General features: G+C 36.3%; 1 protein-coding gene and 1 pseudogene across 3 annotated transcripts; both read left to right on the forward strand.

Annotated features, from left to right (window-relative positions):
- Nucleotides 1–18,768: 18,768 nt before the first annotated feature.
- On the forward strand, nucleotides 18,769–60,694 carry OLFM3 (olfactomedin 3). 3 transcript variants are annotated; one of them, XM_035020135.1, is made up of 8 exons: nucleotides 18,769–18,914; nucleotides 20,131–20,136; nucleotides 21,247–21,279; nucleotides 28,699–28,834; nucleotides 35,113–35,268; nucleotides 39,985–40,204; nucleotides 58,815–58,921; nucleotides 60,017–60,694. In XM_035020135.1, the coding sequence occupies exons 1-8, from the start codon at nucleotides 18,769–18,771 to the stop codon at nucleotides 60,692–60,694; spliced, it is 1,482 nt and encodes a 493-aa protein (XP_034876026.1). The 3 variants fall into 3 exon arrangements, with proteins under 3 accessions (XP_034876026.1, XP_034876027.1, XP_034876025.1); XM_035020136.1 differs by lacking the exons at nucleotides 20,131–20,136; nucleotides 21,247–21,279 and adding exons at nucleotides 24,885–24,905; nucleotides 26,794–26,799; XM_035020134.1 differs by lacking the exons at nucleotides 20,131–20,136; nucleotides 21,247–21,279 and having other exon boundaries at nucleotides 18,769–18,897; nucleotides 28,688–28,834.
- On the forward strand, nucleotides 53,497–53,933 carry LOC118020173 (annotated as a pseudogene).
- Nucleotides 60,695–64,998: the final 4,304 nt, after the last annotated feature.

Raw genomic sequence — 64,998 nt, forward strand, 5'->3', positions numbered from 1 at the left:
ATGGCAGTCTGCCCATTTTTTAGGTTTGTGATGATGTTCTGATAGCAAAAACAAAACAAAACAAAACAAAAACCAAAAAACCAAAAAACTTTAGTCATAGAAGGTCACAAAGAATAAAATTACCAATACCTTTAATCTCCAAATCAAAGAATCAGAGGTTTGATTTTTTTTTCTGCTACTTTGCTCTGCGACAGTTTTTTTTAACTTCGCTGGGCCTCCAACTGTTCATTATTAAGACGGGTTTAACAATACAAACCTACCACAAAAGCGTGTTGTAAAGTATCAGCAATGCAACTGCTAGTAAGGCGCATGTAAACATAAGTGCTACTTTGAACGTATTGTCATACCGCTGTCCCCATGACCACAGGAAAGGCAGACCTGTAAGTCACTACCGTCCACATTAGCAAGAGAGTCAAGAGCTTCAATTTGAAAGAATGGTATCATCTTCCTCCAACATCATCAAAATGTAATGTTCTTGCTTGCTTTCTCTCTGACACAACACATAGTAAAGCCAAATAGATATTTTAAATCATACACGAACACAAAATTTAAAATTAGTGAAGCTATATTCCAGTACTGAGCCATTCTTACTATTTATAAAAAAAAACCACATACTTCAAATATTTGAATAAATGATAAGTGATCATTACATGTTGCATTTCAATGATTACCTAACTTGCAAAGTTTTTATGCAGAATGCATATATAAAAACATTAATATGAATAGATGAATGTTTATTTGCATAATTTACTGAATTTACATTAAGTACTACTAAATGTTATTTAATTCCCCACGTTCTTTTTTAGCTATTTCTTAAATTAACATTAACCAGATTTTGAAGTGCAGACTGCATTCCTAATACACTATGACATTTAACTACTACTTAAGATTTTGCAAAGCCAAGGATTTAAATTAAGGTACTAATCACTGTAAGCTAAAAAGATATGGCAATATAAGTTTTAAAATTTTATTACCTATTGATTCAACAAGCAAATTACAGTATTTGAACAATGATACTGAAAGTATTTAATTTTGATAAAATACGAATGGAATAGATATAGTTAAAGTTTTATTCAATTTAATACCAGCACAAAAATACATTTTAATCCAAATGGATGATTCTATTGACTACAACAAAAAAGTACTGAGCTTCTACTTCCAAAAGAGCAATTATGTTTTCAAAGTAGAGATAATTGTATCATATTCATTTATATTTACCAAACATAAATAATGTTTCCTTAAATATATTTGGCTGATGAAACAATTTTCTGGGAATCAGAGACATTTTATTTCATCTGGCTATATTTTAAATATACAAATGAATGGTCATTAGTGTTCTACATATTGATAGATTCCTTCAGCTGATGAAATATGATTGCTATTTTCTCTTTTGTGTGCATTTGGAAATGCAAACAGCTTTGTTACATATAATGGCAAATCACTGGACTTTCTCTTTGAGAAAGATTCTGACCAAACAAATGAATATTCAACCAACTAGAAATGTGTGAATTCTTTAAGAATTTAATAAAAACTCCTTATTTTCTTTTGAAGAGTAAATCTAGTAGAGATAAATGTTTCAGAGTTTCATGTTTCACCTAGTAGTCCTTGACCTTGCCCACTCTTGAGTTAATGTGAACATTACCAGCCCTGGACTGATGGCACCACAGTCAGTGCCTCCCAGGATCTGTCTAGGCTGTGACTTTATAGGGCTGTTAGATATGCTAGGATAAATACTAATGATTTTAGATTAAGAAATTGTTATGTGGTACATTGGCACAAAACACTCCTGAATGACCTGCCACTGATCTAAAGGAACTAATGATTCTTCTATTCAAATACCCTTCCATATGAAGAAGAATATCACATACTCAGAGTCTACCAGAATATAAAATATCTTTAAAAAAATGTTATGAAAGAAAAACCAAAGGCCTAGGGGCCTGCAGTAGACTGAATTCCACTCTGGGCTTGCACTGATAGATTACTTCCACAGATACAAAGACTGAAAAGGCATAGCCTTTTTGGCAAGTCAGAGTGACTGTGAAAGTAAGCCTGCAGGATCAAAAATGTCATTATATGCTCCCAGGACAGAACCTCTCTAAATTAACTTCGTCTTAAGGCTTGATCAGGGCTGTTCCAACCAGAGACACTGCTGAAAACTCAGCCTGGTTGAGCAGGCTCCAAAGTGCTTAGAACTGGAGCAAGGAAGATGAAATAAACAAGAAACCATGGTGTAAACACCTGAAGAAAGGCATAGTGAATTCCACATATGGAGGCGACAGAGATACCGATCAACTAAGGGCGTCTGACACAAGAGATTGAAGCCAAGCAGTAAAGATGAAGCACAATCATATTGGATAAGACTGAACAGAATGGGCTAAAGTTCTTTGAGATGGAAGAGAAATGTGGGAATCCTAAGAAATTGTTTTTATGGGCCAGCCTCTGTGTATAGTGGTATGAGGTGGTTTACAATTCCTGAGAGAGAAAAGTGTCATCTTTTGAGCCATTAATTTTTCACATTTAGTAAGGCATATATATTAGCACTGATATTGAGGGTGACCCCAAATGTCTAAGTTAGAGGAAGGACAGGCATTAAGGAGGGTAAAGTTCCAAGGACCCCCGCCCCATAAAACCCTTCAAACCACACAGTTCCTCAACCAGTTCTGGTTGTGAGTCTCCTGATAAATCTGCAAATAAAATGCAAAATATACATTCCTGAAGAAAACATCACATTTTCTGAAATCATGCATCAAAAACAAGAAGGGTTATGGGATAATAGGTTATATCAGACCACTCAAATCTATATAATTTGGTTAGAGAACAAAAACAATAACAGTGTTAACATACTAATACAGCTAAGAAAAAAATCTTAGTTTGTAATAAATAAGGAAATATTTCAGTAAATATAGGATTTTAACTTTTCAAGAAAATTTGAAAGCAACCTGATAGAAGGAGATGTAAGGATCTACTCAGGCTGCTGAGCTACACAGACAAAAGTAAAAGGCACAATCTGGGAGTACCACGAGCAGAAGAGACAAAGTGCCTCTCCACATCAAGTCAGGAAAAATGACATTAGGTGAAGTATCATCATACAAAGAACTATATAACTAGAGCTTGCTATGTTCACTTGTTTTACTATACTTTGCTTCTGTTATTTGTGGTGCAAAATATTAACGATCTAGAAAAAAATATGTATGAACCGATGTAAATTCACATTATATTGACATCATTCCTGAATTAACCAACTGGGTATCAGCTAATCAGGGAATGGGGGGGGAGTGTTGAATTTGAATCTAAAGTTCAAAGCCGTAAAATAGAAGAGAAGAGGACTTGTGGCCTTTGAGCTGATATGAGTCTCAGTCCACTTCTAAAGCCACAGGATGCTTGGAGATCCAAACTCTAAGACTCTGAACTTCTCTGTAGGTATAAACAGCTACTTGGGAAACCCTAACCTACTCACTCCTTACTAGGATTTAAAAATACAATGTATCTTAGATCATCCTGTGGACTGATGAGAAAATTTTAACCTGACTGACTCATCAGCAAGATATGTATTATCATAAGTGCAAAATTACCATGTTCTCTGAAACTGGACTTGACTTTAACAGACAGCAGTTGTTGCATTAGAGTGAAAAATGTTTTCTTTATAATTCTTAGAATCATAATCACCCTTCTTTTAAGGAAGGGATAATATACTTAAATTGTGATATGCTTCATTAATCCTACAGAGGAAAAATATATCGTCATTTTTATGAATAAGGCTTTTTACTTTTCTCCAATCTAGGTTGATCCAACCAACCTGGAGTATTTCACAGAATTTCATTCTGTTCTTAGCATAGTAATATTGACCAGCAAGAGTGTGCCCAGATGAGAATGGCCGAGAAGGTAGAAGCCCTTAAAGTATGCCGTAAGAGGAATAGTCAAAAAGGTGGAGTATATTCTTCTTGAAAAAAGACAAGTTTAGAAATCTTGATATTTTAAAGGGCCATTAGTAACAGTAACAAGACCTTCCAGTTGGTACTGAGAAGGCAAAACTAAGACAGTGAATGGAATGAGGGATACCAAGGACTTACTCATGATTAGAAACATCTGATACCAAAGCATCTAGCTGCACAGAATTGATTTTACCAACACTGAAGGTATCCAAGTTGAAAAATCAATGTATCCGGGATGCTGTAAAATGCATTTCAAGACTGAGTGAAATCTGGACTAGATGATCTTTAAACCACATTCTTTGATCTTCTGAACTTCAACTCCTAACCATTGGGGAGGGACATATATACTGTGATGATCCTTCCCCATGCTCATTTGGTTATATGAGTATTTCTGAAATTTGGCTGTACATCAAAATCAGAAGCTTTTGGAAAGTGCAAATACATGTTCCATTTCAAGCCCTCTGAATAGCATTTCTGGTGAAGTGGGGCCAGAAATCTGTATTTTCAAAAGCAACAGGCAATTGTGCTGCCTCCAGATTACTGTTCAAAGCACGGGGCTCCTAAGGGCTAAACAATGGAGGCCGCCCTTTTATTGGCTGGGTAGCTTTTCAAAATTGTGCTTTTTAGTGACTAACGTGCCACTTTAACTCAACAGCCAATTCTATTATGGGGAGGTATATTTGTGAAAGGACAGCCAAACGGTAGTACTACTAATAATAATAGTAATAATTGCTTGTAAAACAGGCACTGTGCTCAGCATTTCATATGCCTGGTCTAATTTTATTAGTATGAGCCTGTAAGGTCAACTTCTAAATACTATTTTGTTACTTTGCTGAAGGATGTAGTGCTGAGACACTTTGTTCTCTAAAATCACAGGCTCAGAAACTTAGCTGTTTGAAATCAGATCAGTTAAAATGGAACAGTCCACTCTTGCCTGGAGGATTCAAGTCACATTGACACTGAGAAGCAGCCTCAATTTTCAACCCCGGTGCAAAACTTCAGATAAGGGTTTTTCAGACATAATGTTCAACATTTATCTTAACTTTGTAGTTTCCAAGGAAACAGAATCCAGAGTCCCCTTCTCAATGCAAGTCTGATATTAACTCTTTTACATTACAGCCTTGCCCTTTTTTGGCATTATCAAAATTCTGCTCTCTTTAAATAGTGTCTAAACTCTGGTCTCTCCCAAGACTTATTTTTAACCCTGCATTTTCCTTTGCTTGGTGAGATGTCCCATGTCTCCTCTGATGTACAGTCTTTACTGTTGCAACAAGTTGATAAGCCTAACTTTATTGGTGTATAGGTATATCCTTAGAATTCTTTATCAGATGGGCTTTATCAGTAGCTATTATAGTCCTTAATTTAAAGATCAGTAGAATAATATTCAGAAAAGAACTTACACAGGATCACATGGTAAGTGACAGAACTGGAATTCCAACCCAGGTATATCTAGTTTCAAACTCTTCATGCTCTTAACACAATGCACATAAAATCAGAAAATGTTGGAACTGAAGGGAACTAAGGAATTTCATCCTGCTAACTTTAAACAAAGAATTAGGACTGGAATCCAGATATCCTGACCTCCTAACCCTCATCACATGGGTAGTTTTGTTTTTATTCATTTGCCAATCGGGAACTTTTCAGGCTTCCCTGTTTGTTTGCACCTTGTGTGGACCCAGTATTTTTGTGGGGCTTTTGGGACAGTCCAAGTCTTCACTAAGACTCTAACACTTGTAACTTCAGGCAGTACCCAGAACTCCAGATATTTCCCAGTTATGACAGATGAAAGTTTACCAAAGCAAACTAATGTCTTTCAAGTTTCCATAGGTGCTGACATTCAATGCATGAACCTCTTAGATATAGTTAATATACTAATTTCCTAAAATAAGTGAATTATGTGAAATTGTCATCCTTTTCTTCCTTTGCCACCCCAGCCCAAAATCAGACTACATGGCTGCCTGCTTACTCTGCTTAAGTCTCTAGTCAAGCCTAAGTCATAGTTATCCAAGGACAATTACCCAAATCTTGCCATTTTAAAGTTGTGTAAGGCACAATATTCATAGTCATTGGGGCACCTGGGTGGCTCAGTCGGTTAAGCGTCTGACTTTGGCTCAGGTCATGATCTCAGGGTCCTGGGATCGAGCCCTGTGTCAGGCTCTATGCTCAGCAGGGAGTCTGCTTCTCCCTCTCCCTCTGCATGCTCTCTCTCTCTCTCCCCCTCTCTCTCTTGTTAAAAAAAAAAAAAAAAAACAGAACCTCAGGCCCTGCTCCCCACTTCTCAAGCAAAATCCACATTTTAACAAGACCCACAAGTGATTCATATGCACCTTAATGTTTAAATAGCCCTGTCCTAGAAGATTCTCAAGCACATTTAATGCAATTTTGTGAAATCTAGAGGTCAGTCTTGTCCCTACATCTAATAATTCACAAAGTTCTACATCAAGGGCCCCCATTCTCTGTCTTTCTCTTTAATTCTTACCAGGGCACCAATATCCTGCTTTCCCAGCTGTCATTTTCCTTCTCACCCCTCTCCCCAATATTTATTGCATCTTTTCTGAGTGATCTCCCTCTAAATATCAAAGGAGCCTGGTATCATTCCCCCTTCTGCAATTCTTGAAAGACTAGCTGTAATGAGATCTAATCTCCTGAGAGAACCACAAGCATCTGCTGGTTCCTGCTCTCCAACCTTATCTCCACCCTCCTCCTCCCCATCACTCACTCTATATTGCCCTCACTCCAAGCCACTTAGAGTTCCCTAAATAATGTGACCTCAGTGGTACATTTTCACATTCTCCTCTACAGGGGAGAATGGCCTTTCCTTCCTGATCTACTTAGGAAATTCTACTGAATCCACCTAAACCCACTCTCCCCTGAAGCCTTTTCTATCCCACCCAAACAGAAATTGCTGACCTGTTTATGTTCCATTGCATTTTGTACACACTCCCTATCACATTATATTGAAATAATTTTTATAGATGTATTTGTTCCTTGTTCTTATCAGAACCCAACCAGAATATGAGATCTTGAATGAGAGTGAATTTTATATATTTTTGATCTCTAGCATTCAGTGTCTAGCATATAGAGGATGATCAATGAATCCCTGTTAAATGCATAAATGATTCACAATGAAACAAACCTTGCTCCTCAAATAATTTTAAATGTAATTTTGTAGAAAAATATTGAGTATCTTATATGTGTATTTTGATAGATATTAATAAATATATTATTGAAAGCAAAAATATATGAGAAGAAACTTATATTTTATCACTGACATATTTATCAATCACTCTTGGAAGAAAAAGTTATTAATGAGGTTCACATGAATGATGTACCACCTTTACCTAACAGTAGTTATGAGCAGTCCCCAGTTTCAAATTCGATACCTTCTTGAAAACTTTATGAACTGCAGTCAGAGGTAGATTACAGCTTAAGCATGCATGCTTGAATGTTAAGAGAACTTTTGTTTATTTTGTTTTGTTTCAAATACTGTTGAAGGAGTAGAGAGGTAAAACATAAAACTTCCAATTTGAAGTACAAAATATTAGTTATCCAAGCTTAAATTGCAGACATACAACTTAGGCAATAGTTAAAAAATAGGGAACACATCAGCATCACCAGGAGAGCCCTTGAAAACCATACTCAGATCCTACTTCAGTGCAGGACACCTGGAAGGCTCAATCAAGTTCAGTAAAGGTGAAAGAGAAAAATAGCAAAAAGAAAGAGAAAAGGGGAAAGAGGGGGGCTGAGAAAGAAGATAGGAAGATGGAAGGGAGGAGGGAAGAAAAGAAGAGTGAGAAAGAAAGAGAGAGAGAGAGAATGCATTACAAGGACAATCGGCTTCCAATAATGGCAAATATTTCAGCACTCCTCATGTGGGTAATGTACCTGCATAGCTTTCTGCAGAGACCTGACAAGAAGCCTCTACACTAGATTTAAATTTTTGGCTGGATACTTTACCACTCAGATTATGTGTAAATATTAGAATTCAAACTACCCCTCGCTGACATGTGCATAAAATTTTGAAAACCATTTTCTTAATAATGCAAGGTCCTTCAGGAGCTCCGGTATTTCTATTTGTCTCCCTTCTCAAGAAAAATGCTCTTTTCATAATAATGTCCATTTTCTTTTCATAGTCTCTTTACACTTGGTAGCCCAATATTATAGTTTGTGTAAATACCATGATTTTATTTTATTAATCAAAAGAGAGGTCAAATGTAAAATACTATGACAGAAGACGCATACTGACAAAGGAAGGGCTGAAGTACATAAATCTCTACTAGTGAAGCACAGAACCAAATTTCTTATGACTTAAATTTTATCTTATTAAAGGACCCACAATAAATGACAGTCCATTTCCCTGAGTGAGTTAGAAATTAAGAAATTAAGAACTGGACTTTTAAAACTAGCTCAAGCACTATCTTTTTCCAGTGACATTTTTCCTGACCAATTTTTCCTGACCATTTCACTACATGGTACTGACTCTTCCTTCTTTTTATTCCACTGTATCTCAATACTTATAAGATTCCTATTCAACTCAAATGAGCATAATTGTCTATGTTCTGTTACATTCCCAGATTTATAAATTACTCAAAAGATGAGGCTATATCATACTAATCTTGCATTTTTCAGTTTAGTTCAGTTCTTGGCCCAAAGAATGCACTTAATAAATATTTAATAAATCAATGCCTTTAAAAGTCTATGAGAGTAATAACATACTTTTGCTTATGTTTTTCTAACGGCAGAAAATAATATTAAGCTAGAAAATGTGCAGTGAAGAATATTACAAAGCAGAAAAAAGTATCTATTTAATTCCAATAACAAGAGACAACCTTTGTCAACACTGTTTTCCTTTACTTATCTATTGTCAAGTTCACACTTTATATAAGTCAATAACCCCTCTTTAGATGGGTGTTCACAAAGGGAGCTGTTTCTAAGTTACTACTTATGTCCTCCTAAAACTGTTTTTAAGGTTAATAGTTCTTAATTGCATTGAGACAAAAAAGGACAAGGAATGAAGTAATGAGTTTGTACAGCTTCACCTATGTGGTGGTTGTTTTAATGATCTGGCCTTCTCTGTTTTTCTGACCCCCTTTTATAAAACTGAATAACTCTCACAACACTTTCAGTGACAAAGCATGCCTGATTTGTTTCAAGTCCGGATCTTTAGACACATATGTTTATGTTTGTCTGCCCAGAGCTTTCAAATCACAAAACAACCTTGTGTACACATACTGATGAGGGGGCAATGCTGACAAATAATTTAGCTAATGCTGTTACATAAGAATTAGCTCTGCAGAACTGCTATGATGCGAATTTGTTAAAAAGCAGGCTACAAACGTAATCTTCTTTCATACTTTGATGTTTGGGGTTATTTACTACTACCAGATTTTTGATTCCTGCTAAACATACACTTCACATTTCATGACAGATATAAACTCTCTGAGACAACTTATAACAACTTCTCAGAAAATTGCACATTTGAGGATCCAATTTCCTTCTTTCATGCTACCACTGAAATCAGCCTTCCTTCTGATCACCAGGCAATTTTTCAACCTCTTTGAGATTTCTCTTCCTAAACAATTTCTTCCAGAAAAGCTTTTGGCAATAATTTAACACTTTAGTCAGCCCTGGTGATTTAGGTGAATTTTAAAAATCTGAAAATAGATTCCAGTGAAATGAAGCAGGGGCTCAACTTACCTGAGAGTCAGTGTCTCCCTGGTGAGAGCCTTGCTCTGTCACACTTAAATAGAAACTCAATAAGTGAAGACATGTTATTTTCCTTTTGTGTGCTTAGCTTTACGAATTCATTTACCGGGTGTCTGGGTGCCTCAGTTGGTTAAGCAACTGCCTTTGGCTCAGGTTGTGATTCTGGAGTCCCGGGATCGAGTCCCACATCGGGCTCCCGGCTCAGTGGGGAGTCTGCTTCTCCCTCTGACCCTCCCCCCTCTCATGCTCTCTCTCTTTCCCATTCTCTCTCTCAGGTAAATAAATAAAATCTTTAAAAAAAAAAAAAAAAAAAAGAACTCATTTACCAAGGACATGCCAATGACTAAACTTCGGTGCTTCTCCTAAATAATACCAATTATTTTTTTAAAAGACGAAATTTGACATCAGCATTTGCTATTATGTGTGTGTGTATCTGCATAATAGTCAAGAACATACTTAGAATTTGACCTTTGGGTTCAAATGTTGGCCTTTCCATTTATTAACTGTGTGACCTCAGCTAGCTTATTTAACATCTCGGTGCCTCAGTTTCTTATCTATAACTGGTTTTAGTAACAATACCAACCTCATAGGATTTTTGTGAGAATTAAACAAGTTCATACAAGTGAAGTTCTTAGAACAGTGCCAGGCAGGCAGACTTACACAGGCATCTCCTCAAGGCTGCCTGTAGGATGGGCATGTTTTAGAACCTTTCTAGAATACTGTTAGCAGTCAGTCCCTATGAATCAACCATATGAATCAAAAAATATTTTGCATTTTGATTTTTTTTAAAGATTTTTATTTATTTATTTGACAGAGAGAGAGAGCACACAAGCAGGGGGAGCAGCAGAGGGAAAGAGAGAAGCAGGCTCCCTGCTGAGCAGGGAGCCCAATGTGGTACTCGATCCCAGGACCCTGGGATCATGACCTGAGCCGAAGGCAGACGCTTAACCGGCTGAGCCACCCAGGCGCCCTATTTTGCATTTTTAAAACTCTTAAAGATAAGCCTCTATATTGGTAATTCACCACAAAGTTTGATGATCATCACTACTTCTCACTAATAATTTTTATCTCTATTGTTTCTTCCACAAAGATGGAGAAAACGTACATAACTATCTTTTGCACTAGATGATGACTAACATCAGTTGAAAGTTCCTTGTTTACCAGGTCCTATAGTAAGTGCTTTATATGTAGTTTATTTTATCCTCACAAATTCCTAAGGAATCAGGTTCTCTTATTATCACCAATTTACACACAGGGAAATCAAGGCTCTGGGAGATCACAGAGCTAGCTAGAAGTGTCAGAGCAGAGAATGAGGAGGTGTCTGTGTGACTACAGGGATAGAAGCTGAGTTCTTAGGGATGGCACTTAATTATGGAAGGGGCTACACAGGAAATTCAGTTTAATATCTTCATTTCCCAGTTGAAGAACCTAGAGCAAGACAGTGACTAAGCTGATGCAAAATCTAAGTCTCTTGCCTTAGTCTGAGGGTCTCTCTTTCACACCACACTGCATCCTCCTTTCCTTTAGTCTAATCCTGGATTTATATTTTCCCACTTCTTCAATGTTGAGTAGAAAGTCAGGGGAAAAAACATGTTTGCCCTGAATATATTCCTCCCCCCACACATCCATTTTTTTCTCCTTTGAAGTAGCAACAACAGCTGCCAAACAACGATCCCTCGGGCTTATAGAGCATCAGTCGGCTTCGCAGATGAAGGCAAAGATGAAAAGACAGAAATCCCTCCTTTAAAGAACTTTGCTAATGTTTTTCACTCTAAATTCACTCTTTCATTAGTGAACACTTTTAAGACAACCCTGAAAGCTCAAGGCAAGAGTAGCAAAGCACTGAATTCTGGGAGCTACAAGTGGTCCCTAATTGATTGCCAAGGGCCAAATGAAGGGGAGTTGGGTGAATGGACACTCAGGTCTCTATCTTCTCTAACTCATTTTGTTTAAACTCATCCTTTCCATAGCCTGCAGTCTCTTCCACCTTCCCTACGTTATTAGAGACAAACTTTATTAGCCAAAGGCAAGAGGAAGAAAAAATTGCCTCCATATTTATTTTGGGTTCCAGTGATTTGAGCCCTTTATCAAGAGAAGACATAACAAGAGTTAGAAACAGTATTTCCTGGCTTAGACCAAAAGTGCTTGCATTCTAAATCTGAAATCTGGACAGAAAAAGCATGCTTAACTTTAAGCATAATATTTCAATATTTTACGCTATTATTTTACTCACATATATATATCCATTACACACACATAAAAACACACATGCAAAATGCAATATATTACACTGATTCGTTTTGCAAAAAATAGGCTCTATTGTAATTCCACACTGAAAATTATCTCCTTTTAAAACCAAGGGCAAGTCAGGAAGAAAACAGTAACATATTCATTTAGTCATTCATTTAATAAATATTTATTGGGAACCTACTATGTTCTAGGCACTCTCCTAAGCATTGACAATACCCCAGTGAACAAAACGGGCAACAGTCCTACCTTCATGAAGCTTAATTTCTAGTGGAAAAAAGCCAAATAATAAACAGGATGAATAAATAAAATATACTGGGATGCTAACTTGTGATAAATTCTAAGGAGAAAAAAAGTAAATATCAAAAGACAGTAGAAGTAACTAAATGAGAAGAGTAGAAATCTGAGATGGTATGATCAGCAAAGACCTCATGAGAAGGTAAGTTTTTATTTTTATTTATTTTTATTTTTTTATCTTTTTAATTTGAGAAGGTAATTTTTTAAATAAAACAAAAAGGATTTAAAAGATTAAAATTCCACCAGAGAAGAACAAGTCCAAGGTCCTGAGTTGGAAGATTATTTTGTATCTGAGAAAAATGCCCAGGAGAGCAGAGTAGCTCCAGTGACATGAAAAAAGAGAAGAGTTGTAAGGAATGAGATCAGAAAGATAAAAGGAAACCAGATTATGTATAACCTTACAGTTCAACATTTTGACTTTTACCATGCGCAAGACAGGATCTATCAAAAAGTTTTAAGCAGAGAGATAACATAATCTGACATATTTTAATAGAATCATTCTGGTTCAGGAAGTTAAAAATGGACTGAAGTAGTACAAGGTCAACAACTGGTAGCTTTTATAATAAACTAAATGAGAGATGATGATGACTTGGAGCAGCATGGTGGCACTGTGATAGGGTGTAAAATGCTGGGTATATTTTTCAAAGTAGAGACTAGAAGACATGCTGATGGAATTGATAAGAGATGTGGGGGGAAAAAAAAAAGTTAAATTTGAAACCTAACTTTCTGGTCTGACCAACTTAACCATGGATTTGAAATGGGAAGACTATAGGAATGTCTGCATGTATGTGTTTTATTTTATTTTATTTTATTTATTTATTTATTTATTTATTTATTTATTGGTTTTGCGTTGTCTGCTGGAGATGGGGAAGGAGCTCATTTTTTAACATGTTCAATTTAAGATGTCTATTAAACATCCCAGTGGAGATGTCAAGTAGATAATTGGATATACAGGTCTGAATTGATAGGAGAGGTCTGCTAGGAAGAAATGAATTTGGGAGTCATTAGCATATAGATGAGGAAGATTCAACAAAGAGACAAAAAGATAGGTCAGGAAGTAGGAGAAAAACTAGGTTGTGTGATATCCTTGAAGCCAAGTGAAGAAATTACTTCAAGGAGGAGAAAGTAAAAGTCTAATGAATGCTGCTCATAGGTCAAGAAAGTTGAGGTCTGAGATTTGACTACAAGATGTGGGATCATTTAGCAATGTGGGGATCATCGGTAGCTCTGATAAAAATAATACCAGTGGAGTAGAGAAGTGTGGACAAAAACCTGATTAGAAAGAAATAAATTAAAGATGGTGAGTATAGACAACTCTTTCAAGAATGTATGCTATAAAGATGTGAGAAATAGGGGAATAAATAGATATAAAATAGGATCAAGAAAGTACTGTTTGAATGTAAAATAAGAGATATAAGGGAGTGATCCATTAAAGAGGGACGATTTCTCAATGTCAGAAAGAATTAAGAGAGCTGTCTTTGAATAGGTCAGATGGATGTGATCTAGGGCAGGCTACTCAAACGGTGGTCCAAAAATGACTGGGAGACTGTCAGAAATGCAAATTATTTGACCCGATGTTAGAGCCAATAAATAAGACCTAAGGGTGGGACCTAAGGTTGTAGGTCTTAACAAACTTTTCAGGTAATTCCTATGCATGATACTCTGAAAGGTATTGACCTAGTGCAAAGGGGAGGGATCAATCTCACCTAGAACACAGACAATTCATCTGTAACAGGAGAAAAGGTGGTGTATGTGGGCTTAGGTGAGGTGGGTAAGTAGATATGGTAGTGGGACCTTACGGAAAATTTTCTAGTAATTACTCTGACTTCTTAATGAAGGAGGAAGCATGAATACTAGTCCCTTTTTCTGCTTTGAGTTGGACTATTAGTTCCAGAAACCCAGAGTGACATTGTGTTGCATAGCAGAGTTGTATTAATGTCCTCATATCCTCCAAGCCCAACTCAATTACCCCTTGAAAAGACAAACTTCCCACCTTTTCAGGGCCTAATGTTCCTTAAACTGATCTACATTTTCTGGCCCTGCCTCAATCATGCCATTTCTTACCAAAAAATAAGGCTACCATTTATGGAGCATCCGCCATGCTACAGGCACTTTTAAATATATTCTCTCATTCAGTCCTTCCACATTGATTCATTTATCCATTATTTTACAGATGAGAAAACAGGATACTCATAAATGGAACTGTTTATTTACCTAATCATTCACAAACCACGCTCTCCAGGGAATACAGCATCACCAAAGTGATTTCAACACAAGCACTCTGTTTTCCTCAATTTTATGCCACTCCTCCTACTTCGCCTACTTAAGTTGCTAACAGGAGTCCACTTTGTTTTTCCAGAGGTTACTTTAGAGTAACTGTTCTTTTAGCCAATCAATACAATTCATCTTTCAGTATATTACCCAAATACTACTCTCCTCCCCGGATTCTCCTCCCCCTCCCCCTTCTTTCCTCCCTCCTCCTCCTTCCCCTTCTTCATCAATCAATCCCTACAGTCCTATCTTTACAACTACATCTAATATGCCATTTCCCTCTCTTTCTCAAACCATCCACAAAGTTTAAATTTTTTAAATTACAAAAATAAAGTATGAGTAGCCTATTCCTTCTTAAATTTTTTATTATTGAACAAGTAATATGAGTCTCTCATTTTGCCTAAAGTCAAACTTTTTGGTTTTCTATCATATTTTATGTGCCCATCAGGGCTTTTCATGTATTTACTGCCTAAGCTGGGTTCACCAAAAACCCACACATACCTACTACACAAATAGCCCCCAAACTAGAAAGTGTTTTGAGCTTTAAAATATTGTTAAACATTTGTGCTCTAAATCAAGTGGAAAAAATTCCAATGACAGAATATGCCAGTATTATATAAGATCACCTGTAAGTTTTTCTTGGTCAATATTTGCTTATTAATTATTTATCATATAGGTTTACCATGAAACATTTTCTAGGTAATAAAAGACAGGCTACCATAAAAAAAATCTAATGAATATATTCATTAATCAATATCTTTCAACAGTCCATGAGCAATAATGCACTGTTGTGGGTTTTATAGTTATTGACCTAACTGAGATTAAAAAAAAAAATAAGTGTGTAGTCAGGTCACGTTTTCTGTTAGATTACTAGATATAGTAATTTTTTCACTATTTTCTAGTGATAGAACTTTTCTTATTATTTTTCAAGAAAAGCATATAGGTAATCATGTACAGGTAGTCAAATCTAGATATTATCTTAAAGTCTAAATAAAATCATTGGTAGTTTAATAAGACAGTGTGTGGCTAAATTAACCACTTTTGTCATCTATGTAGGACACATTATTTTTACTAGGCCCTTGTGATCTAGTGAAATTAACTCTTTTCTGAACTCCATATGTATGGTACATTACCATTCAGGGATTTCCTCTACCATAGGTGACTCTTCACTGGTATGTGACAATTGTATTTCTTATCCTGATGAATATTCACCACCCAAACCCCAAATCTGAAATTCACCCACGTAACTTCCTCTCCCTCACTTCTTACATCTATTCAATCACTAAGTGCTATCAATTCACCTCAAATCTTCATGGAATCCATCCTTTTGAAGTTCACGAAGTTTCTTAGTCCCGGAACTCATCCTTTTTTGCCTGAACTAGGAGAACATGCCCTTAAGTGAACTTTTTGTCTCGGATTTGCTTTGCTGTTCCTGCAATACCCATCTGTCTATCCTCTATCACAAAAACGCCAAAGTAATAATAATTTGAGATATAAATCTCAATGACTAATGACTTCACTGCTTTACTCTAAATTCTTGAATTACATACAAGATAATTTCCGAACATCTTTGGGTGACCCTGAAGGTCTGGGAGCTGGTCACTGCCAGTATTTCCAACTTCATCTCTTGCTACTTACTCCATCACCACCATTCACACTATTCTTATGGAACTTCTGTAACCACAGGGTTTCTTGCCCTGAAAACAGGTTGTTACTTCTACATAGAATAATCACCTCCCCCATCTGCAAACTAGAACTCAACTTCTGAAATGGAAATTATTATGATAATCACTTCACTGGATTATGAGAGCACAGCAAACTATTTAGCTCTTTACAAATAGTAGCTATTTTTATTTCCCACAGCTAATAATCATTATAATTTAAGCTTTTTTATTTCAATGTGTGCCATTTAAACCTATTCTAAAAACAACACATTATAGATTTGATGTTATTGATAAACACCACTGAATTATAAACTTTCACTGCTGTTCTCTTTCCATTCTTTAGTTACTTGAATCTCTGAGAAATTACAAGCATTCCATTTGTGTTGTTTTTCTTTTTTTTCTTTCTTTTTAAAGTATGCATTTTTCTTTTTTTTTTAAAGATTTATTTATTTATTCATTTGAGAGAGAGAGAGAGGAGGAGCAGAGGGAGAGGGACAAGCAGACTCTGCACCCAGCACTGAGCCCGATGAGGGGCTCGATTTCACAACCTCGAGATCATGACCTGAGTCGAAATCAAGAGTTGGACACTTAACCAACTGAGCCACCCAGGCGCCCCTCTTCTTTTTTTTTAATTTGCAAATAAGAGCACTGGTTCCCCTGACATTCAATCCTATATTCTTCTAAAGATACTATTATTTTGTTGACTGATAGTTCATTAATAACTATAATTACCAGCTGCATGTTGCATCTTAAATTATCTAGCAATTGCATGTATATTAGTTTTCAATTCTGGAAATTAAGCTCTTGAAAAGACACTTCCCCCTCCTAAATCAGGTAAAGTTCCAGGTGTACTTTTCAAATAATTAGATTTGTAAATCCACTTTGCTTTTTGTTATTGCCACATTGTAATACTAATGCAAAATTTCACAGTCCTTTCTATGAATACTCTTATTCAAGGCTAACTTTAATATATAAACTATTGTGCTTTTATCCTTATTGATCTCTCATATCATATGATTTCTGAAAGACACAAATAAGTAATATTAGGTTTTCTAAGCCTGTGGTTAAAAAAAAAAAAATAAGAGTCAACTAAAATCATTTGGAGGAAAAAAAAAAAAAAAAAAGCCTAAATTCCTAGGTAATAGAAGCAAGAAAGACCTGAGGAGTCTCTTAAAGCTCTTTTTGAGAATAAAAGGCATACACACCTCTATAAATATGTATCTTTTTCAATTTTATTAAAGACATTTCCTTTATTTCTCCTGCCAAACTGTTTATGAAATATATATATCTTTGGCTGAGAATTCAAGCTACAAACAATTCCAGAATTCTCCTAAGGAATCAAAATAGTATGTTTCCTTCTTATAACAGGTTCCTTTTCATTTAATTTTCATTCAGCCATATTTCCCTTCATGTCTTCTTCTCTACATTTTTTTCATTTTAGAACACATATATTATACAAGACAAGGGCCTCTGATTTATTCCATTCAGGACCTGAGATTTGGATATGGGCAATTCATAGTATTTGTAAAAAGAATATAATAATACTATCCATAAGCCCCAAATTCAAAATACACATTTGCCAACGGAACTCTAATAAACAGATCATTGAATTTTAAAGCTGAAAGGGGCCTTGGAGAGCATGGAGTCCAAACCTGAAAAATGAAAGCCAAAGAATGTTAAGTCACTGGCCAGTCACTCAACTAACCAGAGGAGAAAAGGACTGGACCCTCAGGCTCCCTAAGGCCAAGTTCTGTGCTCTTTTTTAATAAGTCACATGTTTTCTCATGACAGACTTCTGGTATTGGTCTGTCATTCTTCACAAGGTGAAAATACAGTTAAGGGAGTTTGTCTTTTGTCTGACCAACTAGGAAGCATTCACTCTTCTTTTTTTTTTTTTTTTTTTGAAGCATTCATTCTTAAAAGCAAAACTGGAAACATGAAATTTCCATAACAAAAGCTTTTCTCTAAGGCTGCCTTTTCTGTCTATTCACAAGTAAGTTGCCTAGGGTAATGTTCACAGGCAGTAGCTATTAATCTTTGACTTTTTTTTTTTTTAGAGGCAACAATGTTAATTTTAGGTTACTGTTAAAAAAACTTTAAAATCTCTTACTCTCAATATCTGATCATCTTGGAAATTCTTTGCAAACTTTGTTTTCATGCTCTGCCTAAAAGTATTCTGTCTACGCTGGGAGAAATCTGTAGATATTAAGTTTGATGTTTGAAATGTGCACTTTGGCAGACCTCCATCTAAAGGTGTATTTTTTATGAACAATAAAGAGCAGCTGATTATACTCACAGAAACCCCAGAGGAAATAGATTCTGTTGATGGAAACTGACTACAGGGGAACAGGAAGAGCTCAACTTTCCCTCTCCCTCCAACCTTCGCTCTCATAATTACCAACCAAGCCCTATCAAGAATATTTCCTTTAATGAACGAGCAAAGTGTTGGGAAAGGAAGGGAAAGGAAGAGCAAGGCACTTCCCATGAGGGTGGGGGGAAAGAGGTTCTGTGAGCTTTCCCCAGCGATTAGAGCTGGGCAAGTTGATCTCTTTTCATGCTGTGGATGAGGCGTGCTGCAGTCACGCCTCCCGCTGCTAGCCCAGCACCGGGATCTTAATCAGTCACTATGAAAACTCATTAGCTCCACAGCAATGAGTCCTCCACTGCTGAAGCTTGGCGCTGTGCTTAGTACCATGGCAATGATCTCAAACTGGATGTCCCAAACTCTCCCATCCTTGGTAGGACTGAACACCACGAGGCTGTCGACGCCAGATACTCTAGTAAGTCACTCCGGTGGGTTTGGCCATCTTGGGAAGTAAGTGCATTAAACCAGTGGGCTTGATTTTGTAAACTGCAAAGGCTGAGATTTTGCTTCTCTGTTTACAGGGCGGCTTCAGTGATACAATATTTATGGGCTAACTTTAGTCATGGATATTTCTTTGTGAACACTTTAAAGCTACACCAAAAAAATAAATGGACTGTCTGAGAAATTAGCTGTGAAAGGAAATACTTGACTCGTTAAATACTTAAGACTGATAAGCTTTAACTTAACTATATTAACCTGAGGTTTGGAAGGATTCTTTAAGAAATGTGTTTTGTTTTTTTATCATTTTACTTCTTTTAATGTCTGTAAAATTCCCGTAATTTTTCCTACAGAGTATGCTATTGAGTATATTCTGTCTAACCTAGTTTTCCTATAGCAGGTTCTTCCTTGGAATTCAATTCTTAGGACTGTTTGCAATGCCTTCAGTCCGAGAAACCAACCTCTTTTAAACACAAATTTAAAAACCTCAGCAATTTGAAGCCTGCCAAAAAGACCTTAAGAGAGCTAAGAAACATAAGCAATATAAAACTTACTTGATAAATCATCTCCCTTTAATTGTTTAATTTTTTATAAAGACTCTCCTATCACAAGTCTTGCTCCTATAGCCTTCACTCACCTAAAATTAATGTCGTTTTAACCCTTCCCACATTATAACGAAGTCTTTTCTGGTAGTTTGAACCATGGTTTAGTTAGCAATACTCTAAAACCTTTCAAATAAAAATGAAAACTACTGGTTTTTCAGACAAAAGTTACAAATTCAAACAGAAGGAATATCCTCGAAAAATCATTTCCCTGCTCTCAGATAAAAAGATACAGAAAGAATTAGTATATGGAGCTCTTTACCTTATCTTTATCTTACCTTTTTATCCTATCTTTTATTTTTAATCGCTGGATTTTGCCATTAGATCGAAAAGTCCGATACTAAAAGAAAAGCAACCTTCCATTTTCAAGACTTATTTGCAGGTACTACTAATAATTAATCTATCAATGTGTAATTAACTGAATAGAGCCAAATAAAAATTAATTACATAATTTGCTAGATTCAGCCAGTGCTTAGGGCGTGGGCAGAGCACATGTGAAGCACACTTTGACCCACTTTTATGTTTATCTCCCTTAGGTCATTTAAGTCACCTTAAATCGCCTGCGGTTGAAATTCCCCTCCTTACCTGCATGATGTATGTATGGCAAGAGGGACGTAAAAGAGATTTCTAGCTATAAAGAAAGCATGATATGTCATCAGTAAACAATTATAAAATCAAATCAATTTACATTAATATACACTGAGCCAAATTTTCTCAATGTTCAAGAACCTGACAGTTCTCAACAACTTAGTTGTTGAATTAACTCTTTCAGAAAATGAATCTAAACTAAGAAATTCATGAATGAGTTATACTCCAAACTTCATAGCTTGGTTCTGATATGTGTATTTTTTTGTGTATGTAGACATCGGTTTTCTTATTTCCTATTGTTGCTGATGGAGGAGAATCAAATTTCCAAAAGTATGCATGATCCTTTTAGGACTTCTAGTTATCTTATAAGGTTAAAGTAAATTCATTTTCTTTACTTCCTGATGAGTAATCTGTTGGTTGAAAAATATAAAGCATTGCTATGGTCTGTGAAGGTTCTGATACAGCCAAATCCTCCTTTGGGTGACAAAAAAAAAAAAAAAAAACCTCAGGGAAGTTTACACTGTGGTGTTCTTCACTAGAAAGGAGAAACCAGCTTGCAAAAGCTTTTTTTTTTTTTTAATGTTTTACAAAAGTGGCATACTTTACAGAACAATGGCTATGACATTTCCCTACCTTAATTATTCAAGATAATTGCTCATACCTTATGATTCCTACAGTGAAAAATGAATGAATCTGTATTTCCTAGATTAAGATCATAAAATGTTAATGGTGGAAAGGATTTCTGAAACCATCCAGGCCAGTTATCTTCACACTATTTTTGGCAGTGGTGCCTTTTTTACAAATTAAATCTTATGTAATACACAATGAATAAATATTTGTTGAGTGAAACTTGAAGTGGAAATCCAATCTGTAAAACAGATCATGGGTCAAATAATAAATGATGGGGGGGCATTTATCGGGCCTCCACCATCTGCTCCCTCCCCACACAATCAACCCCTTGCCCTAGGCAAGATTCCTCCAGAGAAACCTTCTAGCACTCGAGCTCAAATGGAAATATGAATGATCTAATCCAACCTCCTCATGCTGCAAGTGGGAGGAATGACCCAAAATGTGTAAGTGACTAAACAGCTGGTGAATAAGAGAGCCAAGGGAAGAAGAAAATCACCTGACCACAGTCCTGATCAGAGGAGTGGTCTCATCCCTAACTAGTCCTTACCCCGTCTGGCCCTGGTGCCACAGTAGGTTCGTTTTGCCCTGATCAGATGGTTTCCTATCACCCTGGACTCCACTTCCCTTCAATGGAAGGGTAAGAGTGCCCTTCCTAGTAGATTTAGTTAGGATATCCTGCCCTTTTTAACATTCTTGCTGTATGTCCTCACTTTAGACAGTATGAATGGGATGAGCCTGAAATTGTGTAAACATCAAAAACAAAAACAAACAACAAAAAAAGAGTAGGTCTTAAAATTTGTTTTATGAGTGTTTATGGAATGTGCAGATGGCAAAAAGTACAGATTTACACAAATACGAAGTCTTTCTTTAGAAGGGTAGTTTCAAGTAACCTGGAAAAAAAAAGAGTTTCCATGATTAAATGCAATTAAATCTGTTTATAGCAAGTGTCTCTGAAATAGGCAGTGTGCGTTTGATTGTCTCAAAAGCTGAAAGAGGTTTTTAAATTTCCAGGATATTTTTGTTAGTAAGCAGTTAAATACAGCTCCTTATTAGGGGACTATGCTCCCTCTCGTTTTTGTTAAAATCTAGAAACATTTCTTTACTCTCCTCTTTGGCCCTATTTTCTTTCTTCTTTCCTTTCTTTTTTCTTTCCAATTTATCACTGGGCCCATCAGCCTTTGGAGAAGCTGGTGTCTGCAGAGGTGAAGCCTTGGCTCTCAGAACGCTCAGACTCCCTCTGGCACTTCTCTCTGACACAGGGTAACTGCCCCTTGAGGCTGAGCTTCTGAGAAATCCCCCACGCTGTGGACTCCACACCAGGAAGAACCTGGAAAAGAGCAATTAAATAAGCAGAGGACGTTCAGCAGACACCAGCTGTTCCCAGTCAGCCCGACTGCTGTGGTGGGAAGAGGCCTCAAAGGGAACCTGTGGGCATAAATGATTTGTTTTGCTACAGTTTCAAACATCTATCTGACTTCTCCTCATAAATAACTTCTTCACTGAGTTAATCAGTTTTAAGTTCTGTAAAATGAGTAGAATACCCTGACACAAACTCTCCATACTTTCTAAATTTCTATTCTCAACTCACCAACTTTTTTTCAGTCTGCATGAAGACACCTGACTTCTGTGTTTTACAGTTTTTCTTCCTCAAATCCTTAGGCAATATCCCTTTTTGTGAAAGGGCAACTAAACAAACTAAGGAGTGGGAGATGGATGAGAAAAACAACTGCAAATCTTGAGAGCCACAGAGAAAGTGATAATTGCCTTTTTAGAGAAGAAAAGTGAACAAGAGTAGCTGTATTCCTGTTTAAGTACTTAAAGCAGAAGTAGGGCCAAAAGAGGAAAATTACAAAGACAGAAGCTCAGATCAAGCCCCTCAGCTTTCCACCAGTGGAAGGCGCTGCCTATGAGGCAGTGAAATTCTTATCATGCAGAGTTCGAGTGGAAACACAAGAACAGACAGAAGCGTGACTGAGTGGAAAGACACAGGACCAGGTCTGACCTCTGAGTCTTTCCCAACTCTAAATCTTTGTGATTTCCAGAACATGAATACAGCTGTTCAACCAACCTAAATCTTAGATCTTTGGTTTTTTTGTTTGTCATTTGTTTTTGTTGTTGTTGTTGTTTTAGTAGTCGTTTTTCTTAGAGCCTTGAGGCTTTCCTGAGTGAAAATATGCATTTATTTCAGTTCTAACTAGTCTCATAAGAAATAGGAAGAAAACTGTTATGCAGTGACATCTTTATTAACACATCCTCTGGAACACAACTTCGTTCAGCATGGTCTGTCAACATCTCTCCCATTCCTTTCCTCACATTTCTCCTCTCTTCACAACTAGAGCCATGAGCATGCTAAACCACATTTCACTCTCTGAGACCAAACATGTCCTCAGACAAAAAATTTATAAGGGGTTTCATCATCAGTTAGGTATCTCCACTCTAAATCAAATAGGGGCTAATAAATGGATTTTTCTCTGCTTTATTTTGTATACCTTGTACACCACTTCCAACAGGTAGATTCCTTATTCTTTTTTGCCTCAGTCTGTACTTCTATGAAATGCCTAGAAACTCAAGATAAAACATAAGACCTAGCAACATTCAACTAGCTGATCCGGTTCCCTTGGAAGGATCAGAATTCTGTCCTTCGCCCGCCTCTCCACCTGGGCCCTGATAAATGATTGCAGAGCCCACCACAGGAACATCCAGTTGTCTTGCTGAGTCTTTACTGCTAACAGCTCCTCTGGGGTACCAATCGCTACTTATTTCCATACTGTTTAGATAATGCCCTCCATCTGCCTGCGTGCACTTCCTCCAAAGAAAATTTTTTGGCTCTTGGTGAGTGGACATAGACTATCTGTCCGCATTTATCTGCAGAGGATGGGAGTAAAGACTCTGGGCTGACAGTTGAAGAAAACTGGGTCTGAGGTCCTATACACGACATTTACTAAATGGATGACTTGAAAAAAATGCTTATGTTGATTTTCAATTTCCTCATAACTAAGATAATGTCTATGTCAAAGGAAGGGTAGTTGTTTCAAAAATAATGAGATTAATACAAAGGGTGGGATTTTATAAACAGAAAAACAAACTGAAATGCAAGATATTTTTATTTATTTTTACTCTTACCTCGGTATCTTTCTTTTCTGGTACAAAGCCGCTGGAGTTTTGGGAAAACTCTCACACAGTAGCTACCAAAGCATAGCTTTGTAATTAAATTATAAGGAAAGAATCCAGACTTGAAATCTAATTGTTAAAATTATCATTTTAATTCTCCTATTTAGAGCATTCTTAAATATTTCATGAGTTCTGCAATATTAAAAACTGCTAAATAGTTCATTTAGTTCTTCTAATTAACACAAAAGGTTCAAAGAGAACTGAATCAGTAACCACTATGATTAGCAATGCTTTGGATAGTAATAAACCACATGCACCCTCCAGGTCCAAGCACTGGCCTTCACAGCAGTTCCCAAAATGCTTTCAGGGTTATCTTTAGCATTTATAAAAGGCAATTTCAGATAACTGGTGGTGCAGTGTAGTGGTTAAACTCTCAGACTCTGACATCAAACTGACATCAAACCACAAATCCCAGCTCTCCTGACTACCCCCTGCATGACCTTGAGCAAGTTCCTTACGGTCTTTAAGTCTCACTTCCCTCATCTATAAAATGGGTAAAATAACATAACCTCATCCATAAGGTTAGTGTGATATTCAAAGGCAATAGTACATGTGAACTGCCAAGTAATGGCTAGAGCTCCATAAATGTTTGCTATGGGGGTATAGCTCAGTGGTAGAGCATTTGACTGCATAAATGTTTGCTATTACTTTGAGTTCTACAGACACCTGAATAATTGCTCTTGTAAGTTAAAATGGCAGGTCTTTTTTCATTGGTATCCAAAAATTGTCTAAATATTTCCTTCCACCTGAGGTCTTAGTTGGTTTTATTTTGACCCTCTTTTCAATGCCAGTTATAGATACCCTAAAAGAGAGCACTAGAGATGCTCATAAAGCTTCCTTTATTTATCACTGATCCTGACAAAGAGGTCTCTATCAAAACCCACAGGACTGTCAGGCACTCATCTTTTATATCAGCATTTTTCTCTTTTGAGTTACCTTTTTCTTGCCCAAGAGGTAACTTGTTATAGTTGAGATCATTCAAACTAACTCTGTAGTAGATAAGGTCATGGCTCTTTTCAGTGATTCTTACAAGAAGACAACTGGAAGTACAAACAAGGCTGGAGTCTACTTTTATTAAGCTGACACTTGAGGGAGAATGCTAAATGAACATCAAACCGTATTCACCTTTCCTGTTTCCGTCATTCTAGAGAGCAAATGACACCTTGCCCTGTCGTGATAAGCTCTTCACTAGTTGGCCAAACACTTGGGAGTGAACACCAATATTAATGCTGCCAGGTTTAATTATCAGTGTTTGCACTGCTGTTAAAGATATTTTAATATTATAATTGGGTGACCTGAGCTCCTTTATCCAAAAGCTAAATTTATCCTAGTGACAAGATTTAATTTTCTAACATACTGGAGATTTGTGTCCAATGTTAGGTGAGGTCTAACTGAAACTACAGGACCTATGTCTAGATATTTAAGCCTCATACTGTTACTTAGTTTAAACCTCTAATTGTATCACTGAAACTACTCTGCTAAACCATTCCCATCTCCATTCTGTGATCTCTGCATTTTTCTTCTTTAATACAAAAAGGGTAACACAATAATCTTTAAGATGCTATCTGACTCTAAGGCACGCAGGGGTGGCTCAGTCGTTAAGCGTCTGCCTTCGGCTCAGGTCATGATCCCAGGGTCTTGGGATCAAGCCCTGCATCAGGTTCCCTGCTCAGCGGGAAGCCTGCTTCTCCCTTTCCCACTCCCCCTGCTTGTGTTCCCTCTCTTGCCATCTCTCTCTCTGTCAAATAAATAAATAAAACATTTAAAAAAATAAAAAAGATGTTGACTCTAATAATATATAATTTTAAGTACATCTTTCTATCCTAACTGGATATTCAGGCATAAATGCTAGAAGGGATAAGAGAATGAAAAAGAAAGGAATAATAATGAATCCAATGCTTCAGAAATAAAAGGCAGCATAGGAAGCCTCCATGAATTATCTGAAAAGGTAGATTAAAAAGAGCACTGGCACCATTTGCTTCTCATTATAGATCAAGGACAAGGACTATGACATCTTCAAGAGTTTCTTGAGTTTATAACTTATAGCTTCTCTGATATTTGTTCATGATTGTTGTCAGAATGCCTATCAGCTCCCTCTAGTGATTATTGCTGAAGCCCTTGAAAAGAAAAAGAACTGTGTGTTGGTTGATGGTATGCAGTGATCTGGGACCTGGGACAGGATAGGTAGGAAACTGTATCAGTATCCACTGTGAATTCTAGCGACAGAAGATCTCACAGGCGAGAGCAGATCTGTGGAGAGGGAAGTCAGCCTGCATTAGTTCTTTAAAGAGTCTGCTTTTAGCCTGGCAAAACACTCCAGGTCTATAGGCAAACAGCAGCTGAGTCCAGTAACACTGGGCATTTTGCAAGACAATCCTCTGCTGGCCTCTCTTCGCCTCCTGTTCCTAACAGCATCTCAGTTCCCAACCCTTAGCCCTTCTCTCACTCTTCCTCAGCCTTGACCCTCCAATCTGATTCATTAAATACCTTATTTTCTAGACTAAATTCATCTCCCTCTTCTCCTGATCATACAAGAAATACCTACCAGCTGAATCCCTGGAAACCATAGAAAGGCTGATGAATTTCTGATCCTAGCTATAGAAGTAAGCCAGAACTTAGCTAGAAAGAGGCCCACTGATTTTTCTGATATTTCCACAGGAAAAACAAATTCAGATCAAATTGGATGGTTTGTCTATGTAACATCTGTTAGGTAGTTTTTTCAATATACATGACTGACCTTTAAAAACAATTATCTTGCTGTTCAACATCAGACTGATATGGCATTGTAATTAAAAGCAGGGCTCTAGAGCTGCACTGTCCAATAAGGAGGCCACATGTAGCTATTGAGCATTTGAGATGTGGCTAATCTAAATTGAGGTAAGTCGTAAGTATAAAATGCACAGTTTCAAAGACAGTACAAAAAAAAGAGGAAAAATAATGTAAAGTATCTCATGAATAATTTTTATATTGATTACATGTTGAAATATTTTGGATATACTGAGTTAAATAAAATACATTAAGATTATTTCTTTTTCCTTTTTCAAGCCTATTAGAAAAGTTAAAATTATTATATTTCCATTTGACAGCTGCTCTGGAGCATACTGCCTGGTTTCATACGAGCTCTACTACATCCAAGCTGAGCGTTCCCAGGCAATTTCCTCTTCTGTGAAATGGAAATAATAATTCCTGCTTCTTAGGGTGCTTCTTTGTACTGCTGCATCATCAAAGTCAATGCATGTGATGTGTCCCTTGGAATAGGGCCTGACCTTGAACAGGCTGCATTCTTCAGCCTAGGCAATCCCCAAGGAGAAACCCAATGGAGAGTCAAGCTACTGATAATCGCAGCAGCTGGAGGAATGAATGAGGGCTTCTCTGGGCAGTATATCATGTCATCCGCAGTGACTTCTGTTTGTACAGTGGAGAGTATACGTTTAAAGCACAGTTCTTTCTGCAAAGTAACTAGATAAAAGATGAGGGTACTTATCTTTGTACCTGATAGAATGTACTTGATATGACAGGAACTATCTAGTAGTTGGATATAAACTAAGTGTTGAAATAAGACATATGAAAGGCAAATAGAACACTAGACAATACACATTAAATGCCTAATGAATAATACAGACAATCTTTCAGAAGAAGTAGAAACCATAACGGCTTAGTAAACTGAAGGTTTATAAAACAGGTATTCCAAGCAGGAGAAACAAAATGAATAACATACAAAGATATGAATCAAGGTGGCATCCTTTCAGGACACACACAGACCAATTTGGTTGGAAAGAAGTTTCCTATAGGAAGATATAGGAGGCTGACTTTAAGCTGCCTCCTTCATAGATAGGAAAGCCACTTTAAGCTAGCGTTCTAGAGAGGTAGGGTGGTGATTAAGTGCACAGAAGTAATTTGAGGAGATGAATTTGGCGGACTATGTCAAAATACTCTCCTTAACCTCTCTGGGACTCTGCTTCCTTTGCAAAACCATACTGATCTAATTCTTTTTACCCTATATTCTTATATGCTACTTTTCTAGCTTTATTAATAACTGCCCCTTCAATACACAGGAAGGTCCTTAAGATAGGGCTTTGCTTCAGAATATCACACATGAATAATAATCAGATAAATATATATATATATATATATATATATATATATATATATATATACTACTAACTACCACTTACTGTTGAGAAAGACAAGGTAACAGATCTTATGTAGAAAGACTAGTGATATGTGATTCAGTGGTTATCAGATGCTTCTAAAGTTGCACTAAAATGTCCAAATATGACAAAAAGCATTAGGGAGTGCTGTAGGGTCAGTAAGTAGTTAATAATATGAGCATATAGAAAGAAAAATTCTCCTTCTGGGGGACTGATAAAGAAGGTGTAACTGAATGAAGCTAGGCTACCTATAGAAGTTATTTAATCTCTTTCTAACTTTAAAGAATAAAAACAGAAACTTTAATTATCAAAAAAGATGTTTTGCTTAAAATGTTACAAACCCGGGCGCCTGGGTGGCTCAGTTGGTTAAGCAACTGCCTTCGGCTCAGGTCATGATCCTGGAGTCCCAGGATCGAGTCCCGCATCGGGCTCCCTGCTCAGCGGGGAGTCTGCTTCTCCCTCTGACCCTCTTCCCTCTCGTGCTCTCTGTCTCTCATTCTCTCTCAGATAAATAAGTAAAAATCTTAAAAAAAATAAAATAAATAAAAATAAAATGTTACAAACCCACATTCTCTTTATCCTGTAATGGAGGTCTCTGTTGTGTGTTTGCCATTGGTTTCCTCAGACTCAGATTAGTCCCAAAGAAGGGTGGCAAGTCTACAGTTCAGCACAGGATCCCGACGGACGATGCATATGCACGGTGGTGGCTCCAGAACAAAACTTGTGTTCCCGGGATGCCAAAAGCAGGCAGCTTCGCCAGCTTCTGGAAAAGGTAGGTATCCCCATCCTCCGTGAACTTTTTTTTTTTTTTTTAATCTACCATTCCTTGAAAAGGAAATGTGGGAAAGCAGGCAATGGTGAGGAAGGTCCTTCCAATTTTTGTCCCCCTTCTCAAATAAACTTTTTTTTTTCCCCTTCCTGAAAAGGAGTACCTCAAGCTTCCTGCTCTACTGTTCTACTTATATTACTTTTTACTTTTCTCAATCTTACCTTCTTAAGACTGGTTATCATATATCTTAATATCCAGTTGGTCTATCCTTAAGAAAAAAAAAAGGCAAGCAGTCTTACTCCTATGCCAGAAATTTATCCTCAACTCCCAGGATCACACTAGGCTCTTTGAGCTCATGCATTTGAATCCCATTAACAACCTTGCAAGGAAGTTAAAATAATGGAATGCAATATGCAAGCTTTCTGAACAGATAATGAGTAATTTCAAGTATTTATCATCATTCTCTAAGTCCTTCCTGAACATTAAGCTCTTCAATTTCATTCAATAGCATTTTCTCCATATAATTTACTTAAGCCAGATCCATAACAATCAAATGCAGAATGCCCTTGATTTATTCTTTTTTACAGAAAGAAGTCAGCTCATGAAAGGTTATTTATGTTTAGTTTGAGAAAAAAAAAAAAACAAAACAATGAATGGTTCTTTCAATTATTCTCGTTCAGAATTTCACTGTGTTGGGCTCTGAATATAGTAGGACAGCTGGGTGGCCAGACTGATGGAAGGATGGCAACATGTTGGAATTTTAAATACCTTCAGGGATAATAAGATAACTAAGGTAGTATGTGCTTTTAGAGGACACCATACTCAACAATTCACTCTGTGCAATATCATTTTCATGATCATTCACACAATGATGGCAGTGAATAGGAACTTTTTACGGAAAATTAAGAAGAGCTAGGAAAACGAAAGCATCAAATTTGTTAATAAAGACATGCTGACTTTATGCAATTGCAAGCCGAGCAACAATAACTTCCTTCTACTACCATATAATGAAAATAAATTCCCTCTGTGTACATTACTTGGAAGTCTATTGATGTGCTAAGATTTTAAGAAAGTTTTTTTCTTGTTTTTATACAATGATTAGTCCTGTTTTTCCTCCCCCTCTCCTTAGAGATATCATCAATCTATTGGCTCTCTCTTCTTAAGTCTCTTTTTATAAGATCCCATCTTCCCTTGTTCCTTCAATATCTGTCTCCCAGACAAGAGCAAATGTCATTTTCATTTAAGTTAATGACCCTAGCTAATGTGCCTCTTAGCTATTAGAAAGCATGACATATGAACTGTGATTTCTCTTCGGTATTGCTTACCAATCTTGATTTTCTTTATTTCTATGAAAAAAATCCAAATACATAGTTTCATATTGTTTGGCTACTAGGGAAATTAATTACACTGGTAAAAAGATTTAAATTTTTAAATCCAATTTTTTATTTTCTATTAAACTGTATTTCTCCTCAAATTACAGACTTTCTGCTCCTATATTCTTTTCTGTGCAAAAGCATCTTTTTTCTATATCAGCTACGGTGAGAAACATATTCTTAAACACTGTAATCTTATTTGTGTCACTGTTTTTCAGTATAGCATTACATATACACACCTCTATAGAGATTCAGACATTTCTTCAAAAATCAGTCAAAAAATTCAAATAAAGTGTCAGGAAGTGGATAATACCCTCTACAGGTCCAAAGTGAAATGTATTCCAGAACTATGATAAAACCAGGAATTAGTGCAGGATGAATAAGGCAAAGAAAAATACAACCCAGGAGGTTGGCTGAAAGCAATCACTGAAATGTCTATGACCACTCCATCTAATATGCAACATGTTTAATGTTTTAAAGAAATTCTAGGAAATCACACTTTCAAAAAAATCATCATATTTCAGTGACCCAAAAACCCACAAAATTTATTAACAGAATCTGGGTCTCTACAAGTTAAGCGTATTAAATTCCTCACTGGAGAGTATTAATAGGCCAAGAGGAATAGTCAATTGTGTACACAGAGTGGCTTGAAGGAAGGAAGTAGCACTAGTTTGCTGCACTGACCCGAAGAAAAGCCCTGTGAAACGAGCACTCCTTACTCAGACTGAGCCAGTTCCCTCCTGACTTCTCTATAGCTTCCCGTCTACCTACGGGCACCAGATGTAAAAACAGGAGCATGAGTTTAAGCAGCCCATTCACTATCAACCAAAGAATTGACTTAGTCGTATAATAAGGAAATATTTTTAAGAAGAATAATGCTGATAACAGTATGTCCCGTATGTCATCATATCTGTACCCTGTCCATTCACTCCTCACAGCTGAGGTCCTGCCCTTCTAAGTGTACATAAAAAGAAACTGCTCTTTGAGGTGGAAGAACCTACCAATGTCACTCAACCAGTAGGCTGTGGGGCTTTACCAGATAAGCTTGGCATTTTCTCAGCATCATGCTGGTATCAACCAGAATGTCACCAGTGGTACCCACACTTAACTGATGTACTGTCAAGACATTTTTAATCAGTATCTATATTACTTAATATTTAAAGAATTACAATTGGTTTCACAATATTTCAGGTCTTCATACACCCAAACTAAAACTGTTCACTTAAAAAATGTCTGTTAGCTGTGTAGCTTCTCTGTACAGTTGAAGATGTCCTGCATTGTCTAGGACAATATTTCCTAAAGTGTGGTTTTTGGAAGAGGATGCCAGTGACATCCACCCAATAAAATGATTTTAAGAAACACTGTACGTGATACTTCGCTCTTGATGATTTCCACTACACCAGCATACTTCAATACTAAAGGTTCTGTGAAGACCTACAGCAAAGAATCTGTTTAGTTTTGTTAATACCAACACTCTCCAAACATATTGAACTGTAGGCTGTGTTTTTTCCAAGTTAGCCTCCACAATAATTATGAATTACAGTGAAAATCTAAGTTAATTTGTGTTTAAGGTCAGAAAGGCCTCAGACATTTTATTTATACAAAGAACCAAGATAGGGGCACCTGGGTGGCTCAGTTGTTAAGCGTCTGCCTTCGGCTCAGGTCATGATCCCAGGGTCCTGGGACCGAGCCCCGCATCGGGCTCCCTGCTCTGCGGGAAGCCTGCTTCTCCCTCTCCCACTCCCCCTGCTTGTGTTCCCTCTCTCGCTGTGTCTCCCTCTGTCAAATAAATAAATAAATAAAATCTTAAAAAAAAAAAGAACCAAGATAAATAGTTTAAAAAATTATCAGGGAGACAGTGAGCTTGCCAGATGATGTAGAGAGGGTCTAAACACAGGGACACACATGAAAAACTAAGCTGTAGAACATGAGAGATAAACAGACTAAAAGAGGAACCACAGCAGATGGGTCTCCTTCTTACAGGTGTAACTGTGGGAATCCAGTCTCAGGTATCATCAGGAAACATACTCAGGGGGTCTCTGTAAACAGTGGGAAAGTAAACATTCTCAGATATAGCTAGCAGGAAAAGCAAAAGACAGACCAAAGCCAAATCCTTTTCAACTACCCAGCTCTACCTCTATCTATTACCCCCAAGGTAGGGGCGCCTAGGTGGCTCAGTCGTTAAGCGTCTGCCTTCGGCTCAGGTCATGATCCCAGCGTCCTGGGATCAACCCCCGCATCCGGCTCTCTGCTCCGCGGGAGGCCTGCTTCTCCCTCTCCCACTCCCCCTGCTTGTGTTCCTGCTCTTGCTGTCTCTCTCTCTGTCAAATAAATAAATAAAATCTTTTATATATATATATATATATTACCCCCAAGGTAGCTCTTATAATTATGCAGAGTTCTACAATATAGATGGTCACAATCAAGCCTCAGCAAAAACTCTCTCAGCACATTTTCTCACAACACAAATAAAGTTGAAAATTAACTCCATAGGGTTAGTCGGAGGTGAAATAAAAGAGAGGCTATTCCGAATATCTCATTTGCCTATCATTTTCTAACTGTACAGACTCTGCCTAGGTACATGGAATTCCTAGGAAAATATGGTCATGCCAATGATGGGTATCTTCGGAGACAAATGCTATATTCAAATGTGTAGACAGTTTCTTTAATACAAATGGCTTTTCTTTATTCATGCTTAACCATAATGGAGCTGAAAATTATTTTGAGAGCATCAGATTTATCCAAGATGCATTTACCATCTCCATCTTTCAATGCTGTCTCAGTAATTTTGTGCTGCAATAAAGATTAAAAAAAAAAAAAATGAAGCTGCCTAAGTAGGAATGATAGTAAATTAAGAAATATTTGAGAGTGATGTAATGGTATAGTGTAACAGTGACAGAAGGAGGGAACTTTCCTTAAAATAGTAAAAGACTAATTACCTATTAGTACTATCGGAAGCCTAAGATAATTTTACCCAATAGGTATTTATTGAGCAATTAGTCTGTGCCTGGTTCTGTGTAAGATCTTGGAAATAAAAGATTTTAATAAGATTCAGGTTTGAAGCTCACAGACAGAGCTCACAGAAGGGCAGCTGCTTCTTTGCTCCGACCCAATACACACAATACACAATCAGTTTTAATATAAGCGAGACTATAATAACACCTGAAAAGATAGCATTCATAAAAGGCAGCACTATGGGTGAAACAGCAGGAAAAGAAAAACAAAACAGGAAAATATAACCTTCTTTAATAAGTAGAAGTAGGCAAGCCAAGGTTGCAGAATGCACTGCCTTTTCGGAATGTTCCAGTTCTGAGGAATGCACCAACAATGGGCTCTTTATAACTAGCTGGTCCACTGAGCTTTGTGACATATGTGATGACAAAAATTGAATAAATTACTACCTCCTTATTTGTAACTCACAATTGTTGCAATGAAAATAACTTTTCACTTACACATAAATAATGCGTATTTAAAAATAAAAAGAATAATGCATAAAAATGTATGAAACAAAGTAAAATTCACTTGAAATTCCACCACAATGTTTTTTTGGTGCTTTCATGTATTCATTTCATGCAAATAAAACATAATTCTATGCAAATTTACATATATTCTATTTAGCAGGGACTCCTTTCTAGAATATTTATAGTAACAAAAATGTCTTCTCACCCACATCTCACCTCCTGCCAAAAAACTAACATCCCAATATGTATTCTTCTAATCCTTACATACCTCTCTCCACCATGATTTTTTGCTCATATGCCCCATTTTCTTTTATGGGTATGTGTGTGTGAGAGAGAGAGAAAGACACACACATACACACACACACAGAGAATTTGATTTAGAGTAAAAGATCAAATTATATAAAGGCTGTTACATTCGCTCCTTTCACTTGCTTTTCTCATGGAAATTCCTCCATGTTGAGCAAAATTTAATAAACACGGGGATCACTTGGGGATTCTAAATGCAGATTCTGACTCAGTAGCTCTGGGGTAGGTCCCAAGAGTCTGCATTTCTAACAGGCTCCCAAGTGATGCCAAACTTGTTGCTCTGTAGACAATACTTTGAGTACCAAGGTACAGAAACCTAGCTTACCCTTTAGAACAGTGTATTTGTCCTCCATTCCCCAATTCATTTACTAGCTCTCCAACTATTAGACATTTTCACTTTATTTTTAGGTTTTTGCTACCACAAAAAATTACAGCAGGCTTTCTTTCCCATTTCTAAATGTTTTATAAGTCACCTATTTCCTACTTCTACATAGCCTGGGGCCCTAGGGACCTAAGAAGTTACCATCAGCTTAATCGGCGTTTACTGTCTACCTACCAAACACCTGATACAGTGCCATTTTCCAGGTCTCTTAAACACTATGTTTGGGGGTGTCCCGGCATTGCCACATGCATCTTGGTCAATTCAGTCTCACTCCTGAGAGAACTTAAGATGTTGAAATAACTGTACTGACATGAATGCATTCTAATTCTGTTGGACACGTCACTACCATCCACAATTGCTAAACATCCCGATCTTGAAGAAATCAGAGTTAGTACTTACAGAAACAACTCATTTTAACATTCAACAGCTTGGGGCATTATAAGCCTACATACCCCTGGAATGAAATTTCTGTTTTTAAAATTTACTTTTCTGATTTATTAAACTCTTATTTATATTTATTTATCTCTAATGCTAAATGTCAAATTTTATTATTTCCCACCTAGGTTTAATTTTCCTTTGCTGAATTTTTTGATTGTTTATCACAAAGAATTGCTCTCTGAAAACATATCGTGTGGGGCTGCAAATATGGATTTGATACTTGGCAGTTCTTTATGTTAATGTCATTTTTTGCTACTTCAGTAGTGATTGCATGCTCCTGTACACAGAAAATAATGTATGGCCAATTTTCTTATTTAACAGGTTCAGAACATGTCCCAGTCTATTGAAGTCTTAAACTTGAGAACTCAGAGAGATTTCCAATATGTTCTAAAAATGGAAACCCAAATGAAAGGGCTGAAAGCCAAGTTTCGGCAGATTGAAGATGATCGGAAGACACTAATGACCAAGCATTTTCAAGTAGGTTTGACTTCTGCAATATTGTCAATCCAAATCAGACACTGAGTGTAATGGACAGCCAGCATGGCAATCAGCTAGAAATAACTGTGCATTGGCCCATACGAGCAAGGTTAAAGACTCACTGGGGATGTCAATCATCTCTCCACTGAAACTGACCATTAGCTGGTAGGAATGCATAGCAGACTTGCTATAAAAAGAGCCTAATCCTCCTAGAGCTTGGTGGAGTTTCTGGATATATTTACAGGCAATTCAATATCTAAGACAAGGGGAAATCTCAAGGAAAATTAATAATTAAATTTATCAAAGTTTGTTCTGATGACTTTATGCCCTGCTAATATCAAGAGACATATAGAGAATATTTATTATTAAAAGAGGCAATAATACCATTAATAATAGCATACAAAAATAAAAAGATGGATGTTTCATAATTTGATACCAAGTCTTTTCTTAGACTTTAAGTTGTTTTTGGCTATTATCCAGAAACACTGAAAATGGAGAAATAGTGCTTTTAAGCATGCTATGTGGATGTTTAGTACCTATGTATGACAGTGCCATATTTTTAAAAATCTGACTATGATAATACCACTTGAGCCTCTATTAAAAAGAAATAATCTGCCTCCAAAGCGATAGCACATAGTTTATAAAACATACTGTGGTTTTATAAGCATAATAGTTTCTTTTTTCCTTCCCTTCTCTAGTGAAAGTCACTGCTGATGATAAGGGAATGGGCCTGAATTTAAGCATCAGAAGTGCTTTTCACACATAATGATGATGGACACAGAGCTAGTCAGGGACATGTGATAGGATCTCCACATAGCACATTTTGATCTGGCAGAAATTTTCATGGTTTTGTAATTTTCTTTAGTGGTGGTCAGGAGCCGAGTAGGTAGGTATAGAAAACAGTTTCGCAGTGAACCAGTTTTAAAGTTTTACCAGAGAGGTACAACAGAAGGAAGAGAGGGTAAGAAAATTGAGGGTATTGACAAGAGATGAGGCTGAAGGGATGAATCATGAAGTTTAAGTTGAAGAGAAAAGGACACAAAGCCAGGAGGTTAAGAAATTAGAACAAATTAACACAAGGCTTAGAAGATACAATAAATGTAAATATTATTGGAAATGAGAGAATGAGTGAACTGGATGAATAGAGAATTTATGGGGGAATGGTAAACCGCGAAAAATATAAGGCTGAGGAGGAAATGAGTTAATATCAACCAACATTAGAGCATGAACTGTGTGCAAGGCAGAGTTGGGCCCACTGCTGGATATGTAATGATCTCTCTTCTATGAACGACAACTAAAACAAACAGGTAAAATTGATAGTAAATAGAAGCATAAATATTATTTAACAGCACAAAGGGAAGAGTAATGTTATTTAATTTCATTCAGAGAAGATCAGGGGAAGAGTTACAAGATTTGGCAATTTTCAAGAAAGTAGTTTTGGACTAGTCCCCCCAACACACACACACACACACACACAATCACAGAGGACTTGGAGAAAACCAGAACATTTGCAATGTTCAGGGTTAGGATGTAGGCTGTAGAGGAGTAACGTGAGCTGGATGCTGAGACCATCAACAAGATAGGCAATGGTAAGCTGGCACTTACAGGGAGAGCATTCCCAGAAAAGAAAGAGGACAGAAGGAGAGATGCTCAGGGTGTCTGGCACAGAGTGAAAATTATTTAAGCTCAGATGGACAAGGCAGAACTCTGCGATGCCAAGGGATAGTTTGAGGGTGCCAGGCCTGGCCTGCCTGGGGACACATGATGAAGCATGTCCATCTGTGGGAACTGTTGGGAGAAGATCAGAAGTAAACAAAAAGATACAAAGCTGAGAGAAACTCAAGGAAATGATTTACCTTTTCTAGAAGTTTGCCTAGCAGCAGCCAGGCTATCAGTAAGAAAACTTAATTTTCAGGTAGCACCACATGACCTAATGATTTTGATTTTACTAATTCACATATCCAAGTAGATACTTCAGTTATATGTAAAAATCCAAACAGCAATAATATTTTTCTGAAGAGTTACACATATTCAACACATAGTTCTGACAACTTTAAATATATATTAGCTAATTTAATCCTCTCAACAATACTATAAAGTAGGCACCATAAGTATCTCCATCGTTGAGATGAAGAAATTGATGCAATTTGTTCAGCACTAAATACCTAATATACATCAGAACCACAACATCCAGCTCTAGAAGTAAGCCTAATATTACCAGTTCTATACTGCCTCTCCAAGTAGACTATAACTCTCTGAAATTTAATTATAATAATAACATGCTAAATATGTTTGTTGAATTTATGTATTCACTGAGTCTGAGCATGAGTCCAATGGTGACTCGGCATCTAGGTGCTGAGATGCCATATTTGAGACAAAGAACTGGAACATTCCAAAAGTAAGTTTACATCAAACAATACTTTCAAATTGGAAGAAAATCCTACTCTGGTACACCGTTTTCAACTTATCAAAAACGCTAAGTAGGTTCTGTCTTCTGTACTTTTTAGGATGAAAATCTTATTCTAGTTATCACACTTGAGACTATCATTCTTATATGAAAAGATCATGGTTGGGCAAGGTAGTCTAGCTACAACCTTTGCTGTAAGAGCGACATAGTAGAAAGTGAAATTCTAGAAGAAATTAGTAAGTACAGATCTGTGCTATTCTACTTTAACCTTTTAAGTATTTGATATGTATATTGGTCGAACTTTCCACTGCTCTCTGACTAGCATCAAGAGTTTCAAAATTGATTACCAATAATCAAATTATGAATTTTTGAAAAGATCCTAAAATATAATTACTTTTTTTTTTTTTTTAGTTCAGGGAAAAAAAAGTCCCCAAAATTATGACACTGAATTGCTCTCTTTTCAGTATTCCCATAGTGTAACATAAAACTCTTCATTGTAACTGTTGCTATAATATGCAGCAAATGCTACCAACAGAACTCTTCTTATTAAAATCATAATGAAGCAATTGTGTCTTCCTCTTGGGATGCCATAAGATGCTCAGACTAATAAGTTTATTTCCAAATGAGCCACCAAAATGAGTAGAGCTATGCAATTCCACCTTTTCACTGTGATATTTATGAATCTTTCTCATTATGAAGACTCTGTCCCCTCCCACTCAGCATGGACATATAGACAAAATTGAAGAATTCTGAGCTTACAGAGCAAGTGGAAATTTCCCCACAAGAGACATAAGCCCATAAATCAAGGCAGCAATGGGAGCTCCTGCTATTTTAATGCATTTATAGTAATAACATCTTCCAAATGTAATTTTAAAATGCAATTTTCAGCTCCTTTAATTAGTTAGTATACAGCATGGTTTCTGACAGCACCTATGGATTATTCTCAAATGATTATAACAGTGACAGCTCTTTCCACAAATGAGATCATCTGTAAAAAAACACATACACACACAACTGACTCACACTCATGAAATATTTTCACTGACCACTACCACCAAATTAAAGGAAAAGAAGAAAGGGTGACACACCTAGAAACTGAAAGTGAAACTGCAGGTGAGGCTCAGTCCCATGATGCTAGAAATAAGAGACACTGTGTTGGCAAAATATGCTTCTTGTTCTCCAGATGAAAATCAACTTTGCAGTTTCGAACAACTCTGTACAACTAGTTCCTTTGTTACATAAACTGTGAGCACATTGGTCCCTGAAAGAGTTAAAAGAGTTAATTCACTACATGGGTGAGCAACTCTGCCTTACTTAAAGAGCTCTAAATTATCTATGCTAGAGCAAATGGAGTCAGAGTGTGGGTAATAATTCAAAATTGTAAACAGCAACATGCATTTCTTTGAGCTTTAAGGAGCTTTGCATGATTTATTATGCTTGCTGAACTTACCTTCCTAATGATGTTGTGCTAAGATGGATGTTAAAAAGAATGAGGACTACCTGAGCATAATGGAAGGGATAGAATGGGAGAAAGCCATAGTTGGAACAATTCTAAGTGTTACAGAAAAGCTGTTCCAGGATACAAAATTTCTTGTAAGTACCCCCATAACATAGACAATTAGTCAGTGAGCTATTTCTAGTAATTCACAATTAGAAGATGGACCCTGATTATATTTCCTAAATAATGCATTGTTCACATTATAAAATGCTACCAGAAAGTGAAATAATACATTAACCCTTAATTGCTATCATAAAAAGTTTTTATAATTATGATAAGGATCAATTTGTTTTATAGAAAAGCACAGGGGCACCTGGGTGGCCCAGTCGGTTAAGCATCTTCCTTCGGCTCAGGTGGTGATCCCGGGATCCTGGGATCCAGTACTGCATCAGGCTCCCTGCAGGGAGCCTGCTTCTCCCTCTGCCTCTGCTTCTCAGGAATAAATAAAAAAAATCTTTAAGGAAAAAAAAAAAAAAGAAAAGCACATAACCATTTAAAGAGAGGTTCTTGTATTGAGATAAATGGATTTACTACTAATCATCATGTAGCCACTTACATTCTCACAAAGTACCTAATTTTAACCCAAAATCAATAAGAATTTTGATATACAAATATTGAATCAATATGCTGTAAACCTGAAACTAATATAATGTTGTATCCTGATTATAAATTAATAAAATTTTTCTTTTAATTTTCAAAAAAAGGAATTTTGAATTTGTTTTAATAATCTCCTTTAGGTATCATATTAAAAAGAACATAGCTGCTTGATCTGTTTCAATGACTCTCAGGAACAATTGGCTGGTTTTCACAGGAGTTGAAAGAGAAGATGGATGAACTCCTGCCCTTGATCCCCGTGCTAGAACAGTACAAAACAGATGCCAAGTTAATCACCCAGTTCAAGGAGGAAATCCGCAATCTGTCTGCCGTCCTCACTGGGATTCAAGAGGAAATCGGTGCCTATGACTATGAGGAACTGCATCAAAGGGTGCTGAGCCTGGAAACCAGGCTTCGTGACTGCATGAAAAAGCTGAGTAAGTAGAACAATTTCATTTGTTTAAGTTGTGCTTTTAAGTGGTTTCAATGAAAACTGCATTCTTACATTTTGCAGATAGTCATGAATACCTAATTATAGAGAAACCAAAGCCTGCTTTCTAAGTATTCCTTAACGCCTTAAGCACGCCTGTGTAATCAGTGTTATTTGATTAACAGTTGCCTAATTTTCAGAACACCCTGTTACCATTTGGTGGCTTGAAATAATACAGACAATTCTATTGGCTACACTAATGGCAATAAGTTACTCCAGACAGATAATATGTGATGGTCAATCATTACTTGGCTAGAAGGGAGGAGAGGCATTTTTAGTAGTGGAGAAAGTCAGAGGCTGGGAAAAAGGTAGTTACCTTGGGACCAAATATGAAGTGATTTATGCAGTGATTAAATCAAATAAAAACAATTCCTCTACTACAGAGAATTGCCATCACCTAGCTATTCTGATCCACTCAAGAAATAAAAAGGAGGCACCTACTCAAATATATATTCACTACTCTGCAAGGGGTCAAGCATATGACATGGGATATGGACTCTAGATCTTGACTCCTAAAATGTGTGGTTCAACCTGGTCTAAGTTTCCAAACTCTTCCACTTCACCCATGAGCTAATTATTCAACTGAAATCATCCTGGCATTAGTCTGTAATTTAATGCAAAATAAATATGTGGTCACAAATTGAATTAAAGAGGGGTTGTTAGTTCATTGAGGAACAGTGTTTTGGTTGTTGACATGAAGTGACATGCCAGGGAGGTCAAATCAATAACCATAGAAAAGTGTTCCCTCAATGGAAAGAAAAACTTTTCTGAAATTGAAAATAAACTAAAAAGAGAAATAAAGAATTTGGAAAAGATAATTTCTAGTACAGACAACTTCAGAGAATAAATGTAAACACTTAAAATTTGAATGGCTGATGAATACCTTAAAGACTATTTTACAAATGCAATCCAAATGAAAAAAGAGAGTGAATATACAAAACGTTGCATTTAGTACAGTTCAAAACAATGTGGGGAATCACATTAGAGGCCCCACTGCAGTCAACCCAGGATTTCCTAGAGATTCTGACAAAATTACTCAGAAGGCAATTAACACAAACCCTAAAGCTAAATGCTTGTACAGGCACCCCCAGTTCCTTATTCCTCATCAGTCAAGGCCCACACTTTTTCACCTATAACTCTTCTCCTAACAATCATGACTCCAGTAGATTCTGTGACTCCTATTCTTGCACTTTTCATCCATTGTCCACATTATGGCCAAAAGGATTTATTTGAACCATAAATCTGAAATTAGTTTGCACTGCTGAAAATCCTAGGATATAGTCCACAGCTTATGAGGCCCTCCATATGTAGCCCACCCTACTTCTCCCATCTTAGGTCCTGCCACCCTTCCCCTCACATGCTACATCCCAGTCATGTGTGTTCCACACTTTCTTATCACAGGGCAGTGTTGAGATGCCTGTCCCCTCCCCTGAAACGCTCTTTCCTGTTTATCCTTTCTGTGTCAACACATGTTTACTTGTCACATGAGACAAACTCCCATTCATTTTTCAGGTCTCAGTTTAAATGTCATGTCTTGCCAGAATCCTTCATTGCTCTCCCTATGTATACTATGTGTCCCAGCTAGGTGCTCCCAAACACTGCTATTTCACCAATGACTGGACTTTTCATGCTTCATTATCATTGCATGTGTAATTGGATAGCTATCTTCTAGATTTTGTTCCAATGTCTATGATCCTCCCTTTAAACCTTGTATTCCCCCAATGCCTGGAAAACTGCCTGACAAAGAAAATTTAATAAATATTTGCCAAATAAGTTAATTCTATAAGGAGCCATATAGTAACAATTTCTAACTTTCAAGACAGTAGAAGCTATTTCAAGTCTTACTTAAAAAAAAAAAAAAAAACTCTCTTAGCCACCTATTTGAGTCAGGTGGCACAGGATTGACTAAGACTAAGCAAAGGAGGAATTATTTACCTGATATAGCACTTAGATAACCTCCTTATATGCTGTTCTTTTATAATTAATGTTATGAAGTTTATTGGTAATATCCAATAGGTAAATATTACTGACATAAGTGAATTCTGTTATATTTTATTTTTAAATTTAAAAAATGCCTTTAGTTTGATGCACATATTACATAGCCTGCCAGATGATGTCTCCACCAAACCAGATGAGGAGAAAATCTCAGTCCAAGAACTGAGTGCCTTCACTATCTAAATTACTTTGGGGGTTACAAAGAAATATCCAGATGCATTTTTATTAGCTCATAAAATATTTGATTACAGATTTTCTGTAAATGACAGTGCATAGGATTGGTCTGTGTAGGACTTTGACTTATTTTGGAAGAGGTCTCTTTGTTACAGATGAATCACTCCAGATTCTGAGAATCAATTCATTTGGTCATTCCTACCAGCTCACAATAAACTCAAGCCACAGGCTTTGTACACTAAGACCAGATATCTGCTAAGTACACCTGCACTCTACTAAAGGAAGGATAGGCAATAGAATAGTTCTAGCTAGTAAACACCTTGGACCTTAAAGTGTGCCAGTCAGGTTTTTGAGGGACTGTCATGGGAAATTCTTGGAATTTGCTTAACTTTAGAAATGAATTTCACTTCTAACACATATTCTCTCAGAGTTGACTCAGCAAGAAATAATGTTGCAGTTAGGAAATGAAATCGACACTCCTTTCAGCTCTTTCACAATCCCATTTTGTTTTGTTTTGTTTTTTTCAGTTCACATATAACTCTCCCACACACAGCCTCCTTCAGTATTGAAAATGATATCTGGGACAAAGGGGATAAATTTAAGTGGACGTAAATTCATCCTACTCCTTTTTACTGAACCATGGATAATGTTTCCATGATGCCCTCAGGCCTTAGGACTGTGATCCACAATATATATATATTTTAACATCAAAACCTCTTTTTATTAATTTGTCCTCACGGACAACAAAGTTTGAAAGAATGTAACTGTCAAATTAACTGCATTAACTAGTTAATATTTAATTTTATCTTAACTAACCAAAAACAAAACCTAGCTACCAGTGCAAATATCTAACAGCAATAAAATAGTATTCAACTTTCTTATTTAATGAGATGTCTGCAATTTGAGTTAATTGATATGACCTTACACAAGAGATTAGAACTAATTCTCACGTGTTATAAACTCTTTTCCTAGGTTATTAGTAGTCCTGAGATCCCTATTTACTTAGTAAAGAGGTGGTGCCGCAATGACTCTAACTCATTTATGCTTTTTGTCCCAAGAACTGAGTACTTTTCTCCATCAGAACAGATCTACAGAACAATCAGAACTACTTACTGAGAGTCTCCTAAGCAGAAAAAATATTTATCAAATGGATCACAACCATTAATTACAATGTAAAGAACATATCCAGGTAGAGACAGACAGCCTTAATGCCATGAGTATGAAGTTACATGGTCCCTGAAAAAATAAATAACAGAATCTTCATATTGTCCTTTTAAAAATTACTCCAGTTTGAAAGGAAGTATCTGAAACATATATTTGCAGAAGAAAACACAAACACATAATTGAGAGTGGTGCCTTAAGTTAATAGTCTCATACCACTTTGTATTTCTATTTCCTGGGACTTTAAATAAAGATTGGATGAAATTATCTCTGAGAACTCTTTTAACTCCATGCCTCCTATCAACTGCCCAATTATCAAAATATCAGAACACATGGACTCAGAAAACAGATGTTATCAACATCAGGATCATTAACAGAAGATGTACAGGAAAAAAACATGAGCGGTTCAATGTTCCAAAGCATCTAAAATCCAGTTGCTCTGCTGTCTGGATCTATAGTGGGACATTGGATAATCATGGTATCCTCAGTATAGTAACAGGAGCAAGAAGGTTCATCCATCAATGGCATCTTCACTCTTTACAAAAGCCTCTCAATGCACACAACCAATTAGCAGAAGGCAGAAATGGATTGGGGCAAGAGAATAAAATTGCAACAATGATGAATGCATTCCCACTCACCTTTTCAGTGAATTTGCTTTTAGGGAAAATGTCACACTATACATCACATAAATTTTAAGATACTAAAAAACAAACTAACCTCATTGCCTGCAAGGTCTAAGTTACTCCCAAATAGTAAACAAGGCGCTAAAGGAATCACAAGTCATTGAGAGCACTAGGGCGCCATTCAGCTTATTTCTACTAGAGAATTAAGGTTTTGGAGAAAATAGAAATTAAGGGGGAGAAAAAGCTTCAACAGTAATGCACCCTAGTGGGCCTGAATGAGGTACAGTAATGCTCTTTCCTAACTGCTTAATTTTCTCCTGTGAGAGACAGAATAAAGTCTCGTGTGCTTAATTAAATATCCCATTCCTAGACATGCAAAATATAATTATATGCATGTGAGAATTTGCTGAAAAAAGCACAGTTAAAGCTCTCACACACCCTGAGAGCATCAATAGATGTTTAATGTAGATAATAATCAGTCTTTCCAGTCCTCTGCACACACACACCCCCACTCCTTCAAGTTAATTCTACTTTAGGGCAATGGTGTGGTGCCATCTAGTGAACCACAGGATGCATCTTTCTATTAACAGTTTTGAGGCTTCATGTTCAATAGAAAGAAGTAGCAGGAGCACTCAAAACTTTAGGTCAGGGCGCCTGGGTGGCTCAGTCAGTTAAGCATCTGCCTTTGACTCAGGTCATAATCCCAGGGCCCTGGGATGGAGCCCCGTATATATCTATATATCGTATATCTATCAGGCTCCCTGCTCAGCGGGGAGCCCCCTTCTCCCTCTGCCTCTGCTTCTCCCCCTGCTTCTGCGCTTTCTCTCTCCGTCAAATATACAAATAAAATCTTAAAAATAAAAAACCTTTAGGTCACAGGTATGAAATTTGGTTACTGGCATGTTTATGCCAAATTAGATTTTAAAAGGGAAAGCAAATTGTCTATGTGGTAATACTCTTATTTGCTCATTCCACAAATATTTATTGACTCTCCAGAAAGTACCGGCACTCTGGTAGGTACTGGGTGATACAAAGATGAGTAGTAGCACCCTGTCTCCCTCTACTGTTAAGAAGTTGCAATACGCACAAAAGGAGACCACTACATCAGTACTGACCGCCTGCTGTTTGACGAGCACTTGGCCAGCTATTGTACCTGTGTTAGTTCTAGCCACCGCAAGAACTCTGGGTTAGGCACTCTTATGGGCAATTCATGCTGAGACAGTTTAAATTAATTTACCAAAGGTACATGATGGAGGCAGCATCTTTAAACCCAAGTTCCTTCTGAATTCAAAGGCAGATTTCATCCCCAGATTTCTTTCTTTGTTGCTGTAGAAAGAAAGGAGCTAGAGAGACATTTTTATCCTTTCCTAAGCCTCATTCACGTGCACTCACATCATTCCTCTCTCCAACCAATCTCTTAAAACCACCTCTCTCCTGCTTCCTCACTTCCACCACCCTAACCCAGACCGTCATTCATCATCCCTCATTTGGGTTACTGCAGGGGGCCTCCTACCCACTCCCCTTTACCTGAAGTCATTCCCTCTCCACCACATGAGGTGTTTAGAGTAGTCTTTTCCAAATGCAAATCTAATCATATTACACGTATGTTTAAATGATTTTCTTTTAAAATTAAATCCAAATAGCTTTTCATGGTCTGTCGTGATGACATGGATTCTGCCTAATTCTCCAGCCCTTTTTTCACAAGTTCTCATCATGTACTCACTATAAGCTTTAGCCATTCTAATCTTTCAGTTCCTCAGTCATGCATGCTTTCTTGGCTAGACACGGACCTTCTTCTACCCTGTCATAGAAGATTCTTCCACCTGACCTATCCAAATTCTAATGATTTTGCATTTTACACACCAGACACCAAGTTTCCTATGGAGCCTTCTCTGATTGCTCCTGTATGTGGTTGGCTACCCCGGCACAGTCTCCCAGAGTCCCCCATCCCACTCCCCATGAAACTTGGCACACCTTTTTTTATATTTTTTTAATCTTTACCCCCTTAAAGACAAGTTTCCCCTCCTCTGAGAGATCAGGGGCCATCTATGTCTTATTCCAGTTGAATTCTTTTAGACCATCATAAAACACCTGAAACATAGTAGGTAAAAATTAGTGTCAACAGAGGGTTTGAGAGCAAATATTTTTTTTAAAGATTTATTTTATTTATTTGAAAGGGGGGGAGAGGCAGAGGGAGAGGGAAAGAGAGTCTTAAGCAGACTCTGCACTGAGCAAGGAGCCTGACGCAGGGTTCGATCTCATGACCCTGAGATCATACCTGAGCCAAAACCAAGAGTCGGTCGCTTAACTGACTGCACCACCCAAGTGCCCCGAGAGCAAATATTTTTAAAACAAAAAACTTTATGTTGCACTCAAGAAATAAATCAGTATATGTCATATATAAAACATCTGTATCTTTTACAAAGCCAAAATTCTTTTGGGAAAAAAAAAGACAACAAAAGCACAGCCTTCTTTAACCTTTGTTTCTGTTGCCATCTGTCCTTTCTTCAATGGCAATGCAACATTTCGTTACAAAACACATGATATTTGGTTCTACCTAGCACTTAAAACAAGAGACACTGAAAATCTCAGTGAAAGTGGGAATTAATAGAAAAGTCAAACTGTGTGCCTGGAGTGAAGTGGAGTGAGATTTAACTTGGAAATTTAATAGGGGAAATTTACAAGAATAATCCCAAAAATTAAATTGAGAAGATCTTCAAATGAGTTATTTAGCAAGGACAGTCCTACCTTCCCTAAAATTCTAGATTGTAATACAGAATGCAATTGCTCCAGTATCCAAGTACTTGGTGATGACTCATTCTTCCAGAATCCTGGAACCTTCATTATTTTAGCACACTTTTGGGTAATTGGTATATCTTACCATAAATTGATTTATTATTTATCTTTCTTTTTATGTCCTACATTTTCCTAGATTACAACTAAATGGTAAAACTTCCAAGGATATAAAAATTGTGCTTTCAGAAGCAAGCATGAATTACCAAATTATTTGGGATTTCATAATACAATTTTGCTCCTTTCAATCTGGATGTTAACTAGGCTTCTTCTGAAACATATGCTCATAATATAAGCTCTATCCCAGAAAAAGTTGAGATAATTTTAAGAATAGTTACATAAATCAAGAGAAATAAAATGGTCACTTTCCTCAACTACCTATTCATTGTATTTTTGAATATACAGAACTATACACATGCAATACATTATAAAATGCTAATTACAATAAATTAATAAATTTAAAACTTAATTTTGGAAAGACACAGGTATTTAGAAACATATTATGCTTGGCCTTATTTACCAGACACCCACTAAAAACTCATTCTCGTGCCCTATCCAATAATCAATTAGGTCCATCATTTTTACCACCTTTGTCTCAGTAGTGGAAGTGCCAAGATTAAATATACAAATAAAATTTTAAGTAATATACATAGATTTTACTATACTTTACTAGAATTCACTATGTATGGCAGAGACAAACTTATTTTCAGTAGCTTTAATAGACTTTAAAGATCAAATCATATCTACTTCTTGCTACATGAATTCTCCAGGGGCCTTAAGTAAAAAGAAATAACATTCTGTCATAAAAATATTCACAACTCCATTTAATTTACTTATATGGGCATGGCTTTAGGATTTAAATCCAGAAGCTGTTAGTCCAGGATGTTACAAGATACAATTATATATTGAAGAAATAAACAAAAGACAGATGGTTTTTTTGCTTCATTGATCCAAACAACAGATCTGCTGAATCCCAAATGATATATTTTCCTGAGCTACTGATTGATAAATATGGATTGCAACTAATCATAAGAAGTTTAATGTCTAAAAGTCATCAGAAAATAAAATAGTCAGTTTCCTAAACTATCTATTCAGTATATTTTCTGAATATATACAATCATACACATGCAATATATTATAAAATGCTAATATTTTCATGTGTCTCACTGTAGACAGAGGCGCATAGCAGAAGAAAATCATTGAAGCAAGACTCTTAACTTCCTTCTTTGCCATCCTCTTTTGCAAGAACATTTGTCTTCCAGGCATTTGGGGAAATTATACTTTCTGTCTGGCTTTGTCCTCACAGAAAGTGAGAGTGAAGTAAGAAAGATAATGATTTATTTGAACAAAAACTAGCTTTGAGGAGCCAAGAAACAGAAATGACTTCTATTGTTTATTTTACTTTATTTCTACAATTTCTGCATTCCTTCAGAATCTGAAAATACCTGTGTTCACTTAACACTAATATCCATAAAATTATAACTAAAAAAGCAGCCAGTTGTTTATAAATTCCTGCATCTTTATTTTACCAATTTCATTTACCAAGATGAATTTTAGCTCAGCATCAAATAAATATTTAGAAGATAAACTTCAACTGGGAAGAAAGCAACATTGACAGCCCTGTTTTTTTGCTTCCCAAGAATATGAGCAGATGATGATGATGATGACCATGATCACCCTGTGTTTTACCACAACCACAAATACCACCTTCTTCCCAGCAACATACAAAAGTTTGTTGATCCCCTATCCACTCAATGTTTCCTTAATTAGAATAAGAAAATGACAAGCTTCAGAACTTCCATCTTTGAGATGAGGAAACTCCATCCCAGAGAGTAAGTGCATTATCCAATTTTACATGATAATTTAATGCTGCAGCTTAGATTAGGAACCAGATCTCCTAACACCCACCTCAGCATTCTAACCTGGATGGAATATACCATACAAATATTTCCTTGGAAAATTTCTGGGAATTTGTGGGAATAAAAATAAAGTATATTCCCCCATTTCCCCAAAACAGTATAAACAGATACCTAGAGACATAGTTACTCATGGTTCCTAAATAGATTCCCATCTACTGCTGGAGTTCATTTATTTAATTCTTCTCTTTTCCATCTCCCCTCTCTACTAGGTTATCCCTAAAGGCAAACAAACTTTTCTTAATAACGTCAGCACAATAATAAAAAGTTCCCATGGCCCTTGCTTTTTCTCCTTTGAAAGAATCTTCTATAGCTGCTGCATTAATTTACAGTCTTCAAAACCAACTGTGATCCAGCTTCTGTTCTTAACACTGTCTTCATTTGATTCTTGTGATCACCAGTGACTCTTGCTGCTCACTTCCATGATCATTTCTGGGAGCTTATTAGATATCTCAGTGGTATTCCCCACAAGCCAGTTCTTCATCCTTCTTAAAAGGCTGTGTTTTGTTTTGTTTTGTTTTTCTTAACACTACACTATTTTTAGGTCCCATTTGTAGCTTCTTTTGAGCTCTTTTGCTGGGTCACAACGCCCCACAGCTCTGTTCTAAATGATTTTCTCTTTTCTGTGTACGTCCTCTCTCTGAGGCAATTTTAGCCTGTGGCTTTCCCTAGACTGTTAAAACTGTGTCTCAAAAGGGTGTCAATGCTCCCTAGGTTTTTATACTATCTTCTTTACACCTCCACTGGCATGCATACCAGTCATGAACAACTTAAAATAATCTCTACTGAATTCTTGATCTTTTCTCCCAAACCCATTCCTTCTTCAGTCACTTCCTGTGAGTAAATGGCAATACAATCTTTCCAGCTGAACAAGCCAAAATTTGTATTATCATGGACTATTTTTTTTAATTTAAGGTTTTCTTCAATTCCTCTTTTTACTTTCCATCCTAACATCTATCTGAAGCCAGTCCTATCAACTTTATACCAAAAAACATAACCCAAACCATCTACTATTTTCCATCCCCATCACCACTTCCATCATCTCTCACCTGGACCAATGTGATAATCTCTTAACTGGTCTTTCTGCCTTTACTGTATACCCTCTGTAATTAATTTCCATATGCTACCTAAAGTGACCTTTTTAAAATGTAGTGCTCACATTCTGTCACTCCCCCATCTTCTTAAAATTCTCTGGTAGCTTTCCATCATACCTAGAATAAAATCCAAGTACTCTGACTTTACATAGCTTTCTCTTCTGGACCACCTCTCTAACCTCCTCTACTTTTCCAAGTATGTTCCTTTTTTTCTCTAAATTTCTGTGTCTCTTAACTCACCAAGCATATCCAGATATAGGACCTTTGTAAGAACAGTGAGACTAGCTAATATTTATTAAGTTATATATATATTTCTTAATCTTCCCAATAACCCTGTGAAATAGATAGTATTACTGTTGTTATCCATGAGACACTGGAAGGTTAAAAACTGTTCAAGATCCCCAGAGAGTAAATAATAGAATCAGTATTCATATCCAGACAGTAAGGAAACCACCCCCCCAATTTAAGATGCTGCCATCTAGCTGATCCACTGCCTGAATGTCCGTCCCTTCAACTTATGGTTCCATGGCTAACTTCTTGTCAGTTAGATCTCAGATTAAATATTACCCTTTCTGAGAGGTCCTCCCTACTCACCGAATCTAAAGCAGACCCCCCAAGTCACTATCAAATTATTCTACTTAAATATCTGCATTAAAATTTTTCCTACCTGATATATTTCCTTGTTTGCTTCTTTCTTTTATTCCCTTTCTTCAAAATGGAAGCTTCGCCAGAAAAAAAGGTGCCATGTTTTGCTTACCATTGTAATTCTAGTATATGGAACAGTGCTTGATGCTCATTAAATCTTAGCCTGATGAATTAATGAGTAATGAAATGAATAAATGAGTCAATGAATAAATGACTCATTTAAGATGTTATTATTTTAAAATTGTTGATACTTTGAGCCATTACAATTTTTCACTTCAGGTGCACTTTGTAGATTAATGCTATAAATTTTGGTTTACTCAGAGAATGTTACTGTGGGGTGGAAAGTTATGGTGGATCAAGATCAAACCCAGGGTGGTGCCAAGAAGACAAAGACTGGCACTGCACATTGTGAGTCACTGGGCAGATGGGAGATAGCTAATGGGTGACAGACATGGAGGAAAATGATGGAGTGGAATCACATAGAAGAATCAAAGAATGCAAAACACAAAGTTCATAAATGTTCACAGGAATCTCTCTGGCCAGAGACTACATATAAAATATCTTTATTTGGAACCAGAGCTCACATAGTTTCACATGCATCTTTTTAAAATTTTTTAGAGAGAGAGAGCTAGCGAGTATGAGCGGTTTGGCGGGGGGGGGGGGGGGGGGGGGCAGGGGAGTGAGAGAGAATCTCAAGCAGACTCCATGTCCAGTGCAGAACATGACACAGGGCTCAATCTGACAACCCTGAGATCATGACCTGAGCCTAAATCAAGAGTTGGACGCTCAACTAACTGAGCCACCCAGGCACCCCACATGCTTATTTTAAAACTGGTTTACATCTAACTTAAAAATCCATTCACAAAACAAAAACATTCACTGAAATCTCACAGAGTTAAAGTTTGCAAAATTATATTGACTTGCTAGATTATAGAGAGGTTTCCTTCACACACTCAGGACAACTACCATTAAGACACATATGCAAGACCAAATCAGTGAGACCTAATAAATACAATTGCTAAATATGTCCTTTCTTGGCCCTCATGTTCATTTTTTCATTTAAGATTTTATTTATTTATTTATTTGAGAGAGAGAGCAGGAGCAGGGAAGGAGGTGAGGGAAAGGCAGAGAGAGAGGGAGAAGCAGACTCCCCGCTGAGCAGGAAGCCTGAAGGAGGGCTTTATACCAGGACCCCAGATCATGACCTGAGCTGAAGGCAGACGCTTAACTGACTGAGTCACCTAGGCACTCCCTCACATTCATTTTTTATAGAAAATTAAATGAGAAACTAGCTGAACTTGCTTGTTTCTTTCTGTTTGACAATTTAAGTATGTTTTGTAGAAGAATAAAGGTAAATGTGGTTTAAAATGAGATAAATTTCAAGTTACCTAAGTAGGCTGTCTTAATGGAAGAGGTGCTTATATTTTATTTTTTTATTATTATGTTATGTTAATCACCATACATTGCACCATTAGTTTTTGATGTAGTGTTCCATGATTCATTGTTTGCGTATAACACCCAGTGCTCCATTCAGTACGTACCCTCTTTAATACCCATCACCAGGCTAACCCATCCCCCCCACCCCCCTCCCCTCTAGAACCCTCAGTTTGTTTCTCAGAGTCCATAGTCTCTCATGGTACTTATATATTTTAGTACTCAGGGCTGACTTTCTATAATTTTTATTTAATATGAAGAGATATTCAGTGCACTCAATGCTACATCCTTTTTCTCTATATATAGTTTTGGTCTGAAATCACTTCTTTAACTTTCCTTCTCAATTGATTCAAAAAGGGAAAAGAAGAAGAAAATAAGATATGGAAAGGATAAGCGATGGTATTTTGAGAAGCTACAACACATGGACCTATTTTGTCTCTCTGTTCCCCTTATATTCCCAGCACCTAGCACAATATTGGCACATAAGTTCTCAGTAAATGGTTGTTAAATGAATAAATTAAGTATTTTACATTTAAATACTAAGAACTGGTTAGAGGGTATTTCAAAGAAAATGTCCATTGCTACAAGAAGAAAGCAAAGTCATTTTTAGTTTAGATGTCAGAAGCTTTTAAGTACTGGTGTAAATTCTATCTTAATTCCTGGTCTAGGTGATCTAAGCTCAGCAGTATCCCTTTGCCATATGGATAAAAAGGTGGGTTATATCCAAACACCACAGAAGCCAAGACACCTCAAGCAACTGATGTGCTGTCAGTTTTTGGAAATGTTGATTATATGAGATTCAAGGCACAATTCCTAGTCCTAAATATAGTTCTTGTACAGGTTTTAACTAATCCATCCACTTAATTCATATTAAAGTTATGTTACATAAACTGAGTCCAGAAACTCATTCACACCCATAAAATGACTCAACACATGAAATATGCACTTATCTGAGGCAAATATGGGCTTTGTGTCTTCTTGCTTTGTCCAAACTGTGCTTCGGTCTTGAGGCAATAGAGGCTACCTATGTTAGAGGATCTTACTTTGCTGATAAAGAAGGTTAAAAATCTCATTTTGAGTTTTAATTGTAGAGTCTGGCCGTCTAAAGTGTTAACTCCATAACTACAAAATCTCCATTCACTTTCAGTACCAAAACAACTTGAGGTCACTATAATTTCTTCCTGTGTTTCCATTTCATCATTTCCTCTGAATATAAAGTGTTATGGAAATGAACATTCCATTGTGCTTATGTTTCATATTGAGACGTTATATTGATCTATATCCAGAACTAGTTTTAACTGACTTCTGAGATTCCAGGTATCTTTTTTCCAAAAGCTCATTCATCTTTAAAAGACATGTTCACTCTTTCCTTTTGTGGCCATCATTGAAGTGCCAGTAGCCAAAATGAAATTCAGTCCCTTTGTGATTTCTGACTAGAGCAAGAACGATAAAAGGCATTTTCATGCACCTTCTCACATCTACAGGAAGAGTATGTCTTCTTCTCTTTCCAAAAGCTCAGACAGAAGTACAATGTTCAGTGCAAGCCCATACAAAAAGATGATAAAGTGCAGGTTGGGTGAGGACACTACAAAGGTCAGCAAATTTGCAAAGTAGCCCAGGTTTACAGGACAAACGATGTCACCAACATTGAATGAGTACAGTGGGAGAAGGCAAATGGCACAACTACCCATGTGGGCATCCACCCTAGCAAAATGGTTATCAGTAAACTAAAACTGGATAAGGACCACCAAAAAATCCTTGAACATAAAGCCAAATCTCACCAAGTAAAAAAAGAAAAGGGCAAATATAAGGAAGAAACAATTGAGAAAATGCAGGAATAAAGTAATGTTATATAAAACTTTCAATAAAAACTGTTAAAAAATAAAAATAAGGTATTTTTCAAGAAATTTTAGGCTAATTTTTCATCCTATGCAAAGTGGGTCATATTTTTCCTAGGTCATAGTCACTATTTTGAAATAAAATGCATAGCATTTCTACTTGAATCACATGCACAATATCTCTTAGTATAGCTCCTACACATGTACTAACAAATGTAATCACCTATTAGCTGTTCTTAACATCTCTATGAAATAACCGATAAATGTAATTCATAGTAAGGATTCTAATTGTTTTAAGGTTGAAATAATTAAAGAGAAAGAGATTGCCATGTCAACTGTAAGACAGTGATGGAAGTTTAAAGAACATAATTTCAATCTAGTCCCCTAGGACTAGTCCTTTAGGACTAGTCAATCTAGTCCTAAAATTCAGAATACTCCCAGCTTTCATTTCTGGAGACTATTTCAATCTTTAATTTCCACCTACTTCCTAGACCTGCAAGGAAGCACAGCATTTAAAAACGTGGAAATTATTTTTCAATAGGCAATTCACAAATGTGATTTTGCTTTTTAAATTTAATGGCTAAGATTAAATTTTTGCAACTATTTTAGCTTTTAAAATTATAATTTAGGGACGCCTGGGTGGCTCAGTCAGTTAAGCATCTGCCTTCGGTTCAGGTCATGATCCCAGGGTCCTGGCATTGAGTCCCACATTGGGCTCCTTGCTCAGTGGCGAACCTGCTTCTCCCTCTGCCTGCCACTCCCCCTGTTTGTGCGCTCTCTCTCTTGCTCTCTCTCTCTGACAGATAAATAATCCTTAAAAAAATAAAATAAAATTATAATTTAAATATTGTATGCACATGACTAGAAAATTATATGCTTAGAATAAAAAGGACTTAGAATAAAAAGGAAGTCTCCTTCTCCAGAGGCAACCACATTTAAGTTCAATGTTGGGGCTTCAGGTGGTTAAATCTGTATCTCTAATATGCTTATTTTTCCACTTTTTGGGGGGGGTATCAGTTTTGGACATTGTTTACTGACTTTCTGCTCAGCAAAATGCAGACTTAAGTCACTTAGCCAAAGGCACTTCCTTGTCTCCTCATAACACAGCTCAACCCTTATCAACTTTGTAATTTCACACCTCAGATTTAAGTCTTTATTATTTTTTTCATCAACTACAGGAAAGCTCTCTTAACACCCTATTTTTAAATATGATGTCAGTTACACCTCCATCTTTCTTTCTTCTCTTCTCCTAATTTTTAATTCTTTCATAGTGTGGATTTTACCTATTCTTCTATGTTATCATGGTTGGAAACATTTTGTTGTTTCCATAATCACAGAGTAGATTAAATATCTGTTAAGTATTCTCTAATTAGTTTACGGGCTGCTTCTCCAAGTTAAACATAAATGTTTTCATGATTATGACAATGCTCATGTTGTTGTTCAGGAGCTAAGTGCTGGACTCTGATGTATTCCTTTTCTCTAAGTCCAACTTCATATCATCTGTGACATTCAAAAGGGAAAATTTCTAGAGTTAAGTTGAAATGAATTTTCCTCTTACGTTTGTACTTCAATAATTGACTTCGCCATACCCAGTTTTTCTTAGAGGATCTCATATAGTATTTCCATAGATCAATTCCTCTTATTTCTGAGACCTCCCTCCTGCACATGTCTGTCCATTCTGGACTAAATGCTCTCAAGGTCTACTGTGCAGTTGTCATTCTGGGACAAGAAGTTACTGTTTTCCTGATTTCATGTCTTCCCCTGTCTTGGTTTACTGTTTATTTTGCTACAATATATGCTCAGGTAACTTCTCAAGAAAAAGTACATTGTAGGTAAACTTTGGAAAGTTTACATGTGAGACAATATTCCTAGTATAGCTTCCTCTGATTTTCCCCCCTAAATATAAAGGCACTGATTATTGTCTTCCAGAATCCAGTATTGATAAGCCCAATGCCAGTCTAATTCTTACCTGTTTGCATGTGACCAACTCACATTCTTTCTCTGAAAAGTTCCATTTTCTTCCCTTTATTATTAATCTTCTAAAACTTCACAGTAATTTTCTAAGACTAAATCTTTTTTGATTCATTATGGCATGCCCTTTTAGTATGAACACAGGTTTCCCCCATTATATGAGAGTACAGCATTCTTATGAAAACTTTCAGAAGCTGAAATGGCACAAATTAAAGAAGCAGTAACCATTACTTTATATAGAAAATTTCTTGAGCATTTCCAGACCCAAAAAATAACCTCTTTCAGGCTTTTCTGATACCTTAGGACACATCTAGCTAACAGATGCACAAAATAAATCCAGATAAAGTACTGGTGCTCATAGTCAGAGTTCAAAACTACAGCTGCTCGACGCTGAGATTCTGAGTATGGTTCCAGGAAAGGAGCTTGGTGGCACCACTCTCACTGCTCAGGGTAACACAGACTTTTGAAGGGCAGAGGATACCTGTATTTAGGTTTTGTAACTGGGGAAAGAATCCTGCAGAATTTCTTTGACAATTTACTCTTTTCCTCTCCTTTTGTTGTTGATCCTACATGCATCTAGTATTTCTTCTATATTCATGTCTATCTTTTTGTTTTAATTTTTGGGATAGCTCCTTATCTTCCAACCTATTTTTAAAAATGTAATCATATTTTTAACTTCTAGTAGCTCTTTTGTGTTTTCCTTTTACAGTGAACGGTCTACAATATACAAAACTCTCTAAAGATCTTAGTATCTTAGTATCTCTTCTGCTCTGTATTCTCTCTCTTCTTATGGGGTCTGTTTTCTCTGCACTTTTACTTTAGTCATTCTCATTGTAAGCTTTTTTTTTTTTTTTTTTTAAGATTTTATTTATTTATTTCACAGAGAGATAGCGAGAGCAGGAACACAAGCAGGGGGAGTGGCAGAGGGAGAAGCAGGCTTCCCGCCGAGCAGGGAGCCCGATGTGGGGCTCGATCCCAGGACTCTGGGATCATGACCCAAGCGGAAGGCAGACGCTTAACGGCTGAGCCACCCAGGCGCCCCTCATTGTAAGCTTTTTGAAAACACATGCTAATCCTTGGTTATCCATTCATTTTTAAAGATCTGAACAATAAATCTGCTTGGAAACTGTGTATTTAGGTAGGGCTTGCCACTTTTTTCCCTAATGAGTAAGGCAGAAGGCTACCCATGTCAGAATGCAGGAGCCTTTGTTCTGGAGCTCCAATGCCAACATTAGTTGCCCTAATCCTTTTCAAGTATTTAACACAGATTTGTAGATTTTTTTTAAAGCTGCCTCCTGGGGTCCTGGATCTAGGGATGAAGACAGGACTGACTGCTTTTCAGGCATGCTTTCAATGCGCTATATCACTCCCAGAACCCTTACAGTAACTATGTTTGTGAGTCCCTTCTCTTCTTCAAAGCAGCTCCCTCCTTAGCAATTGCCTCTTCTGCTTAGACACACTGATGCATCTTATCTTATCCTACATCTTTTACAATTACCACTTACACAATTACTGTTTTACAATTACCACTCTACTACCTTCTGCCTTCTAGAAATTGTTTAAACTTTCTTCTCTTCTCAGGTTTCATGAAGTGCTAGAGATTACTAAATTTGTAGTTATCACTGAAATAAAAAATATAACGTTATCATCCATCATCTTCCTAACTGAACAGCTTAGTATTTTACCAGTTACAAATTATTCTTATGAGGAACACATATCAAGAAAAAGGAGTCAAAATAAGCTTCAAACTACAGTTAGTAATGTCCTTGATTTGCTTTGGGGAATCTGTTCTTTATCTTCCAAATACACAGGAAAAGGAACTAACTAGAAATTTATAAACTCTAAAGATAGGCAGAAAATGGAAGAAACACTGAACAAACAGAACAAAAAAAAATTTAAGCAAAGGAAGAAAAAAGAACATAAGGGGGAAAGTAGGGGGCATAAATGGATGGGAAAGGTATTCCTTTGTATAGACTAAAGGTCAACATTTATAGGTACTCATATTGCCTTTCACAATATGTATAAGTCACTTTTAATTTTTGCTGTTTTAAATCTTAGAAAATGCCTGGGTATCTGTTTGGCCTAGGTTTTGGCATTTATGAAGTCTGAGCTTTTCCTAAAATCTTGCAGCTATGGTGATAAGAATATTACAATTTTTCAAGAAAGTCAAGAAAGTCATGAATTTTTCATCATGTACTGCATTGACTGATACTCTATATCTTTCACTGCATGTGTCTACAGGGTCTTGAGGGCTTGAGTTTTTTGGACTTTTTTTGTTTGCACCTTCAGTGGCTACCGTATCAGGCCCTGCACAAGGCATTTACCCTTCAAAACTCTACCTCCTTCAGGTAGACTGTGATTGAATTTTTATTGCTATCTTCTATAAAGATATCTTTCACAGGAGCTGCTCATTCACCAATACTTAAAATCAGCTTATAAAGATCTTTCTGGCTTAGTATAAGTTGTCCAAAGTCTCAAGCCATAGGGGAGGGGGAAAGATAGGAGAGCTGGTGATCAGGTAAACAGACCCATGGTCAATTTGTTTAATTTCTCTGACTTCTTTACTTAAATGAAGCAGCTGCTAAATTGGTATAATAATAATGACTTCCCTCACTATTTCTTTCCAGACTGTACAAATCATTTCCTATTTTAAAACTCCCACTCTTTAGATTTAGAGCATTGAAAAAGCAGCTACTCATGGTTCAAATTATAGTTAAATGCACAGCACCCAATATGAATGATCATTCATTCAGAACATGTGATATTAATCTCATGGATTTGCTTTATTTCAGGATCCCTTTCTTTGCTCTTGAGTATGGATTGAGTATGGTATTAGTTTGACTTTGGTATAAGTCTCTGTGTTGCAATCATTGGTCATGTTCACCCAACATGTTTATGTTTCTCCAATTTCAGCATGTGGCAAATTGATGAAAATCACAGGCCCAATTACAGTCAAGACATCTGGAACCCGATTTGGCGCTTGGATGACAGACCCTTTAGCATCTGAAAAAAATAATAGAGTATGTTGCTTCCCCAAACACCTTTGCTTAGAATCATGTCTTATTTGCACTTTATGTCTATTGAATTATTTATTTTCTTTAGGAATATTAGTTTCAACTTTAAAAGTATTACGTTGTTTGCAAGTATTCTCAATTTGATAATATTAACATAGCTACAGCAACCTTATTTTATTAAATATTCCATACTATAACTCACCAGTAAAGCAAGTCCTATTTTTATTAGTTTTAGTCTTGTTTTATGCTAATAAAGAGCTAATTACAAGTATACAAAATTCTCTATATACTCCTTCTAAAACCTGCTCCTTAGTGTGAGGGAAAAAAAAAAAAAAAACACTAAGTGAAAAACTCAAGAGCAACCAATTCACTAACAAGCTGAAATATCCCTGGAATCTAGAGGTAATTTTAAAGTAAATAGTACTGAAACTTTTGGAGTATATTTTCATAAGTTGGCAATGCCTGTATTATGTAAATCAATATACTGGAAACTTAACATAGAGCTATTTATGATCTATTACAAAACTCAGTTTACATTAAGATTCTCAAGGGTTACATGCAAATGAGACTAGTGGCAAATTAATAAAATGGTTACACTAAAAAGCAGCTGCACCTATAAGCTGATCCAATGAACAAGAGTTACTATAAGTTTCTATGGTATCCATAAAGGAGAAATAAATGAATAAAATTAGACGATAATTTTCAGAGCAAAAGAACACATTTGCTGAAGGTGATATTTGTTTGCAGTTATCACTGATTGCACTGATCTATCAGCTGAACAAAGTGATGTGATTTGCATTGATACATGTTTAGTTCACTCAGTGATATGCACTGAATGGTCAAAGAAATAAATAAATCATAAAAAGAACAGAAAGCACATCAACTTCAAGGCAGTAAATTGAGTTTTTGCTTTCCACATAGAAAATGCCACTATTTTTGCCTGCAATGCTATCACATTGCGGGAGGTCAGCAGTAAAATAATGTGGCTTCCAGATCCTGAGAATGGTGATATTAAAATGTGCTGAGTCTGTCTTTACTTTGGAAATCTCAGAAAAGTACAGAATTTAGTCACTCCTATTTTTTTTTTTCCCTTTTCCTCAGGTCTGGTACATGGACAGTTATACTAACAATAAAATTGTTCGTGAGTACAAATCAATCGCAGACTTTGTCAGTGGGGCTGAATCAAGGACATACAACCTCCCTTTCAAATGGGCAGGAACCAACCATGTTGTCTACAACGGTTCACTCTATTTTAACAAATATCAGAGTAACATCATCATCAAATACAGCTTTGATATGGGGAGAGTGCTTGCCCAACGAAGCCTCGAGTATGCTGGTTTTCACAACGTTTACCCCTATACATGGGGTGGATTCTCTGACATCGACCTAATGGCTGATGAGATTGGGCTGTGGGCTGTGTATGCAACTAACCAAAATGCTGGCAATATTGTCATCAGCCAACTTAACCAAGATACCCTGGAGGTGATGAAGAGCTGGAGCACTGGCTATCCCAAGAGAAGTGCAGGGGAATCTTTCATGATTTGTGGGACACTGTATGTCACCAATTCCCACTTAACGGGAGCCAAGGTGTATTATTCATATTCCACCAAAACCTCCACATATGAGTACACGGACATTCCCTTTCATAACCAATACTTTCACATATCCATGCTTGACTACAACGCAAGAGATAGAGCTCTTTATGCCTGGAACAATGGTCACCAGGTCCTATTCAATGTCACCCTTTTCCACATTATTAAGACAGAGGATGACACATAAGCAAATGTAATTTGTTTTCATTGATCATAACCGCGTCATTTGTGATAAACTCTATAGAACCCCTTCTGTTTTCCCTTTATTATAACTTTTCATCATTTTTCCAAAGCATTTTTTATTATAAAGTTGGTTTGTCAAAAATCAGCCGAGCCTGTCTAAATTAACCTGTTGGAAACACATCTTAACTCCTAAATTTGCAGGGCCTATCATGTCCTTGTCATGAAAAGCACTAAAAAGAGCTTAAGTGGCTAAAGTTATAGTTTTGCAAAAGATTAATGTTCTGCCTTATATTAGAGTCAGAGACTAATGATGGCTTAAATGCATGAATGTCTTTTTTTTTTAAATTCTGTCATTTTTTTACTGTCTTTTGCTCTACATCAGGAAATATTTTGGTAGGAATTAGAAAAAAAAGCACTTTCCTCCCATTTATTTCTAAAAAAAGATTTAAGGATTTTATTTATATGGAAAAAATATATTACTCATTTTGCTGTTATAGAATTCTCTGATGCGGTGCTGTACAGTCATTTTTAAATCTCTTGCTAACATTTTATTGGCAATATGTATTTCTACCATTGTAACCACCATTGTGCAATTGTATCTCTTCACTTCTGTGAAAGTAAGTGATATTTTTTATAAAATACACTGAATTTAATCTCAGTAATTATTACGGGACAATTTTCAAGTATGGTCAAGAAGGAAATATCTTCTCGGCTTACCCCTTTACTTAAATTCATAAGCTAGAAGGAAAAATCAAACTAAATCCCTTACATAGAATATTTCTTTTACCCCAAGTTTATTGGATCACTGAGACTGAATGCTAAAACTGATTCACTACAGATGAGTTACTCTGTTCACGCCACTGAAAGCAACCCGTATTGTTGCTTGCAAAGATGCAACTGAGTCAGAAAATTTTGGATTTGAGTTGACTTAACTCATTTATCATACAACCAACCAAATTTTGTTCTTCATAAATAAATATATTAGTGTTTTAACTTAAATTTTACACACAACTTGCAATAATGTAATTACTTGTGTCAGGACTCTGAAGGTACATGAAGCACATATAGAAACTCTTAAAAAGAAAATTTCTGTGAGGTCATCTAGATTTACATTATGAGCTCTGGAGAGTTACTGGCAATATTAGTGCAAAAGAAAATGATGGGAAGATTTGGAAGTTGTCTGTGCAGTTTAAATGTGCAAAAGCCAATTCAGAAAACAAGATGGGAAGGCAACCCCTTGTTACCGTGATTCATAATGTGCACAGAAATAATGTAACCAAAAAAGAAAGCTTTAAGAATATTTTGTTTTAATAACTCCAAAAACACATAATCAATATTTATCAAACATGTCGTTGAGTTTGGATGTCCTTTCCATATGTTAAGAATACTTACCTAAGGCAGTTTTACAGAAACTAGTGTGGGTTGGTTTTACAGTTTAAAAAGTATATTCTATAACAAATAATGTATAACTTAAATTGTGGTAAATGTTTAGTTTCACACATACATAATAACAACTTCCTTTGTAAAGTAAGGATATAATAATTCAGATAAAGCATTGTGTAAAGAAATGCTAACACTTAAGAGTAATTCATTTCAAATGTCACAAAACATAATTCTCAAATATCTCACTGTCAAAGTCATAGAATTAAATAACTCAATCTTGAGATTGTTAAACAAAGACTTCTTTTCTTTTTTGCCTACAAAAAGTTAGCATGACTTGGTGACCACTCTGGGTCCTTTTGCAATATTGTCTTCTCTTTTAAAATGTTTATATAAGTTCTCCTCTGCTTTTGAGAGTTAGAAAACTTAGGGGATTCACTTGTCATTGTACACACACCACAAAAATAATCAGCCAATACTTTGTATATCAAGAGTTTGTATGAAGAAAGAAAGTTAATTTCAAAAATGAATGAATTTTTAAGTAGATGGCCTCTGATGGATATCTGGGTCTTCATTACTTGTTTTTTAAAAGAATTATGTAATATAGTATCACATACATTCAAAACCTGGATGATCACGGCTTTTTTGTGAGATGTGCAGCTTGTAAAGCACTTTATTGTTTTCTTTGTAAGGTATCATCACCATTTCCAATTTCTTTGTACGTGCTGCTAGGGCAAGCACAGATTTTATTATTGTCATAGAAGTGGGGGTAACATGAGTTTAAAAATGTGATTTGCATTAAACATTTACAGTTTAAAAGCATTTTTCTTAATAAATTATCATCAGTTTTGTGCCTGAAATAATAACTTACTCTAATCACTGGGGTTTTTTTAAATCTCAAATAAATTTTATGAGGGAAATAATTTACTACTTTAAAATCATTTACATAATCTTATCAGTAAAGATATCCAAGCTTGATCCTAAATGAACTGTGCAACTGGTATTTTCTGAATTAACCAGATCATTAACAAACTTCCATGTCATTCAAATAATAACATGATTATGGTCTGATTGTGTTTGTGTGACATTTGTATTTGTGGCACTTGAATCACAATACTTATTATCTACACTTATATCTATTCACAAAATGATAGTGTTTCAGTACATTACTAATATGTAGGATAAAAGAGAAAATAATGATATGCCTAAATGTAACATTACAAGTAATTAGATAAGATTTATCATAAATTCAGAATTTCTGGTTTTTATCACCATACTCATACGTCATTTCATCCTTTGTAATCCGTAGTACTCCTTCTAATGAAATCTTGTCTTCAGAAACAATTTATTCCTAATAAGAAAATGGTCTTTCAAATCACTACCAAACTTACAAGTATAAATTTTTCACACAGAAGAATTATTTTTTAAATGTAACTATACAAAATTGTTCTTATGTTCTCCTAAAAATAAAAGTTATTTTCCTCCGAAGGTAAGTTTTACATATGATAATCCTTTAGCTTTATTCTCCTTAAAGAGTAGATTAAAAAAGAAGAAGAAGAAGAAAAGAAAACCCTACGGGTCTCCTTAGCACTCAGGATTACCAAATCATTTCTCCAAATGCTAAATTTGAATGCAACTGATAGCAATATTAAAACCATTCCTTCGAATTAGAGCAAATATGAAAAAATAGACATTGCAGAGTTCTAAAAGCTGAAATCTGTCTTCTTTTGAAGACAGAATTTAAAAATGGCACCTTGCTGACTTGACCAGGAAGGTACCATTATATCCTTTATGAACACCTTGAGTTCCTATGGCATTATAAAAGAATGGGCATTCACAGACAAATCTTATGTAGCCTTCTCCATCATCACATGATAAGTGGATCACAAGAAGAACTACTATCAAGTGGTCTACCTAGCACTATAGGCAGGGAGCATTAAATTAAAATTCAGCTGTTACAGGATGACACAAAACCTTCATCTCTGACTGCTCATAGCGAGAAACATTGATTTCTAGAAAGTCTCAGAGGCACTAAATATCACTCAGTTCAGTAGGCTATATCCATACTGAAATCAAGATCATGGAATGGTTTCTGGTTCTAAAATTAAGTAAGCTTAGCATAAATAAATCTCTTAGCTAATAATTTTTCATAATCAGTGAGTCTTCAGAGAAGGTCTGGGGCTTTGTAAAATATATTGTTTTGAATTTAACTTATACTCGAAAAAATACAATGAAAACAGTTTATGGAAGGAAAACCAACCTCAAAATCTTTTAGCTATTTTTCTATGAAATAATGAATTCAACTGATGACAGTCTCTTTAATAGAAAACTGCTCTACCCTTTAACCAATCAGAAAGAAAGTCTCCCAAACTTACTTTATCAAGCTGATTTATCAGATTCACATCTTAAAATTATGTTAATTTATCCCTTTTGGGTGACCTGTTCCATTACACTTAGAGCAATTTTAATCCTGTTTGGATTCTGCTTTGTCTCCAAAATGTCAAACTGGTTGGCAGAAAACTTATCCCCTTTGAAGCTCAGTTCATTGATTGCCAAATAAGTTTTACAAGTATAAGTTATTATTAAATAAATAAGTTTTACAAGTATAAGTTATTATTAAACATGTCCTGAAAATGATATAAGGACCTAGAACTGTACCTTGCCAAGAGTACTTAGTACCTTTCATAACTATAACTATCTTAAAACATTATTCCTATTTAGAGATGTGGAGCAATGTGGTAAATAAGGAGAACTTCTCAGGAATACCTTAGTGCTATGAGAAATTTGCTGATACCAGACACATAAATGCAGTTCAGTACAAAGTTGCATCCCTACCAACGGTATAGTCTGCCTCTAAGAGCTCACACCCATATTCTAAAATAAATAAATAAATAAATAAATAAATAAATAAATAAATAAATAAATAAA

Source organism: Mirounga leonina, unplaced genomic scaffold (assembly GCF_011800145.1).
Source record: "Mirounga leonina isolate KUSES-001 unplaced genomic scaffold, KU_Mleo_1.0 Mir_173, whole genome shotgun sequence".
In the NCBI taxonomy this organism is placed as follows: Eukaryota; Metazoa; Chordata; class Mammalia; order Carnivora; family Phocidae; genus Mirounga; species Mirounga leonina.

Excerpts from the sequence above, each read along its gene's own strand:
- OLFM3 (XM_035020135.1), top strand. The coding sequence starts at position 18,769 with ATGAGTCCTCCACTGCTGAAGCTTGGCGCTGTGCTTAGTACCATGGCA. Across the intron at positions 28,835-35,112 it reads TTCGCCAGCTTCTGGAAAAG|GTTCAGAACATGTCCCAGTC; the intron begins GTAGGTATCCCC and ends CTTATTTAACAG. Across the intron at positions 58,922-60,016 it reads CATCTGAAAAAAATAATAGA|GTCTGGTACATGGACAGTTA; the intron begins GTATGTTGCTTC and ends CCTTTTCCTCAG.